This window comes from Neofelis nebulosa, chromosome 2, assembly GCF_028018385.1.
Source record: "Neofelis nebulosa isolate mNeoNeb1 chromosome 2, mNeoNeb1.pri, whole genome shotgun sequence".
NCBI classification, from domain to species: Eukaryota; Metazoa; Chordata; class Mammalia; order Carnivora; family Felidae; genus Neofelis; species Neofelis nebulosa.
This window is the reverse complement of record NC_080783.1, coordinates 193,387,968-193,457,905: the sequence shown is the minus strand read 5'-3', so window position 1 is coordinate 193,457,905 and position 69,938 is coordinate 193,387,968. Positions and strand designations below refer to the sequence as shown.

At 49.4% G+C, this 69,938-nt stretch overlaps 2 protein-coding genes and 1 long non-coding RNA gene across 9 annotated transcripts; 2 read left to right on the top strand and 1 right to left on the bottom strand.

The window, feature by feature from the left end:
- The first annotated feature begins 2,764 nt into the window (after positions 1-2,764).
- LOC131493559 (uncharacterized) lies at positions 2,765-5,357 on the top strand. 2 transcript variants are annotated; one of them, XR_009252744.1, is made up of 4 exons: positions 2,765-2,901; positions 3,345-3,474; positions 4,408-4,793; positions 5,243-5,357. It is a non-coding gene; the product is annotated as an uncharacterized LOC131493559 (long non-coding RNA). The 2 variants fall into 2 exon arrangements; XR_009252743.1 differs by having other exon boundaries at positions 3,296-3,474.
- Positions 5,358-24,597: 19,240 nt separating this feature from the next.
- On the top strand, positions 24,598-33,630 carry ZC3H12A (zinc finger CCCH-type containing 12A). 2 transcript variants are annotated; one of them, XM_058718026.1, is made up of 6 exons: positions 24,598-24,754; positions 25,604-26,075; positions 30,474-30,613; positions 31,097-31,331; positions 31,776-31,882; positions 32,061-33,630. In XM_058718026.1, the coding sequence occupies exons 2-6, from the start codon at positions 25,684-25,686 to the stop codon at positions 32,933-32,935; spliced, it is 1,749 nt and encodes a 582-aa protein (XP_058574009.1). In that variant the 5' UTR covers positions 24,598-24,754; positions 25,604-25,683; the 3' UTR covers positions 32,936-33,630. The 2 variants fall into 2 exon arrangements, with proteins under 2 accessions (XP_058574009.1, XP_058574010.1); XM_058718027.1 differs by lacking the exon at positions 24,598-24,754 and adding an exon at positions 25,209-25,464.
- Positions 33,631-34,642: 1,012 nt separating this feature from the next.
- On the bottom strand, positions 34,643-69,277 carry MEAF6 (MYST/Esa1 associated factor 6). 5 transcript variants are annotated; one of them, XR_009258231.1, is made up of 8 exons: positions 69,122-69,277; positions 67,596-67,711; positions 64,681-64,768; positions 64,486-64,531; positions 48,755-48,947; positions 43,928-43,985; positions 43,271-43,304; positions 41,109-42,681 (listed from the first exon to the last, which is right to left on the bottom strand). XR_009258231.1 is itself a non-coding variant. In XM_058718029.1 (8 exons), exons 1-8 carry the CDS (start codon positions 69,209-69,211, stop codon positions 42,673-42,675), a joined length of 606 nt encoding a protein of 201 aa, XP_058574012.1. In that variant the 5' UTR covers positions 69,212-69,277; the 3' UTR covers positions 41,109-42,672. The 5 variants fall into 5 exon arrangements, 4 of the variants coding, with proteins under 4 accessions (XP_058574015.1, XP_058574012.1, XP_058574013.1 ...); XM_058718029.1 differs by lacking the exon at positions 43,928-43,985 and adding an exon at positions 44,091-44,120; XM_058718030.1 differs by lacking the exon at positions 43,928-43,985.
- Positions 69,278-69,938: the final 661 nt, after the last annotated feature.

Here is a 69,938-nt window from a genome sequence, read left to right as displayed (position 1 = left end):
TCTCTCCATATCTCTCTCTCTCTCTCTCTCTCTCTCTGAAAATCCCTGTTCTCCTGGGCTCCTACCCCAAGCAATAAAACCAGGTCACATCCACAGCAAACTTTGTTTGAAAAGTGGTCATCACGAAACAGAATATTTACCATCTCAGTTTGCCTTCCTACACTTAGATTTCCTCTTCAGTCTCTTGCTAGAAAAACGGATGATATTTGCCTTACTATGTAAAGGACCCATCCTGTTGATTTTCTTAAAAAGTGTGAGGGGAGGGGCGCCTGGGTGGCACTGTCGGTTAAGCGTCCGACTTCAGCCAGGTCACGATCTCGCGGTCCGTGAGTTCGAGCCCCGCGTCAGGCTCTGGGCTGATGGCTCGGAGCCTGGAGCCTGTTTCCGATTCTGTGTCTCCCTCTCTCTCTGCCCCTCCCCCGTTCATGCTCTGTCTCTCTCTGTCCCAAAAATAAATAAAAAACGTTGAAAAAAAAAAATTAAAAAAAAAAAAAAAAAAAAGTGTGAGGGGAGCCATCTAATTCAAGGTCATGGGTGTGTCTACACCTCCAGAAACCAACTATCCCCAAATGAGCTTCCTCGTTGTCTTTTTTTTTTTTCTTTTTAAGTAGGCTTCACATCCAGCATGGAGCCCAATGGGGGCCTTGAACTCATGAATCCAAGATCAAGAGTCAGATGCTTCACTGACTGAGCCACCCAGGTGCCCCTCCTCATTGTCTTTTTTTTTTTTTAAAGTAAAAACTTCCTCCTATAGATAACCCATTGTAATATTTTAAAACTGTTTATTGTTAACTACAGAAAGAAGCTTTTTTCCTTATTTTTATTATTTTGTGTCTGACATTTTACTAAACTCTTTTATTAACCATAATTAATTGTCTTGAGTTAATTTTATTAGGTTTTCCGGTGATAAAATTGTGTCTTTGGCAAATGATGATAATTTTCCCACAGCTAAGTTTTGTAATCATGTTTTCTGTCTTATCACATTGGCTGTACTACGTCTTCTTTGCTATGATTAAACGTGTCGAGCTTTTGAATAGCTGTCGAGAAAAATTTATTGGTGAGCAAAGAGGTTAGGGACTAAGTTAGCAGTTAAAAACAAAAACAAAACAAAAAAGATCGGAGTAAACTGTGTGGGGTGATGGGGGGAGCCTGGACCAGTATCATGTCTGCAAGGGAGGAGCCATAAGGAACAGAAAGTTTAGATGAGGAACCAGCAACCGGGGCAGAAACCGAACACAGCTGCAGGTCCGCACACCTGAAGCCCAGAGGTCCACCCGAGCGACCAGGTACAGTAGGCGCCCCTTCCACCTTCCTCGGTATCCCAGTGATCATTTTACGAATGGGCATTTGATCCAGACCCACGCCAAATAGGACCTGATGTTCCCCACCCACATGACCCAACTTGGTCCCAGCAGAAGTGAAGCTCAGGAATTCTGTTGGATGGTTGGCCAAAGGGCACCCCGTCTCTCTCCCGGAATTTGAAGGAAGCAGCCTAGGAGCCATTGGCATCCAACACAGAGAACCCGGCCTGAACATCAGGTGTAACGCACTCTGAAGCAGACCTATCGAGGCTCCTGCTACCCCCAGACTTTCCAATCCCATAAACTCTACCTTGCTTTTACTGGTTAGGCCCCTTTGCAATGGGTGTTCTGTAATTTGCCATATAAAGAGTCCCAGCTGATAATGCCAGGAAATCGACAATGTTTTTAATAGATCCTATAATTCTTAGAGTGTATTCATCTGAGAAGAGGTGTGAGGGTTTTGGAAAAGTAATTAGAATGCTCAGTTTATAAACATTTCCTAAAATGTGAATTCAAGAGCGAAATTAGCAGATATTTTAATTGTCTACTCCATTTCCACATCCTCACACTTGGTCTACCTACTCTCTAAATGTATTCATTAACATTTTTATAAACACTTTTCCAGCTTACAATTCATCTTCACACATCTTGACTCATTTGGTTCCCACAACAAACAAGAGATGCCTCATTTCGTGTAGCTCCGTATGGTTTGCAAGGTTCTTTCTCTTGCGTTATTTTGTGTGGTACGGGCATGCCTGGCTCTTGCACATTCTGGACTCTGGGAAAACTGAAGCACTTGTAGCCAGTTCTCTTAGCCCACAGAGAACTGGTGTGCATTTATGTGTCTCCACTGGTGTCACTAGGTCAATACTGTCCCTACCTCGTTCACCAGGTGAACTCCTATTCATACCTAAAAACCCATTTCAGATAAGGCACATCGTGTGTCTCTCTCCCCGGAAGTGGACAGGTGGTGCGGTCCTCAAAAACCGTTGCCTTTGCCAGATTTGTCAAGGTCAGCCAACTGGTTGTTGGGATGGAACAGGGGAGCTCTGGCCAACTGCTTTGTGGTTTGGTAAAACTTCATCCATTACCGGAGGAAAGACTCCAGCCCCTCCAACAGCCCCCTGGCCAAAAGAACCCGCTTCAAGCTTGGTCAGACTTACTCTCTTTGTTGTGTTGGAGGAAGAAGGGTCAATATCAACCGTGGCCTGAGGCTGTTTTTATGGGTTTCAAGCTACCGGCCCTCAGGCCATCCCAGACAGGGTTTGGGCCTTCAAACAGGCCTCAAAGAGACTTACAAATAAACCTCAGACAGGTTCTCAAATTGGTCTCAAAGAGACCCTCACCTGGAGCCTCAGATAGACCTTGGAGGGACCCTTCAGAGCACACACCTGCATCACAAAGCCTCTTCCTCTGACCTCAAGTTCCCTCAAAGACACTCTCCCAAGAGAGCCTGAGCCTGGCACCCACTGTCGGTACCCCAGATGGAGGTCTCTCCAGGGCCTGCAGGGCTCTGGGGTGTATTTATGGGTCCAAAGGCCTGGCTGGGGAGGACAAAGCATCCCGGTGGCTTCCAGCTCCATTTCCTGACTCAGGGCAGGTGGGGCATGTGGCTTCCCCCATCTTACTGCTGCTCTGGGGATTCTGGTAACCAGAGTGGCCCTCTCCCTAGAGTCAGGGGTCAGAGGGCAGAAAAGGTGGGGAGAAAGCTGCCCCAGTGGGGTTCAGAAAGAGTCAGTGGGGGAAGGAGGGAGGTAAAGGGATCAGAAAGGGTAGTCCAGACCCTTTCTCTGAAGCTGCGAGGCCTGCATTCCTGGGGGCCGGCTGGGGCTGCAGGACCCCGGCCGGTAGTTACAGGATCTCGTTGTGACTGTCAGTGTGAAATCTACTCCTGTATCCCCAGCACAATCAGGTCGATGGGGGAGGGGGGGGCGGGTACCATACTGAATTCCTCACCTTCCATCCTGCTCCTCCTCCGGGGCTCCCCAACTCAGAGGAGGGCCCCGCCCACTCCCAAGCCTTCTCTCCCGGACCCCCCGGCAGCCACAGGTCACCAGGACCATCCAGCCTGAGGCCCTCGGCGCAGCCTGGACTAAAGCCACTACACCTAGCTGACGCCTCCTTCCCCTCCCACCAGCCTCCAGAATCGGTTTTCCAGAAACCACCTCCGACGGTATGTATCAACCTGCTTTGGAACTTCCAACAACCCTCACTTACCGGGAGAAAAGGAAGCTCCTCCTCCCACTCTTAAGTCGGCCCCGCCCACTCACCTGGGGTGCCTTCCCCCCTCCCCTCCCCCCCCCCACCCCCGGAGCTGTTCGCTCCGCCCTCGCGGGGTCCCCAAAGCCGCTCTCCCAGGGCGGTCCCACCGACACCGCCCCTCCCTCCTGGGATCTTGGGTGGCATTTTGCACCTTTTCTGCCAAAAAACAACTACAACAACAAAACCCTGCACTGGCTGATAAGCTCTCTGAGTGATTCACTGGTCCATTACTCTTGTTTGCTCAAATAAAGTCATTGTTCAGTCACCGAGGATTTGGGGGGGAGGGGCACCTACCACACTCCTGGCACCGTCTGGGACCTGGGGCACGGCCACGATCAAGACCAGGCCATCGCCTTCAGGGATGGGACTCATACTGTCCCTGAAGAGCACTATCGAGTGAATTCTGGCCCTTGCCGAGGCCTTAGCTATATGCACGGCTGTCTCCCCAAACTCGGGGTTCAGAGCGCCGGGAATCTGAAGCAGCCATCCCCTGTTTGCCCACCCCCACAACCGCCTGCCGGGTGACTGTGCCAAGGTCACCCGGGCCTGGGGTGCTGGGCGCAGGGGTGGGGGGGGGGGGGGCCTGAGGCCTGCACCTGCTGTGTACCCCCCCTCCTCCCCCACCCCCACCGCGGCCAGTCTGAGCACCTCCCCCAGCCGCCGCGAAGGGCTCCCTGCACACCCCGCTGCTGATGTTTAATTTTGCTGAACACCGAGTCCCAACCCCGTGTTAATTGGTTTTACTCCAGCCTTTTGTGCCTCCCATTAAATGAGGAAATGCCACCCATAAAATTTTAATTTTAAAAGCCAACTTGTTTGTTTTATATTGAAATTCCCCGGGCAGCTCCAGCAGAGGGAAACAGACACATTTTCGTTTCATTAAAGCAACTTGAGTGAAGATAAAAAAGAAGCTGAAAAATTAGATTTAAAAACAGAGAGCGAGAAGCATTTAAACAAAATGAATGAAAATGAGCTGCCGCGGAGGGCGCCAGGAACCTGCCCCACCTCCGTGCGGCCCGCGCCCCTGCAGGGAGACCACAGGGGAGCCAAAGGGGCAGTCAGTGGACGCTCTCGCCTGGTGCCCCCAGAAGGCTGAACCGTGGACTCCGGCCTCCCTGAAAATCGGCCCGCTGGGTGATAGAGGAATCAAGCTGGAGGGATTCGGCCCCCCACCCCCACCCCCACCCCGGGGGCCAGCAGCATCCTCTTCCGTCAGGACAAGCCTGGTGGGTAAGCCAAGTGGCCTTGACTCTACCACTTACTAGCTCTGTAAGAAAGGGCAAGTGACCTCAACGTTCTCATCTGTAAAGTGGGAATAGTAATGTTTGTTTATAAAGTTGTGGTGAGGACGAAGTAGGTTGATACGTTGAGAAACCCTTAAAACAGAACCCAGTATGCAGTAAGTGCTTCATAAATGCTAGCTTTTATTATCTTCATTCTGCTGCTACTCTTCCACTCCACGCTCCTAACACATTCCCCTCTGCTGAGTGCACCTGTCCTCCTCCCTCTCTACACATCCCCTTACCACTCAAAGTCCTCCTTTTAATGATGTCCCTAAGCTAAAGCCAGCTAAGAGAGACTAGGGGCAGGTCTGAACCGAGGCTTGGGGAACCCCATTCCATGGCACGATTCTTGTGGTCCAAACTAACCCATTAACATTTTATTATAATCCTTCCAAGGAAAGCCAGTCTCCCTGGGTTCAATCCCCAGCTCCACCAACTGCTACCAGCGGTGTGTCCTTGGGCAAGAGTCTTCTGGGTCTCAGTCTCTCCATCAATAAAATGGGAACGATAACTGGATCCGCCACGTGTTGTCATGGAGAGCCAATGAAACAAGCTTCACAGAGTGCCCAGCACAGCCAGCTGCCCAGTGAATCGCTGCTGTTCTGTATCGGGTCCAGGGGTCTGGGGTTGCGGAGGTGGAGAAGGGGCAGGGCAGGTGGTTCCATAACAGAGTGACCTTACCACCCATTTCTTGGCTGTTGCCACGGCATAATTATTAATGGCACTCCCTTTCATTCTCAAAGGTGTCCCTAGTGTGGATGACTCACTGGATGGTCATCCCATTTCAAATCCCCCACCCCAGTGAGGGGCCTCAGAGCTGGCCCCAGGGTGCTGGGGAACGGCCCTGACCCCTGACCTGTCTTCTGCCTGACTACTGAATCCTACCCCTAAGCCCTAACCTCACACTTGGCTCACATGGGGCTGGGAGAGGCCTGGGGAAAGACCCAGGGCTCAGGGAAGGTGCTGGGATTGGAGTCTGTTGGGACTCCTGGCCTCTTCTCTGCACACCAGAGGGAAGTTTACGCCACCTCTGACCCTAACTTCCTCTTCTTCCGTTGGTGGGTGGGGGCAGTGGATTATCTCACCAGTGGTTGCAAAGATCAAACCAAACCAGCAAACAGATGCCAGATGAGTGACATCTCCAGCCAGCAAAACAGAATTCCCAGGTTCTGTTCCTGGACGGGAGCAGAGATGGGGACACAGAGAGTTACAGAGGGGCGTGATGGAGAAGGGGTCTGCCCCCCACCTCAGCACACGCAAGCCCTGTAGCTCACAGCCGATGTCCTGCAGACCCTGACCCGCTTCCTGCAGGCCCCCACACCTGCCCAGGGCCCCCCAGTGACACCTCCTTGGCCGAGAGCCACCGCGGGTCCCCAGCTCCATCAACCTCAGGGCAGAAGATGAGCCAGCTACCTCAAGGGCTGCTTCTCAGAAAAGCTCCGAAAGGACACCTTAGTGCCCGCAGAGCGGTATCATTTCTTCTTGGCAGATTTCTTTTCCAGTGGTTCCCAAACTGTACACCAAGGAACCCCTAGCACTTAATGACGGTTCTGAGACAGTGGGGCCAAGTGGGCGGGGTTCCAGGTATACACGCAAGCTCTCTCTCTCTCCCCCTTCCTCCTGCTCTCCCCTTCTCTGTTCTTTTCTCCCTCTCTCTTCCCCCGTCTTTCTCTATCCCACCCTCCCTCCCTCCCTCTCTCTTCAACCAGAGCATCTTCTATTTTACATAATCCAAGATAATTGCTTGCACAAAAGTTTCCACGGTTAAAATGTTGTTTTCAAAAACACTGCTCTGTTCCTCCCCTTCCTCCCTCCCTCCCTCCCTCCCTCCCTTCCTTCTCTCCTCCCTTCCTTCCCTCCTACCTTCTCTCCCTCTCCCCCTCCCTTCCTACATTCCCTCCCTCCCTTCCCTCCTTCCTTCCCTTCCACCTTCCCTCCCTTCTTCCTTCCTTCCTTCCTTCCTTCCTTCCTTCCTTCCTTCCTTCCTTCCTTCCTCCTTCCTCCCTCCCCCACCCATCCTAAAGCCCTTAAGTAGAGCAGAACAAGGGAGACACCTACTTGCAGGGAGGCGGGGTGCAGAAAGGACAAGCAGGGTTTCAGAGTAAGGTGAGGAGGGATCCACGTGAGAAGCAGCTTGGCACAGGCATCAGAGCCCCTGCAGGGTGAGGGAGCATCTGTTACAAACGGGCAGCCTGTACCAAAGGGAGGTGTCGGCGTGCAAATGGGCTGAGGCGGCGCCCACGCGCAGGGAAGCCTGGAGTGGGTGTCAGAGCCCAGGAGGGTTAAGCAGGGCAGCCACGCTGGATGGATGGGCCCAGGGTGGGTAATCAGAGGCCGAGTTGGATGAGGAGGGGTCCATACATGGGCCAGCCTTGAGTGAACGGCTGTCTGAATGGAGGGAGGGGTAACCCTGCCTGGGAGGTCAGAGCCTGAGGGGCCCGGGACGCTAGAGAGGGATGGCCCAGGTCCCTCATCGGTCAAGCCTCAGGGCTTGGCCTCCTCCTCGGCCTGCCCAGACCCTTTCTAAAACCAAGGAAGACCTGGGACACCTTCCCAAGTCAACTGGAGTCACCAACCACGCCCTGAACACCACTGACGTGCCAGGCAGCATGCCTGGTGCTGGGGAGAAAGCCAGGCTGGGGGCTCGCAGCCCGGCGCCGAGGACAAACATGGAGCCACCATTCCAGAATGTGAGTGGTGGGAGCATGGAAGGGACAGTGTGACCTCTCATGGGGAATCAGGAGCCGTCCAGAGAAGAGGCGAGGTCAGAGAAGAGCTGAGGGACGGAGGAAGATGAGCCCGCAGAATGAGGGCGGCAATGACTCTGGACCTGGTTCCTTACCTTGCCCGTCCTGACCTGATTTTCTAAGGCAGAGGGGAGAGCAAGCTACCCTCGGCTGCCCCATCAGTCTTCTAAGGGCCCCCGGGGGAGATCCAGGTTAGACACCAGAAAAGACTTCTCTGGTTCAGAGATGAGAGGCCTGGCGTCCCAGGCGCCCGGCCTCCCTGCGGTCACCAGGAGGGGGCGCCACAGGCCAGCCCACGGGCCGTGCCACCGGAGGACCGGGGCCGCAGAGCTGGGATCCAGCGAGGGTCTGGCGGGCCCTGGGAGCGCGGGGACCGGGGCAGCGGGACAGATGCTGGAGGAGCTAGGCCACTGGGTCGGGTCGGGGGGGGGGGGGGGGGGGGGACAGAGCCCCGCGCCCGCCAGGACTCGGGAAAGGGAGCATCGCCGGCCAAGACGCGTTGTCCCTGATGTCAGCCCTTCAAGGGGCTTCGTCCCAGCAAGCCCCGGGCTCCAGGAAGGGGAGTCGCGGGGCCCAGAGGTTACACAACTCGCCCAAGGTCACGCGGGAAGGGACCGGCACGCCAGGGGGTTCGAACCCGGCACGGTCCGCAGGTGGCCGGGCTCCACGCAGCACCCGATACAAACCCCGCGGCCAGAGCCCACGGCCTTGGCCTAGCTTCCTTCTTCCCGTCTCTAAACGCTCTTTCATGGCAGGATCTCCTTGGCAGCTTTATCATAAGAGCCTCCTGAAACCACACACGTTTCTAGATGAATTCAGGCCCCCTGGTTCCCAGAGTGGGGTGGGGAGGCTTTCAGCAGGAAGGGTAGCTGCCCTCCTGCGAGCCCAGCAGCGACCTGCCAGCACGCCTGCGGGGACACGAGGGCCCTCGGCGGCGCGGGAAGTGTCTGCTTTTGCAAACTCGCGGGTCCTTGGGCTCTGAGTGGTTTTGAGTTCCGTCCATTACGGGAAATCTCCTTTTGAGGATGGGCATTCAAATCCAGATGTTGTCCCCGCAGAACAAAAGCCTCCCTCCAAATTCTCTTTATGGAGCAGGGCTCTCCTTTGAAGGAGTAACATCTCGTGATAAGTGGGGTATTTTTCCCCCTCCCAGCCAAGAACCCGATGTTCTGAATGTTTTAAAACCGATTTAATAGCCTGTCTCTATTCCACTTCAGCTGCCAGGACGCCAGAGACAAGGTGCGATGTCACCTGCTGATGGATTCAATAGAATCACAAAGAAGAGAATGTTGGGGTTGTTTTGTTTTTTTCAAATATTTCTTTAGGTAGATTTCTGATGAAATACACATTGTCGAGAAACTTTGCCAATGGTACACTGTGCCGATTCAAAAATGCTCGAATAACAACTTCTCAGGAAAGAAGGACGCATTAAATATACATATGGATTGTAAGACAGTCCCAACTTCAGTAAGATTTATTTTTAAAGATACCTTAAGGGGCGCCTGGGTGGCTCAGCCGGTTAAGCGTCCCACTTCGGCTCAGGTCATGATCTCACGGTCCGTGAGTTCGAGCTCTGTGTTGGGCTCTGTGCTGACAGCTCAGAGCCTGGAGCCTGCTTGGGATTCTGTGTCTCCCTCTCTTGCTCGGCCCCTCCCCTGCTCATGCTCTGTCTCTGTCTCAAAAATAAATAAACATTAAAGAAAAAATTTTTTTAAATTTTTTGAAAGACACCTTAAAATAGGGGAAAAATGGATTACACATTTCTTGGCCCTACAATGTGTATATAGAGCCAAGGAGGAAGGCCCAGTGTTTTTGCTTGAAACTATCTGAGAGCTCAAAGCAGGAAGCCTTCCCTCACTTGACTTGCACACCCGCTCCTGACCCCATCACAGAGTTGATTCTCATTCTGCCCTGGAGACAGGCAGGGCTAGGGCTATACTTCTGCTTCTGCTCCTAGATCTTGTCTCCAAGATCAGTGTCCCCATTTCTCTATCCTTTGCCCTCCGCAGACTGGACTCTATAGTCTCTCCTTCTCCCCTCAGAAGTATGGCGACCAGAATTGAACGCAACCCTCTAGCTGTCACCTCCCTTATCGACAAGCCTATACCTCTACAGATGCAGCCTGAGATCCCATTAGTTTGGGGCAGCCGTTTATCGAGGGATTATACTGAACCTTCCGCCAAAATCTCTTGCATGAAAAATCTTTTCGCTTTCCGTCCATGCCTGTTCCATTTTACTTTAGGGGGAGTTAGTCCATCATTTCATCTCCTTCAGGTGCTTTTGAACCCTGCTTTGGTCACTTAAAATACCAGCCACTGCATCTAGCTTTAGGTCCTTCTGCAAAATGCATAAGCAAGCCTTCTGTTCCTTCACTCCAGGTAAATATGTTGCGTGGTGATCTTGACCCAGCCGGCCACAGTCTCTGTGAGACCTCAGTTTCCCCATCGGGTAACGAACAAAAGTGATAAGTGATTGGCTCTATGAATAGAGCTCGTGCAGACACTGTGCACACATCATGACATTTAATTCCTTACGTCAGTTCTCTGAGGGAGGAATTATCATCCTCCTCATTCTGTACACGAGGAAAACAGGGACTTTCAGGATTCGAACCCAGTTCTGCCTGGCACCCAATCTGTGCTTTTAGCCACAATGGTTCACTGTCCCCCTCAGAGAGCAGTATCTTCAGTATGGCCTAGAATCGGGCCCTCTAAGAGCAGTCTTCTTAACAAGCTGCTAAACAGCGTTCCTTGGGCACCCCTCAAAGACCCCCAAGTCCCACGCACGGGTCAGAAGCCGTGGAGAGAGGAAGGTTTACAGGGGCTTCAGAAAGAACGCCAGGTGCCTCAACCATGACATGCGTGTGCATGTGTGTGCAAACAGATGATCAGAGACAAATAACGGCCCCAGAAAAATGGACCCCCTCCCTCCCCTCAGGCCTGATTTTTCTTCAGAGCAAGGCAGATTAAAAACTTTAAGGGGGCCTGGGTGGCTCGGTCGGTTGAGCAGCCGACTGCAGCTCAGGTCACGATCTCACAGCTTGTGAGTTCGAGCCCCGCGTCGGGCTCTGTGCTGACAGCTCGGAGCCTGGATCCTGCTTCAGATCTGTGTCTCCCTCTCTCTCTGCCCCTAACCCCCTCACATTCTGTCTCTGTCTCTCTCAAAAGTAAATAAACATTAAAAAAATTTTTTAAATTTTTAAATAATAAGTAAAGGCACTACCAGCACCTGCCTCTATTTCTACACTGCAATCAGTTAATACTTATTTATTAATTTTTTAAATATTTATTTTTGAGAGAGAGAGAGAGAGAGCTGGGGAGGGGCAGAGAGAGGGGGAGGCAGAGGGTCCAAAGCAGGCTCCTCACTGTTAGCACAGAGCCTGATGCTGGGTTCAAACTCATGAACCGTGAGATCATGATTTGAGCCGAAGTCAGCTGCTTAACCCACTGAGTCACCCAGGGGCCCCTGTTTGACTGCTTACCAAGTGAGCATTCACGGTTCTTCAGTCTTTTTATCTTGGCTGAATACTGCTGGCCTCTGGGGTAGCTTTACCTATAAAACTGTTCTGAATTACTTTTATTATAATAACAAGGTCTTAGTCTACACCCATAATGGACCATTGGTTAAAGACAAAACTTCTTTTTTTTGATAAAAATAATGCCGAAATACAATTGGGACTTTTTTTTTTATTTAAGATTTTATCTTTGAGAAATCTATACACCCAAGATGGGGCTCGAACCCACAATCCTGAGATCAAGAGTCACATGCTCCACCAACTGAGCCAGCCAGGTGCCCCAGATAGGACAACTTTTTAATGAAAATATTTCTGTAAATTCCGCCTATCTACACACCGCTTATATCTGCTTACCGTTTTCACACGTTATCGATAAATGCTGTTGGGACCACCAAGGACCCACCAGGATGACTAGATCGGGTCCTGACCTTACACCTATGCCGAAATTATGTTCCAAGGGATTAAAAAAAAAACTATACATAAAAAAATTAAACCGTGTGTTAGGGGAAAAAATGGGAGCATTTGTGTCATTATCTTAGGGAAGGCCTTCCTAAGTATCACAGAAATCCCCAAAACCATAAAAGAAAATGATCTGTTTGCATTAAATTGAAAATTTTTTTCCTGGTAAAGAAAAAAGAAAAGAAAAATAAAACAACCCTTATGCACAAAGTCAAATAACAACTTAAGAGGAAAAGAAGATATGTGAAATACATCACAAAGAGTTAATTTCCCTTGTCTTTAAAGAGCTCCTACAAATCAATAAGGATAAAAGACCAAAATAATCTAGTAGGAAAACACGCAAAGGATGTAAACAACTGGTCACCAAAATAATGCAAATCTGTCTTCAATGTAAGAAGAAAGAACCCTTATCCTCACTTACACTAAGCAAAATGCACGTGGGACTAAAATGAGATGCCACTTTTCATCTACTGGACTGGCAGAGACTAAAATGTCTGATGCCTCACTCTGCTGGTGAAGAAATGTGACACAGACCATTTTCATCATTGCTGGGGGGAAGGAAGGTAATGTACAATTCCTATGAAGTGCAATTGAGCAACAAATTTAAAGGTAAATGCTCACATCCCCTTTGTTACGGGTTGAAGCGTGTTTGCCTTCCCCACCCAAACTCCAATGTCGAAGTCCTAACCCTCAGTACCCCAGAATGTAACTTTATTTGGAAATAGGGTCATTCCAGATGTAATAGGTTAAAATGGGGTCATACTGGAGTGGGGTGGGGCCCTGATCCAGTATGACTGGTATCCTTATTAAAAGAGGAAATTCAGGGGCGCCTGGGTGGCTCAGTCGGTTATGACTCATGGTCATGATCCCGCGGTTCACGAGTTCGAGCCCCGCTTTGGGCTCTGTGCTGACAGCTCAGAGCCTGGAGCCTGCTTCAGATGCTGTGTCTCCCTCTCTGTCTCTGCCCCTCCCCTGCTCAATCTGTCTCTCCCTCAAAAATAAATTTAAAAAAACATTAAAAAGAAAAAAAGAGGGGATTTGGACACAGACACGCACAGAGAGACTGCCGTGCAAACATCGACGAGGAGATGAGGTGATGCTTCTATAAGCTAAGAAACACTAAAAATTGCCAGCAGACTGCCAGAAGCCAGATTTACCCTCACAGCCCCCGGCCCCACACCTTGATCTCAGACTTCCCAACCTCCTGAGGTGTGAAGTAAGGCATTTCTATTGTGTAGCCATCCAGCGTGTAGGACTTTGCAAAAACTAAGACACCCTTTGACACAACAAGATAATTAAAAAAAATTTTTTTAATGTTTATTTATTTTTGAAAGACAGAGACAGAGCGTCAGCACAGAGCCTGATGCAGGGCTCAAGCCCACGAACCGTGAGATCATGACCTGAGCTGAAGTCGGACGCTTGACCGACTGAGCCACCCAGGCGCCCTGCAACAAGATGAATTTATCCCGCTATATACTTGCACAGAAGCAAAGTGCTGAGCAGACGGGGGTCCACACTGCAGTATTTGTAATCGCTAACGATTAGGAACGCCTAGATGTCTGCCAAAAACTGCCTAACAAATTATGAGACACCCCTACAAACGTAATAGTTTTCAGCTGAATGTTTTTCAGTAATGAGGCAGCATGACATGTTGGAATTACCTCAAAGGTTTATTACGAAGTGAGCAAAAGCAAGGTGCTGTTGGTTGTAGAGAGGACCTCGTTTCTGTAAAAATACCGAGAAAGCTAGCAGGATATACGGTATATGCACAAATATTTGCTTGTAGATGCACTGATGCTGTCTATGAAGATATATAAGAAGCTGCTAACTTCTGTTGTTCTTAGAGAACCAAATCACTTTAAGGACCAAGAAAAGGAGGCTTTGGCTCTACTATAAACACACCTGTACCTTTTGAACCTTTTACATTATGTATTACCTGTTCGGGAAAAAAAAAAAATCTTATGTGTAATGTCAAAATGGCTTTAGTACTTCAAAAAAAAACACACTAAGAAGAGAAAATATAGCCATTTTAGCTTTTCATCTTTTGGAAATAACAGCTATTCGTCCCTGAAATGGGTTATTTGAGGAGATCATATCTCTTCTCTTATCTCTTCTTTTAGAATCAAAGCACAAAATTTGTTTTTAAAATAACTAAATAAATTACAGAAATGAGGCACAGAATGCAAGAATTCTAAACGCACATGTAGTGAAAGCAGAGTATATCTATTTTTTTAATTCAGCATGTAAATTTCTGTCTATGAGGATAATTTCAGCATATATTCAGTCCTCAAACCAAGTGTGACAAAATATGTTTAATTCATTTGTCTATAAGTCTTACTTTTCTTCATAAAATTAATTTAAATTCTTTTAACACTGGGCATTACTTACTAAATAGAAAAGGGTCAAAAGTCACTTTAACGCAATAAGAAATCATAATTGGGGGCGCCTGGGCCCTCTGATAGCTCAGAGCCTGGAGTGTTCTTTGGATTCTTTGTCTCCTTCTCTCTGTCTCTCCCCCGGCTCATGCTCTCTCTCCTTTAAAAATAAATACACATTAAAAAATTTTTTAAAAAAAGAAATCTTAATTGATATGAACTTTTAAAAAATATTTATTTTTGAGAGAGAGACAGAGCCTGAGCTGGGGAGGGGCAGAGAGAGAGGGAGACACAAAATCTGAAGCAGGCTCCAGGCTCCAAGCTGTCAGCACAGAGCCTGATACAGGGCTCGAACCCATGAACTTCAAGATCATGACCACAACCGGATGCTTAACCAACTAAGCCCCCCAGGTGCCCCTATATGACCTTTTTAATACAGTCTTTGGGATCAGACTAATGTAAAATAAAATGAATTTTCTCCAAATATCTTCTCTATCTTGTGAAAAAGATGAAATGAATTTTTTATTCAAAAAAGTGTTTTCAAGGTCATTTATTGCTATGAAACCAGTTTAAGGGTTCAAACATGTTGAGAATTGAAACCTAGGCTCACCGTGTATGGTTGCACACGCTGTGAAATGCACAACTCCAGGGAGCGCCATTCGGATTATAAACCAAATTGTGCAGTGCACCACCTGTGCAGCTGTGCATATCAATCCCATGACTACTGAAAACGTTGCGGAGGCATGAAACCCTTTTGGGTAGGGGAGGCTAGGTGTGAGAGCTGGGGCCACATGGATTGTGAGGCCAGACTCTCATACATACAGCTTCCTCTCTCTCTAGGTTGACCTCCTCCCTTTTGGAGGCGCTGGCCTAAGTTTTCTCTAAGCCTCATACCTTTGGTCTTCCCAAGGCTGTGGGGAAGGACCATCTGCCAGGGCCTGCAATCACTTCCTTGGCTTGTACAACTCAAAGTCCTCTGTAATCACTTGGCAACTAAGAAGAAAGGCCAGAAGAAGGCCCCCCCCACCCCCGCCATGCCCCTAATCTTTACTGCTACCCTAATGGAGGCAGAGGTGGAGGGAGCTGAACTTTAAGTGACATTCAGGTCATTTGGCCTCCAGACTTTTCTGTGTGATCTTAGCAAATCTTTAAGCGTCTCTGGGCCTCTGCCTCCCTATTTGCAAAATGAAGAGGCCCTATTGCCATTCTTTCTCTGCCTCGTGGAAAAACCGACGAGAGAGAAAAACAGGTAGTGATGATTTCACAGAAAATGCAGAGAAATTCAAGCACCCCAATTATCATCATTAAACATCAAGAATTAGTGGACTGAGCACCAGGAGGCCCTACTGAGCAGCTATAAAACCTCAAGCAAATCTTATGACTTCTCTGGGTCTTACCAGGTGCCAAACAGCAGACTTTGAACTAGATCAGCAGCTTGCTGGCCTTTTCACCACTAAGAGTCTGTTTTATTATTTCCAGACATCCCCCACAGACCTCATATTGTATAAGATTTTATCCCCTAAGCTATATTTAGGTAGTTATGACAAGCTTAATAATTATTAAATGATTGTTGCCACCATAATAAAGGATATTTTCAGTTGGAAGAATTATGTGCTTATACAGCCAAAAGGCCTAGAACTGCTAATGGCTTCAGGCAAGGCTTGATCCAGCAGCTGTTACCAAGGACCTACGTTCTTCCAGTCTCTTGGCTCTGCCTCCTATGATGTGTCACAGGGTGGCTTCCAGAAGCTCCCCGCACTACCTGCTTTACTCATTTGTGATTGGCAAAAATCAGACAGCTTGCTTCCCAGTTAGCTCAAAGACAAGACCCAGAATTGAGACTCAGTTTACCCTGATTGGCCTGATTTGGGTCATGTGCCTTTTCCTGACCAATTGCTATAGCCTGGAGGATGAGATTATTCTGACTTGCTTAAGCCAGTTAGGCCCCGCCCTTGGAATGGGGTCATTTCCGGCCATATCACATGGCTGGGAAATTCCCAGTACCGTTAGCAGGGGAATCAGGCAAGGGTGCTGTGGAGCCTACGAGCAGGCTTCCTGCTGCATGTTTAGCAGTCAGTGAGACCTCAGACGGCCCATCGCCACTTCCGAGTGGCATGTGAGCTACTCACTAGTGACCTCTGGGATCTTGTGAGTTGGGTCGAGATGGCAACCCCGTCTGTGGGCGGCCACCTAACCATGTGAGCTGACATCAGCCCAGCTAGCAGCAAGCTCCCTACTCTGTGGTTAGACCTGGCCTAGATGCAAGTTCACCCGTGTCCAGCTTCCAGTTCTCCGTCCCCATCTGAGCCTTCACAAATGGCTCAGTTGGGGACCCCAGGTGAACCTCCAGCTCTCCCGTCCCCAGGCCTACGACTGCCCTGTTCAGACACAAGGTAACACCGATGAGCTGCACTGGGTAAACAGGGTACGACAGAGATGCCCACGGCCAAACATCCCTGGAACCACTGGGGCTCACTCGTCCATTGACTCACCATGCATTTACCAACATCTGGGCCAAATCGTGTCCCAGGGAGCCACAGTCAGGTGGGGAGACAGTGACGCCCCAGACCATTACAATTAAGTGTGGGAACACAGTGTGGGGGGCAGTGGGGGCCCAGGGACAGGGACAGACCCCTTCCCTTCCCAGGACAGAGATGTGAGCATCCACCCCAGCACACTCAGCAGCAAGGTCGCCTTGGCCCAGCCCCTGCCCTCCAGATCCTAGGGAAGCCCAGGGGCCTCTCTGGCAGCTCCGAGATCAGCAAAGTTGTGTCTGCCACTACAGAAAAAATTTTTTAATGTTTCTTTCTTTGAGAGAGAGAGAGAGAAACAGAGTATGAGTGGAGGAGGGGCAGAGAGCCAGACACAAAATGTGAAGCAGGCTCCATGCTCTGAGCTGTCAGCACAGAGCTCGACATAGGGCTTGAACCCACAGACTCGAGCCGAATTCAAGGGCTTAACTGACTGATCCATCCAGACGCCTCTCCCCCAGTACAGAATAGGAGTGTTCAACCCGAAACTGGGGACCTGACCTCATAGGGCTTTACAGAATTCTTTCTGTCGCCTTCAGTGCAGCTCTGGGGCAGGGGCAGGCCGACTCAGCCTTCTGCCCACCTTCAGACCCCATGTCTTCTTGGATCTTCAAAACCAGGTGGGGTTCTCTGGTTAAGGGGGTGCACGGTGGGGAAAACTTCCGCCGCACCCACCCCCCTTAACAGACACTTGAGATTCAACCATTCCTTGGTGTTAGGCACTCCCCGGACCTAGTCCCTAAGTGAGTCACCGGTACTTCCGAGCACTCGTGTGGGTCTGTGGCGAATGAGGCCAGGGGTGCCTGGGATGGAGAAAGCCTGGCCAGTCCCCTTCTCAGCTTTGCCCAAATTAACTTGCTGTGCGGCTGGGGGCAAGTCCCTTTCCCTGTCAATCTCCTCATCCATAAAACAAGGGCTCCAGGCTAGTAAGTCTCTCTGGGGCTTTCCAGCTCTAACCATGCAGAATGTGAGCATTCACGGTTCAGAAAAGAGGGAACAGGGGTAACCGAGTGGGGGGCGGTCTAGGGAGGAGGGGAGGCAGGAGGGCCATCTGGCCAGGGCCCCATAGACCAAAGGCCCCAAGTGTGGACTTTGGATGCTATCTCCAAACGGAATTACACTCAGGCACAGTATACATACAAACCCATAGAAACGAACAAACACAGGGGCGCCAGGGTGGCTCAGTCAGTTGAGCGTGGGACTTCAGCTCAGGCCATGATCTCTTGACTCGGTTTGTGAATTCAAGCCCTTCATGGGGCTGCTTGCTGCTGTCAGCATGGAGCCTACTTCCTGCTTTGGATCCTCTGTCCCCCTCTCTCTCTGCCCCTCCCCAACTTGCGCGCGCGCGCTCTCTCTCTCTCTCTCAAAAATAAACAAACAAAAAGAAATGAAAAAAGACATCAGCCTCCTTGCCAAAATACACCACCTATAAGGCCCATGAAGTTATACATACAGGGATTTTTTAAAATAAACTTTTTATTTTTGTAATTAATGTGAGATTTACAGAAGAGCTGCAAAGAGTGTAGAGTTCCCATATACCCCTTACCCAGTGTCAGTTTTCCTAATATTATCGTCTCACACCTCAGTGGCATGTTTGTGAAAGCTAAAACAAAACAACATTGGGGTGCCTGGCTGGTTCAGTCAGTAGAGCATGGAACACTTGATCTCGGGGTTGTGAGTTCGAGCCTCACGTTGGGCGTAGAGATTAGTTAAAAATATTTTTTAAAAAATATTACAGGGGCACCTGGGTAGCTCAGTCGGTGGAGCATCCAGCTCTTGAGTTTGGCTCAGGTCATGATCTCACGGAGTTTGTGAGTTTGAGCCCCACTTTGGGCTCCCTGCTGATGGTGCTGAGCCTGCTTGGGATTCCTTCTCTCTGGCTCTCCCCTGCTCACGTGCTCTCTCTCTCTCTCTCTCAAAAAATAAATGAACTTAAAAAAAACAAAACAAAACCTTAAAACAAAACAATTCTGGTACATCTCTGTTGCTAAAGTCCAGGCCTTATTTGGACTTAGCCAGCTTTTCCATTAGCACTCTGCCTGATCCAGGAACCTACCCAGGCAACTATATTGTATCCAGTCAGCACATTTCCTAGCGTTCTCTGGTCTGTGACTGTTTCTGTCTTTCCATGCTTTTTATAACCCTGTTTTGAGGAGTCCTGGTCAAGTGTTTTATAAAATGTCCTTCAACTGGCGTCCGTCAGAGGTGTTCTCCAGAGTCATGGGTTTGGGGGAAGAAAACCACAGAAGTGACATGCCCTTCTCATCACATGATATCAGGAGTACACGACATCCAGTCCACTCACTGCTGGTGACGTTAACCTTGATCACTTGGCCAAGGTGGTGTCGGCCAGCATTCTCCATTGCAAAGTTACTATTTTCCCATTTTCCACTCTGTAGTTGAGAAGCTAGTCGAATGTCCAGTGCACGGTCAAGGGAAGGGGAGGGGTAACTAGGTTCCATCTCCTGGAGAGGAGAATCTACATAGATTAGTTGGAATTCTTTGGGAAGGAAAATTTATTTCTTCTTTCCCAGTTAGCTATCTATTCAATAATTTATTTCTACCAGTGTGGACTCATGGATGTGTATTCTATACTTTTGGGTAATAATCCAATACTCTCTCTGTTATTTCTTTTATTGCTCTAATATTTGCAATTTGGGCCACTGGAGTGATTGGGCTCCTGGGTCCCTCTGACACAACTCATTCTTTTGTGTTTTGAGTACTTTCCAATTCTGGTGCCTCCAGATGTTCCAGGCTCACCTTTTCCCTCTCCCAGCCCAACAATCAGCCATTGCTCCAAAGAAATAGTATATTTTTAAAACGAATCCTCCATGGGGCGCCTGGGTGGTTCAGTCAGTGAAGTGTCCGACCTCATCTCAGGTCATGATCTCACAGTTGTGAGTTCGAGCCCCGTCGAGCTCTATGCCGACAGTGTGGAGCCCGCTTGAGATTCTCTCTCTCTGCTCCTCCCTTGCTTGTGCTGTCCCTCTCAAAAATAAATAAACATTAAAAAAAATTGGGGGGCGCCTGGGTGGCTCAGTCGGTTGGGCGTCCAACTTCGGCTCAGGTGACGATCTCGCAGCCTGTGAGTTCAAGCCCCATGTCGGGCTCTGCACTGATAGTTCAGAGCCTGGAGCCTGCTTCAGATTCTGTGTCTCCCTCTCTCTCTGCCCCTCCCCTGCTCTCGCTCTGTCTCTCTCTCAAAAGCAAAATAAAAACATTAAAAAAAATTTGTTTAACTAATTCTGCAATTATTATCTTGTCAGTGGTCCAAATACATCGCACTGCATTTGAATACATGATGAAAAAAAGTTATCTTGTTCAATTACTGCTTAAAACACACCTTAATTTTTTTTGCAGCCCTACTGTGATGTCTTTTTACAATATACTAGGAGATGGGGTGCCTGGCTGGCTCAGTCAGAGGAGCATGTGACTCTTGATCTCGGAGTCGTGAGTTCAAGCCCCATGTAGAGACTACTTAAAATAAATATGTAAATAACTTGGGCCACCTGGGTGGCTCAGTTGGTTCAGCATCCAACTCTTGATATCAGTTCAGGTCATGATCTCACGGTTCATGGGATCAAGCCCTGCCTCAGAGTCCGGCTCTGCACCGACAGCATAGAGCTCGCTTGGGATTCTCTCTCTCCCTCTCTCTGCCCCTCCTCTGCTCTTTCTCATACATACATACATATGTACATAAATAACTTAAAAAAGTATACTAGGAGCATAGAAACAGGGGAGGGACCTGTCATCTTCTCCCCACTTCCAGGAGTCCTTGATGAATTTAACCTCTGTGTTCTGCTAAAGCTTGGGTCACCCTTCCTACACAGGTGACCTAGCTCCTGGGTCCTCCCCAGTCTGAGCTGCCCAGAGGAGCTATCAAAGGCCAAGGTAATTCCTGGATCCTTTCTCTCTCCAGGTCCCCCATCCCCCGCCAAGGGGATAAGCAGTCCTGGACCTCTGCAGACCTCACCCAGGCTGGCCAGGTGCAGGCAGGCTCCAGGAAGGAAGCTGGCAAGCCCAGCCACCAAGACAGACAAATGTGGGCAGGGCACCATTACATCCAGAGTGTTCCTGGGAATTAGGGCCAAGGTTTGCAAAATCCAGCCGTAAGTGGAGCAGGGGTTCCCCGGAGCAGCCCTGGGTTCTGCAGAAGAGTCAGCTTCTCGGGAAAGAGCAGCTTTCATGAGCCGGAAGAGGGCGAGACTTCAGCTCACGGCTCGCTTTGGGAGGGGACATAGCTAGCTGCGTGACTCATCACCCGGTCCTGCCGGCTACAACTGGCCCAGCGCTGGACCTCCCAGAGGAGGTCCCAGGCAGGCAATCAATACCGCACGTAGGGACACAGGCCCAGTGCTGGGGGAGCCCTGGGGAGGAAGGAAAGTAGCATTTGAAGAGTCTCAGGCAGGCCTCACAGAGGAGGTGACATCATCAAAAAGATGAATGGAATTGGCCAGGCAGCAGTCCGGAGGGAAGGAGGGGAGGGCACTCCCAGCCAAGGAAGAGGCAGATGTAAAGGGCTGGCACAGGGCCCGTGGCCTAGAGAGTAGTCCATAAATGTGAGGCATTATTGTTGTGGTTGACTTATCATCATGACGGTTGTTAACCTGGACTTGTTTCTTAATATTTTTACTATCTTACAGGTACTTACTACAATGAATAAACGCTGAATGTCACTGAGTTTTTCTTACCTATAAAAGGGCTGCTGTGAAGATAAGGGGTACAGGGGCACCTGGGTGGCTCAGTCGGTTGAGGATCCGACTATGGCTCAGAGCATGATTTCATGGTTCACGAGTTCGAGCTCCATATCGGGCTCTGTGCTGACAGCTCAGAGCCTGGAGCCTGCTTCGGATTCTGTCTGTCTGTCTCTCTCTCTCTCTCTCAAAAATAAATAAGCATTAAAAAATGTATATAAAAAAGAAAACATAATAAAACATTAAAAAATGTTTTTAATTTAAAAAATTAAGATTACGGCCACAGCATACACAACGCTCAGTGGAACAGCTGAGACCAGCTGTGGGCCCCAGTGGCCTCGTTTTCCCTCTCTCCTTGGCTGGTGGCCAGCCCCTGGGGTTGTGCATGGGGGGCATAGGAGGGAACACTTTGGGATCTTTAAAGTTGATGGGCAACAAAACAGGGACTTGGGTAGGCAAGGTCAGGCAAGCCCAGGGGAACAGCTTCAGGGACCGGGTACAAATGCACGCTCCCTCCACCTGGGCCCTGAGTCTTCTGTGGCCTCCTAAAACCAGCAGGCACTGGAGGCTCGCTGCCTCAAAGAGAGCTGTGTGACCCTGGTCAAGTGACGTGTCTTTTCTGAATCTCTGAGTTTTTTGTTTCCTCAGCTCTGCAAGTGCATTAAAGCCATGCACAACAATGTCCAAAGCCCACTCCCTGCAACAGCTATATAAACAAATAAATAACGAATCCTAGAAATAACATCCAAAAACAGAATGGATTAACGACTAGTGGTATATTCCTAAAATGGAATATTATTCAATCGTAAAATAAATAAGTCATAGGTATATAGGCAATAGAAATGTATTTTTTTTTAATGTTTATTTATTTGGGGGGGGGAGGGGGCAGAGAAAGACAGAGACACCGAATCTGAAGCAGGCTCCAGGCTCCAAGCTGTCCAGGCTCCAAGCCGTCAGCACAGAGTCCTGACAGCACAGAGCCTGACGCAGGGCTTGAACTCACAAGCAGTGAGATCATGACCTGAACCGAAGTCGGACGCTTAACCGGACACTTAACCGACTGAGCCACCCAGGAGTTCCAACAGAAATGTATTTTAAAAAACAATGCTAGGGGCGCTTGGGTGGCTCAGTCGGTTAAGCGTCCGCCTTCAGCTCAGGTCACAATCTCGTGGTCCGTGAGTTCGAGCCCCGCGTCCAGCTCTGGGCTGATGGCTCAGAGCCTGGAGCCTGCCTCCGATTCTGTGTCTCCCTCTCTCTCTGTCCCTCCCCCGTTCATGCTCTGTCTCTCTGTGTCTCAAAAATAAATAAACGTTAAAAAAAAAAATTTAAAAAACAATGCTCTGGGTGCCTGGGTGGCTCAGTTGGTTGTGTGTCCGACTCTTGATTTCAGCTCAGGTCATGATCCCAGAGTGGTGGGATGGATGGAGTCCTGCCTTGGGCTCCACACTGAGCCTGCTTGAGATTCTCATTCTCTCTCTCTCTCTCTCTCCCCTTCTGCCCCTCTCCCCCACTTGCACTCTCTTTCCAAACAGTTAAAAAAAAATGCTATGTTGTGAGTGTCTGGCTGGTTCAGTGGGTAGAGCATGACACTCTCGATCTCAAGGGTGTGGGTTCCAGCCCCATGTTGGGTATAGAGATTACTTAAAAAAATAAAATCTTACATAAAAACCAACTTCAATGCTGTGTGAAAGAGGGGAATCACATAATCACAGAATGATTCCATTTGTACACAAAAAAGGAAAACTCGATATATTATTTAGGGATTTATACAAAGGTGGCAGAACTAAGAGAAAACCAAGGAAACAATTAGCACAATTAAAGCAAAATTCGGGAGGGGCGCCTGGGTGGCTCAGTCGGTTAAGCATCCGACTTCGGCTCAGGTCATGATCTCACGGTTTGTGGGTTCGGGCCCCGCATCAGGCTCTGTGCTGACGGCTCAGAGCCTGGAGCCTGTTTCAGATTCTGAGTCTCCCTCTCTCTCTGCCCCTCCCCCACTCATGCTCTGTCTCCCTCTGTGTCAAAAATAAATAAACATTAAAAAAAAAAAAATCGGGAAAAGTGGTCCTTCAGGATGGGAGGGAGGCTGCACCGGACGCATGTGGAAGGTCTCAAAGGTACTGGTGTGGGTCTAGTTTTTATTTTATTTTATTTATTTGGGGGGGGGGTCTAGTTTTTAAATTAGCTAGCAAACACATGGATGCTTGATTGTAATTATTATTAGCCGGTAAACTGCACATGGTGCCTTTTACAATAAAATTTTCTGTATATAACACTAATACCTACCTTCTAGAATGCAGCCCTCTCTGATAGGGCAGAGAAAATGTGAGTAAAGTATTGGCACAGTAAGCTCTCGGTTTTGAGTGCTTTGGCTCCCTAAGCCTCAGTTTCCCCGTCTTCAAAGTAAACTGGTGGCACTGCTGAGGCTTTGTCCTCCAGCTTGTGGGTTCTGTGTTCCCTTTGTTCACACACACGCACACACACACACACACACACACACACACACACACACATTGCAGGGCAGGTGTCAGGTCCCATCCTCTCTCGAGTCTCCCCACTGCCCTATGTCACTGGTAATTTCGAAAGCGGCAAAGATGACGCCCGGGGCCCTGGAATGGGAGCTCCTAGCCCTAGTTCCAATCCTTTCCAAATGGGGCAATTAGGCCTTTTCTGAACTTCTCCAGGGTAAAATAGGCATAGCAATCTGTTTTCCTCCTCTAAGCCCATGGGTTAATAGTGGAAAGTGCTCCAGTAAGAGACCCTGACTGGTTGACCTGGGAACCTAAAAGCGTTCTCACGGTGGGGGTGGGTGGCATCCGTGAGCCGTGAGAGACTATTCTGTGACCGCTCACATGGTGATTGGTGTAAACGTACCTCTTTGCCTGGTTTTCCGCCTCGGTCACTGTGTACTTCCTGGTTGTACTTTTCTATCCTGCTAAGTGTCCTCACCACGACCCCACCGCTGTGTACCTGCTCCAGTCACGGTGTGCCTGTTGACTGTCCCTGTCTCAGTCTGAAAGGTGCCTGTCTTTGCAATTATGGACCTACCTCCAACGCTGTGTACACCAACCTCTGTGTACCTGATTCACTCAGCGCGACCGTGACTGTCCCGCGGTCGGTCGGGGCGGACTTGTCGGGCGCTCCTAGGTCTGAACGTGCGTGGCTGTACCTGTACCGGCCCTCGCATCGCTGTGCGCACTCCGGTGAGTCCGCGCGCACCTGACTCGGCCCACGCCTCCCGGATGCCGGCGGGCTGTGCGCTCCCGTCCCGCGGACGTCGGCGCCGCGGGGGCCCCGTGCCGCGTCCTGCGTGCGGCGTCCCGCGTCCCCGCCCCCCTTCGGGCCCGGCCGGCTGGCGCGTACCGGCTGCGGGGGCGGGGCCGGAGGCCGGGGCGGGGCGCCGCGGGGGCGGAGCAGGAAGGGGCGGTGGCCGCTCCGCCCCCTGCCGCCCGGGCCGGCAGCCGCCTCCCCTGCCCGGCTTCCGCGTCACGGTGCCGAACGCCACCTGCCTTCTCCGTATAAAGGCGCCACCGGCCTCGCCCCCAGGACTCGGCCCCATGGAGACGCCGCGGGTCGCGGCTGGCGCTCGGCGGGGTGAGGCGCGTGGCGGGGCGGGGGGCGCGGACCCCGGGGGTGGGTGGGTGGGCGGCGCGGGGAGGGCTCCGGCCGGTCCGGAGGGGAGGGACGTGGGGCGGGTCTCTCCGATTTCGCCGGTCCCGGGGAACCCCTCTAACTTAGCCCAAGTTGGGGGGAGCCTCGGGGAGGGGGGCTGAGGTCCGGAGGGAGGCCGAGGGGCCGCGGAGCTCGGGGCCGCGACAGCCTCCGCGTCACCCGCGCCCGGCGGCCAACCAGAGTTTCCCAGCAACTTTTCTCGCCAGTGGGTCGCCTCGGAAACTTCCCCCCCCCCCCCCACCCCGGCCGGGGAGTCCGGCCGCGGACCCTGCGCCTCCTCGGCCTGGGCTCCGAGCGCGGGGCGGGCGGAGGCGCTGACCTCAGCGGGGAAGCCCCCGGTACCCCCTCCCCCCCGCCAGCGCCTTCCAACCCCGGGTTTCCATCAGAGAGCCCCGCCCCGCAGCTGTGGGGGCGCGGCGACGTCCTCCGAGGCCTCCCAGGACTTCTGGCTCCCCTGGGTTGCCACGGGACTAGGGGCGGGGTAGGAAGTGGAGTCAGACAGCGTAAGTTCAAGTCCTTGCGCCACCAGCTAACAGCTGGATGACCTTAAGCAAGTTCTTGAAGTCTGTGGCTCAGCTTCATCCTGTATATACTGGGAATGATGACTTCTAGCTGGGACAGCTTTCGAGAGGGTAGGAGAGGTGACACGTGCGGCCGGCTTTGCCCTTTGCCACCAGTCAGTGTGGTCTCAACCTGTTGGGTGGGGTAGGGGCTGGAGAGGGGTAGGAGAGAGAGCCACTCCCATCTTTAATTCTTGTGGTTGTCCTACAGGAGCTGTGACAGGTGCTTTCCATCGGTGTGAGCTGTGAGTGGCAGGTGGAAAGAGGTCCACTCAGGAAGCCAGCCCCACCATGAGTCTGTGGGAACTTGACAGTCGTAGCTGCCAAGGTACTCCCAGGCCGGATCAGGAGCCCAGCACTGAGGAGGCATCGGCTGTGGAACTACAGATGAAGGTTGATTTCTTTCGGAAGCTAGGCTACTCATCTGCTGAGATCCACAGTGTCCTGCAGAAACTGGGGGTGCAGGCCGACACCAACACGGTGCTGGGCGAGCTGGTCAAACATGGGTCAGCAGCCGAGCGGGAGCGCCAGGCTTCCCCGGACCCCTCTGCTCAGCTCCCCCTGGTCCCCCGGGGTGGGGGCACCCCCAAGGCTCCCACCCTGGAGCCCTCGCCCCCAGAGGAGAACAAGGAGGGCAGTGACCTGAGGCCTGTGGTCATCGATGGGAGCAATGTGGCCATGAGGTACGTGTCATTTCTGGGGCTAAGACCAGGGCCTGTGGCTGGGAATGGTGGCCATGTGTCTCTACACCTGTGGTAAAGAGGCCTTCAGGAAGGAGTGTGACCTGTTTTCACAGACCCATCTAGAGGAAGGGAAGGCCTTTTATTGAGGCTCTACGATGTGCCAAGAGACTCCCTTAATCCTTATGGCGTCTTATGGTCTGTTAGGAATGTTTTAGGGATGAGAACAGAGGCTCAAAGACGTGCTCATGGGCTCAGTATTGGTAAGTGGTAAAGCAAGGATTCGAACTTAAGCCCTTCTGTCTCTGGAGTTCACCTTATGCACTACGTCTCTCCCTGAAGGCCAGCACTCAATCTCAGTTCCTCTCTTGTGACATCAGGCAGCTTGGTGTAAGGAGAGTAGAGTGTGGGGCCAGGTCCTCCGTGTAGGAGCCAGTCACTTGATGTCCGTGAGCTTTCTCTGCTCATTAGTAAGACCCAGCCAACCCCTGCTCAGGTGACATTTGTGAGGAGGGGCGGCACAGAGCCTGGAGAGAGACGGAAGCTCAGTAAGCTGTAGTTGTTCTTACTGCTGTTACTTAGGGTCTGGGGCCTCTGAGGCCTTGTTGTCCCAGACCTGGACCCCCAAGGAAGCAGGCCCAGGTACTGAGGCCTTTGTCGCTGTGACCAAGAGTGACCTCAAGGATCTGGCTTACATGGGGGGTGTGGCAGGTCAGCTGTGACTTGGGTTGCCTCTGCTGCAAATGAGGCACCTGGGCCCCAGGGCCAAAGCCAGGACTCCATCCCAGTAACAGTCCCCTCTCCACGAAGACTGTCGCAGGGAATGGGGGCAGGTGAAGCCAGGGGCCACGGCTGTCACTGACCCCACAGAGCACAAGCCTGCTTTCAATCCAGGCTGCTCCCTCTGGCCCTGCTTTCTCCCGGTCCTTCCAAAGCGGTTGCTGAGTCAGGGCTGGGTGGATCGTTCACCAGGAAAAGTTCCAATGGGCATGGAGAGGGAGACCCCAGACTCAGGGTGGGGCCTGGAGAGGGCTCTTTGGTGCCAGAGGGGTCTCCCAGGTGGGCTGCCTAAGGCTTCAGTACCCAGAGCCCCTCCCACTCCCGGCCCAGCTGGGCCAAGTCAGCTGTAGGGCTGGTCCTGGCCCAGCTCAGTACAGATGCAGGTGGCCTGTTCTAGCCACCTTTGGATCAGTCTTCCCGTCTGGGAAATGGGCTGAGCCTAGGTGGGAGGTTGGGTAGAGCTGGCTGCCACACGGCTAGCGGCAGCTGGTTACAGTCTGTGCTTTGAGCATTAGGGGTCCCTTCTCAGGCTCCAGCAGCCTGTGGCTGGGCGAGGAGCTGCATAGGTCTGTGACTTCTTCCCCTGGAGGCTTGGGTGGGCTGCACCAAGCTAAGGCTGCCTGCCAAGGACTGTCTTCCCACCCCCTCCCTCCCCAGGGGCAGCCATGTGCTGTGTGTGTTTGTATCCAGGCAGGAGGAGGAGGGGCCTGGGCGGGAGGAGGGGGGTGGCCCCGAGGGGAGCTGGGCCGGAGAGGCACCGCCTTGGGGGTTTCTGAGCTGGGGCTGTAGCAGGAGGGGAATTCCTGCCTCAAACTTCCTGTCTCAGCTGCTGCTGGGTTCCTGCCCTGCCGCCCTCGCCCCCAAGGGCAGACAGACCAGCCCCCACCGTATGCAAATCGTGGGGAAATTCACCTCTGTTTCCTTCTAAGGGAATTTTTCTCTTGTAGCTGGGCCCAGCCCGGGCAGATCTCTTTACCTGGGTAGCCTGGCCTAGCCCTGCCCTCTATCCTAGGGTGGGAGCAGCTGAGCCAGAGTCCCTACATCCTCACACATCTTAGCCAGTTCCCTCACCTTCTGGGCGAACGGGACTGCGGTGGGGGAGGGAGGATGTCTGGTTTTCCTGTGCCAGCACAGCTTCCTCCATTGCAACAAGAGGGACTAAAGTTAGCTCTAGGGAGGCACTCCTGGCCTGGCTTGACTTGAGGGACTACATCATGGGCTCTACTCCTGCCAAGAGCAAGGCTCTCCCTACCTGCCTCAGGAGTGCTTTCGGGGCTAGGACAGCTGCAGGCAGACTTGTCCCCAGCTCAGGCTTTTGATGCCCAGAGGCAGTACTCTGTCCTTGAAAGCTGTGGCATCGCATGAAGTCCTAGGGCTGGCAGATGCTGGCCTCGGATGGGCCATATGCACGTACATACGTGTGTACAGAAGCAGGTCAGTGGGTGCATGTGCTGACTGCTTACCTGAGCCAGGGAGCCGAGCCAGGGGATGATCACGTTCCCAATGCGGAGACAGCAGAAGGCCCAGGGAGGGGCATCATGAAGACAAACCAGGGACCTGAGCCATACTGGAAGGTCAGGGAGGCTTCTCCGAGGCAGTACCGTTTCACACGGGTCCCAAAGAGCAGGAGTTTGCCCGCTGCACTCTTGTCTCTTGTTCCCAGCCTGCCCCCTACCTCTTAGCGCTTTGTTCAGACTCAAATTTGAGGGCTTTTCCTTCTGCTAGATAAACTTCAGGTCTTGCTGTTAAGGGACTAGAACAGCAAGCCAGTAGCCCCAGATGTGGGTTCAAGTTCTGTCTCCTACCACCAGCTAGGGAACCTTGGGTGAGTCGCAGAGCCTGGCTTTCTTTCATTGTGGCTTTGTTAAGGATGAAGACAGAAGGTGCGGGGCTCATCTGGCCCCCAGTGGGAGCTTGGTGCCCGCTGACCGCCATCTGCCCCAAGGCCAGGGCTGGTACTTTGTACCTGTCTGAGCATCAGCACCCGTGGTGGTTATGAGCACAGGCCTGGGGCTCGTGTCTCTGTTTCACCATTGCCACAACTTCTGTGCTCTGTAGACCAGTTTTCTCATCTGAATGAAGGGGAAAGGGGCCTTTGATGATAGCACCCTCCTCAGAGGCTTGCTGACAATTCAGTGTTAAGCACTTTGGTTAGAGCCTGGCTCACAGCCCTCAGTAAATGTGAACTTTTTATTGTAAAGAAGCCTGGTGGACAGTGGGGAGGCCCCGCCACCTGGCAGGGATGAGCGCTGCCTTCAGCTGGACTTTGCCCCCCTACAATTTATGGAGACCTTCAGACCCGGGAGCCCCAGCCTATCCCCCAGACAGCCTCCGTGCCCTGCAGCTGCCCCACCTGCCTCTCTATCTTCTCGTGGGGCTATCACCCACCCCAAAACTACCCACAGGATGTGGTTGGCTGTGGCCTTGCCTCCTTTGTGTAACGTTTATTCTGTTTAATTTCACCAAGCGTAAGAGACTGAGAGCTGTTCACGGAGGGGTGGATGAGGGGCAGGGGCTGTTGAGGAGGGAGCTGCAGCTGGTCCCGTCCAGCGCCCCCAGCCTGGGCCTAGAGCCCTTCTACAACACCCAGGGTTCCCTGGGGGGTCCCCTGGCCTCCTCTTAGCCTCCCAGGAAGCCTCCACTTTGCTGGACTGTCTCTGGCCTCAAGCAAACAGGAAAGTTATGCTGCTGACATGGGCCTTTCTTACAGAGGCTGCAGGCTACCAGGCCCATTTTACAGATACGGAAACTGAGCCAGAGCAAGCTAGCAGCCCCTCAGGGCTGGCTTCTGGATCCAGCCACATTTGGACGGGGTGAAATCCAGTCATCAGACCACAGCAGGGAGTGTCCCATCTCCAGCTCCCCTGCTAACAGAGAGAGTCCCCTGGTGTCTTCCTGACTGTCTTTCTGCCTCAGGTCATGCCCTCCCCAGAAGGGTGAGGAAAGGACAGGGCGGTCCGGGTCTGGGCATTTGGGGGAATTGGTAGTCTTGGGAGGAAAAGCAATGCCCTTTCACTTTCAGACTGAAAGGCTCCTCAGTGGCCTCTCCCACTGCCGGCCTGTGTTGGACAATGGATCCTGGCTCCTTCCCCTTCACCCTCCTGAGTCCCAGCCCCTGGGGCTTGTGTAGGACTGAACTTTAATCCATGTTTAATCCAGAACAATCTGGTTTCTCTTCAGTTAGCTGGGGCTCGTCCCTTCCCACCCCCACCCGCAGCACCGCCCAGCGGCCGAGGGAGGGGTGGTGACTCAGTGTGCCTGTGTGCATCTACGTCCCCGTGGTCCCAGCACCCCCGGGTGGGGCGGGAACCAGAAGGCTGCCAGAGCCTTTCCCCCACCCCCAGGTGTGTTGCAAGCGGCCTGACCCTCCCCCACATGGGAAGCGGGTGCCGCCAGATTCCTGGGCGTCTCCTCACTGTCGGGAGATGGAACTTCAGGGAAAGTCCCCGGTCTGGCCATCCCGGACGCTGTGGGAACCAGCAGGGAATGCAGGCCTTGGGCCAGAGGGCAGTGAGCTGAGCCCAGGGCAGGGGCCCGCAGAGCCACGCCCTCCTGCCTGCGGCTGGGGATGGCAGGCCAGCCACCCTCCAGGGCTGACCCTGTGCCCCTTCTTCTTCCCAGCCATGGGAATAAGGAGGTGTTCTCCTGCCGGGGCATCCTCCTGGCGGTGAACTGGTTTCTGGAGCGGGGCCACACAGACATTACGGTATTTGTACCATCCTGGAGGAAGGAGCAGCCTCGACCTGACGTGCCCATCACAGGTGAGTGGCACCTCTGGGTGGGGGGGCGCACTGCCCCAGCCGGGCTTTTTCCCCAGGGAGACGGTTTGGGTGTGACTGACCACTTCTGGGCCTCAAGCAGGGACCAGCTTGGTTTGTTTTTGTTTTTGTTTTTACTGTTTGTTTATTTTTGAGAGAGGAAGCGAGCATGAGTGAGGGGGGCGGGGAGGGGCACTGAGATCCGGGACAGAGGATCCCAAGCGGGTTCCGGGCTCTGCACTGACAGCAGAGAGCCCAACGCAGGGCTCGAACTCACCAACTGTGAGATCGTGACCGAACCAAAGTCGGGTGCTTAACCGACTAAGCCACCCAGACGCCCCAAGGACCAGCATTTGTTTTCCTGGCTTCTGCTGTCCTCTGCCCCTGCCTGCCTTGGTGTACCTGGAGTTCGGAGCTCCTGTGCCTGGCCACCCAGAGGCTCTGGGTCCAGATGGGGCTCTGACCTGTGCTGCCACTGCCTCCCAGACCAGCACATCCTGCGGGAACTGGAGAAGAAGAAGATCCTGGTGTTCACCCCGTCGCGCCGGGTAGGCGGCAAGCGCGTGGTGTGCTATGACGACCGCTTCATCGTGAAGCTGGCTTTTGAGTCCGACGGCGTCGTGGTCTCCAATGACACGTACCGGGACCTCCAGGGCGAGCGGCAGGAGTGGAAGCGCTTCATCGAGGAGCGGTTGCTCATGTACTCCTTCGTCAACGACAAGTACGTTCCTGGCTCCCGGGCCCCGGGGCCCCGGGGGAGAAGCCAGACGTGTCCTCTGGCATGGGGCTTTGTTGCGGGGAGCTCTGCTGGGGCCGCAGCCTTGTATCCAGGCAGCTTTGGGAGTGAGTGCAGGGGACTCACCACCAGGTAAAAGGGGCCAGGCTAGGCCAGGGGATCTGAATGTGGAGTTGCCGAAGCTTCTGTGATAGGATCTGGTCAGTGGTTCCCAGCACTCGCTCTCTGGCCAGAGGCTGGTGGATGGATGCAGCCTTAGTTTCAGATTTTCAGGTTGCTGGCCTCCCCACGCCCTCAGGGAGTGCCCAGCAAGAGAACTGCCCTGGCGGGGTCCTCCTCCCCTCCCTTGGGGCATTCCCGCCCTGGGCCCAGAGGTGTCCTGCAGGACGAACAGCAGTTTCCGGAGCTGCTCTCCCACCTACCCTGCAGGTTCATGCCCCCGGATGACCCCTTGGGCCGTCACGGGCCAAGCCTGGACAACTTCCTGCGGAAGAAGCCACTCACAGCCGAGCACCGGAAGCAGCCGTGTCCCTATGGTAAGAGACCCAGCTGCCCCCTCACTCCTTCCCCTTCCTCTCTCATCCAAGGCAGCTTGGGCCCCCGAGTGCTTCCTCTCCGAGCCCACCCAGCCCTACGTTTCCTGTGCCCCACCTTTCCCCCTCCCAGCCCTGGTTCTGGAACCCCTTGCTTAGACACCCCCTCATTCTCTTCCAGGGAGGAAATGCACCTATGGGATCAAATGCCGGTTCTTCCACCCAGAGCGGCCCAGCCGCCCCCAGCGCTCTGTGGCTGATGAGCTCCGTGCCAGTGCCCTCCTCTCACTCCCTAGGGCCCCAAGCAAGGAGAAGAGTGGCCGGCGGCCTTCACCTTCATCCCAGCCCGGCTCTCTGCCGGCAGAGCATGAGCAGGGCAGCCTAGATGGGAAGAAGCTGGGAGCCCGGGCATCGCCAGGGCCGCACCGAGAGGGTCTGACACAGACCTTCGCCCCAGCGGGCAGGAGCCTCCCACCTAGCGGGCGCAGCGGCAGCAGCTTTGGGCCCGCAGACTGGTTCCCACAGACGCTGGATTCTCTCCCATACAACTCCCAAGAGTGCCTGGACTCGGGCATCGGCTCCCTGGAGAGCCAGATGTCAGAACTGTGGGGGGTCCGAGGAGGAGGCCCTGGAGAACCCGGCCTGCCTCGGGGCCCTTATGCTGGCTACGGCCCCTACGGGGCCGAGCTCCCGGCCGCTCCAGCCTTCCCTACCTTTGGACGGGCCGTGGGTGCCGGCCACTTCAGTGTCCCTGCTGACTATGCCCCGCCGCCAGCTGCCTTTCCACCCCGAGAGTATTGGTCTGAGCCGTACCAGCTGCCCCCACCCACCCCAGTCCTGCCGGAGCGGCAGGTGCCAGGCCCAGGGGCCGACCGGGGCCCGTGGGCCGGGGCCGGGAGCCTAGCCAAGGAGCGAGCCAGTGTGTACATCAAGCTGTGCGGGGTGTTTCCCCCGCACCTGGTGGAGGCCGTGATGGGGCGCTTCCCTCAGCTCCTGGACCCCCAGCGGCTGGCTGCCGAGATCCTTTCTTACCAGCCCGGGCACCCCAGCGAGTGACCCAGCCGTGCGGCTGCCGGCCCTAAGGCTGGACAGAGGGAGGAGTAAAGTAGGGAAGGGAACCCACAAACCAAAGATACTGTAGGATTGGTCCTGGCCCACCCGGCACCTGGAGCCGGCTGCCGAGTGGGGCAGGAACGATCACCCTGTTGATGCACATTGTATCTGTAGTTTAAGGAGACGCCGCCTTAAAGGCGTCAATCCGTGGCTGAAGCCCAAACCCTCCTTTCTCTCAGAGGGCGGGGAGGGAGGTGGTGGGGAGCAGAGGCCTGGGCTGGGGGCCCTGCGCACGACCCCCCACCTCCACCCCACCCCTGGGATGCCGGCCTCGGCTGGCTAGTTAGGCACTGTGTGCCTGCCCTCCAAGGGCCCCTCCTGTACGCCAATGAGGCCTCATCAGTGCTCTCGCAGGGCACCGGGCCTCATGTTAGTAAGCAAGATGCTTCTTAATAACCCACCTTCTGACCCACTCTGTTCGCAGCGCCCTTGCCCCCGCGGGGGGTGGGGTGGGGGGAGCGGACCAAGGGCCCTCTGTCCCCACCCCCTCTTCCCTTCCTTCTATACTGAGTCCTCTCACCCTTCCCCGAGGGTGGGGACACATATTTGTGTGTGTACAGGTGTCATGTTAACTACTTTAAGTGGAAGTCCTTGCGCTCCCTTAACACGTCAATAAAGTACAATGTGAGCCCCTTTAAGAGATGCTGGTCTTTGTTGTACCCGGGGGTTGAGCCGGCCTTTGGGCAACGGGAGGTCGGCAGGTGGGCACCAAAGTGCTCAGCCCCCGGGGGCGGAGGCTTCCTTTACTGAGAGAAGGCGGTGGGGCGACACAGGCAGGATCGGGCTGTTCCCCTTTTCCGTCCTGGGACCGGAGCTGAGGGCAGAAAACTATCTGGCTGAGAATAGGGCTTCCAGGAGAGTTTGGGAGAGAAGGGGGTGGGGAAGCCCTTGGGTGCTCGGCTCAGGCACCATCTTCCCAGACACTGCGGTGTTCTAGGGGCCGAGCTGCACAGCGGAGCAGGGGGCGCCTGGGGGGCAGCCTGGAGAGGCGGTGCCAGGCTAACCTCCAAGCGGGAGGTTAGGGGTCCTGGTCCTAAACTCAAGAACTGGCTCTGCCACCCCAATTATGTCACCTGGGGCAAGTGACCACCCCACTCTGGGTCTCCCATTTCCTCATCTGCAAAGTGGTGATAATGTACCCACCTTACAGGATTGTAGGGGGTACACAAGAGCATGCTTGTTGAGTGCGTGACCCAACGCCTGGCACATAGTAAGTGCTCATTAAAGAGCCTCTGGCGTCGTTCTCTGTGGGCTGTGTTCACCTCACCATTTCAACCTTCTTATCTGCCCCAAGAAGGAAGTCAGCCAGGAATATATGAATTTTTTCTTTTTTTTTTTCCCCCAGATGGATAAATGAGATATAAATGTTAAATATTTTATGTTTTTAAAAAATTTTTAATGTTTATTTTTGAGAGAGTGAGAGCGCCAGCGGAGGAGGGGCAGAGAAAGAGACACAGAATCTGAAACAGGCTCTGGGCTCTGAGCTGTCAGCAGAGAGCCCCGATGTGGGCTTGAACCCACAGGCCGTGACATCACGACCTGAGCTGAAGTTGGACGCTTAACCGACTGAACCACCCAGGCGCCCGGAATGTTAAATATTTAAGTGAAAAGTGGGGCTGTCAAATGATCCCCAAACACCATCAACAGGGCAAAATGGAAAAATACAGTTTTAATAATTCTATATTTGAACATCTCACCTAATTTGTACTTATTGTTTATGAAGCTTTTATAGTATCTGTATTTTTTTTAGAAACTGTGCTAGCACAGAACAGCTGTGCGGCAAGTTGAGGAAAATGCCACACTGGCGATCTCCCTGCACATTAGGCCCCCGCTTCGTTCTTCACCCTGAACATTCTTTAGAAGCCTGCACTGGGCAGGAACCCAGGCGCAAGGTGGAAAGGATCTCAGCAAACATTATCTCGAAGCCTCCACACCTGCTCTTCAAGGCGCCCCGTGCCCATTGCTTCCAGCCTCCTTCGAAGGTTTTATCTGCACAAAGAAATGTCATTGCCTTATTTACAAAATACTTTCTTCCCATCAAGGACTGTATTCCAGATAAAAGGCTTTATGGGCCTCTGTTGCTTTGTATGGAACAGGAAGCTGCTGCTTGTGTTTTGAGGGATGGGGGAAGGGTCCTACAGGCCAGCGGCAGCAGGCAACGGGGCTAGACCGGGGGTGGCTAATGTCTAGAGGCTGTGCCTGGCCCTGCTGGCTCGTTGACCGGCACCAACAAGGACAGCAGAGCCCATGAGGCAGGTGCCAGCCGAGTCTGGGCTCCGGCGAGGGTTGAGTCAGTCCAGGGTCCTTACGGCCTGCACTTGCACCCAGCTTGGCTGTGCCAGCCATCCGGGGCTTGGAGCTGCTCTGTCCAGGGCCTCTTTCTCAATCTGGCAGCCAGGCCCGATGCCCAGGATGTATCTTTCCCATGACTTGGGCTGTCACTGCAAAGCTCCGCACCACCTCCTGCCCTGCCCGCTGAGGCACCTTTCCTCACAAGGCCTCAGTGTTCCCACCTGTAAAAGGGACACAAGGATCCCTGCATCTCTCTAGACTGACAAGAGGATACCTCAGTTGGTGTGGTGCCAGCCTGAGAGGGAAAAGTCCTGGCCGTGTGGCCCTGGGCCGCTCACTTCCCTCAGCTCCCTGGCTTGCCTCACAAAAGAGTTGTAAGGTTCCCACAGGCTCATGGGAAGGAGAGGGTGCCAGGGCAGGAACTGATCCTGAGACAGAAGTTCAAGCCACCGAGGCGTGGAGAGGATCAGACTCAGGTGGCTGCCCGCATGCCCTTTTCTCCTCTGCCTTCCTGGTTCTAGAAGCTGAGAAGCTGGTGGGGAAACCAGTGAGTATGCAAATCCTTGCCCTGTTGGGAAATGATCCTGGGGAGCTCCCGGTGCATGGCCTCCTGCCAGCCCTTCCCGAACCCCCTCCCACACATCCCCCACCTCACCCTGGGGCTCTTACCAGCTGGGGCCAGGCCCTGAGTCTCCTTGCCAGCTGTCTCAATGCGGGTTAACCCTGCTGGGGGCACAGGGTGACTCCAGAAACCTTGGCCTCCCTGGCAGAGAATGACCTGGCCCCCAACGGATGAGAGTCCCTGCCCACTCTGTCCCCATCCCACTTTGTTAGCCTGAGGAACACCCAGTGGTCTCTGAAGAGCTGGGGAACTTCAACCAGGAGCAGGAGGGCTCTGAGGCTCCAGGGGAGTAGCTGGTTCTCCCAGGCCACCTACCCCGAGACTGCTAGCACCTGGAACATTGTTGGTCTCCCTCAGGGTGGCGTGGGGCAGTGGCTGAGAAGAGGCCACTGCTGACCATGCAGTTGCCACTTCCTTCCCTCATGTCCCCTCCCCTACAGAGAAGGGCAGGGCCCCCGGCCCAGAAGGAGGGGGTGGGCAGGCCTCCATCAGAGAAACTGGGACCCAGTGAAACACAAATCTAGGAGGTGGGTGTGGGGAGGGTGGTGGAGCCACCAGCCCAAACCCCAGGCCCGGCTGGTCCCCTGGGGGCTCCTGGTCCCCTGGGGGCTCCTGCCCCCAAACAAGGCGGTCTCAGGATCCTAGCACTCTTTCTCTGGGGCTTCTCAAATCTCTGGCTCATTTTCTTCCCCCTAGACCAGAGCAGAGTGGGTGGAGTTAAGAGCAGTGAGTAAGTGCCTGTTCAGGGGACCTCCTTGTTCAAGGGAAGGGTGTGGGAGATTTGGCTGAAAAAGACAGGAAGGAAAGCCGTGCAATTAAGGAAACTCAAGCCATTCCAGGCCAGGATATGTAAATCCTTCCAGCTAGTTCCTGGATGGGGAGGAGGCCTCAGGCTGTCCTCCTAGGATGTGGCTTCCTGGAGCCCTTCTCAAGGCAGCTGCTGGCCATCTCAAGTTGTCTGCCCATGTAAGAAATGGCTGCAAAGGTGGAAGAAAAGGATCAGGCAACCCATAGCAACCCACACTGACTCCGACATGTTGCTGGGTCTGGGAAGGGTCCAGCGGCTCAGATTCTGGCTGCTGTCCAGAGAAGAGCCCCACTGAAGGCCAGGGGTGCTTATGGTGCTCTGCCTGCCACCTGCTGGCACCTCCTGGTATGACTGTCTGTGCAGCAGGGGGCGGCTCAGCCCTCACAGCCACCAGCACTGGCCTGAACGAAATGCCAAGAGACAAGCATTTCCAATAGGATCTGAAAACAAGAATTTAAACAGAATAATATGGAGAGTGCTAAGGCAAAAATGGGAATTCTTTTTTTTTTAATACTTTTTTTTTTTTTGGTAACACTTATTTTTGGGAGAACGCAAGTGGGGGAGGGGCAGAGAGAGGGGGACAGAGGATCCTAAGCAGGCTCTGCGCTGACAGACAGCAGTGAGCCAGATGTGAGCCTCGAACTCACGAACCGTGAGATCATGACCTGAAGTTAGACGCTCAACTGACTGAGCCACCCAGGTGCCCCTCTTTTTTTTTTTTTTTTTTTTTTTTGTTGTTTTTGTTTTAATGTAAGCTCTACGCCCAATGCGGGGCTTGAACTCATGACCCTGAGATCGAAAGTCAGTTCTACCAACTAAGCCAGCCAGGTGCCCCCAAAATGGGAATTCTTAATGGCGTCTGCAGCTCCACCTGGCAAAGCGGCACCAGACGTCACGATCACGCCTCCTACAAAACGGGAAGCTCCAGAAAATTCCAACTGCTATGGGTAACAAATAACCCAAGAAAAATCCTCAGGAACTGGAGGAATAAGGAAAGGGAGAAAAACAAAGCATTCACATTTCAAAAGTGATTGGGGCGATAAAAATCACAGTGAGATCCGTGTTTTAACCCCTTGGTACATTCTCTACAGCTCAGCAATCCCACTGCTAAGAATCCTGTTTGCAAAGCCGAAGGCGCCATGATACTGCCCGAAATGGCAAAAGAAGGAAAAGAGCATTCATGCCATCAGAAGACCGGTTACATAAATTTTGGTGTAAGCATATAAAGGAATGTGAAGTAGCCGACAGAAGTGAGGCGGCTGCATTTACAGAACACTTTCCAATCTGGATTACTAGATCAAAAACGTACGCCACCATTTTTGTAAAAGCCACATGCGTGTGTGCGAATAAACTCCTTTGGGAGGACACGCAATGAACTGCCTCTGGGAAGGACAACTAGTCGCTGAGGGACAGGTGGGCTTTTTTCCTTGACCCTACTCCAGCCCTATTTGAATGTATGTCGTTTGCATGTGTTAGTTATTCAAATGAAATATTTTAAAGCCTGAGGAAGGTACAGAAGTAAGTCATGGGGGTGGGGGTGGGGATCTGAAGAGGGTTATTTTGGCCCGGGCGGGGCGGGGGGGGGGGGGTCCTCTAAAGTTTATTCTAGTACACGAACAGTCAACACTTACAGCACAACGTGTGCGTGTTGTTAAAACATGACAACTGCCCATTCTGAAGATCAAAACGGTTGAATGTCAGCGACTGCTTGCAGTTCAACTGAACATTTATGAATTATCTACACGTACTAATGAGTATTTACGGAGACTGTATCACAACACATTCAGAGAACCAAAACAGGCTGAGCCAGAAAATGGATACAAACCGAAGGCCCGATATGATCTTCCCACCTGCCATGAGCCATCCTCCAAACCCTCCTTCCTGGGGACCACCACCCTGAGCTGAAGTGGGGATCAGAATCCATACCACCGGCTGTCTTAGCAGTGAGAACCTTTACTCTGCAGAAGCAGTTTCTTTTTTAACTTTTTTCAACGTTTTATTTATTTTTGAGAGAGGGAGAAAGAGTGCAAGTGGGGGAGGAGGGAGAGAGAGGGAGACACAGGATCCAAAGCAGGCTCCAGGCTCCCAGCTGTCAGCACAGAGCCCGATGTGCGGCTCGAACCGACGAACCCCAAGATCACGACCTGAGCTGAAGTCAGCCGCCCAACCGACTGAGCCGACCCAGGCGCCCCTGCAGAAGCAGTTTTTGAAGCCAAGTGAAAACGGTTTCAAATCATGAAGCTTCCCATTTAGAAAATTCAGACACGAGCACATTGACATTAACACAGGAATGAGACTCCCAATTCCTTCTGACTCTCTCCGCGTCTTCCACGCACACCACCTTCCCCGGGCACTGAGGAGGACACCAATCTGGGAGAAGTCACTGTGTACAAAGAAGCACAAGGCCGCTCTCTCTCTCTCCACACTGCGCCAGGGCAGTGGCCCTGGAGTTGGGCTTCAGAGGTGAACTTCTACATGTAGTAATTAATGCCTCAGTCATTTGGAGTGAGGCTGAGGGGCAGAGCAGTCAGGAATAAAAGCAGAACAACTAGGTCACAGCGTGTTTCAAAACAGCATATTTACTCCTTTCAAAGTTTGGCCATTTTAATATTTATTTCAATGCCCTTATTCACCGCACAGGTTGAGATATCGACAATACTCTCTATAGACTACTTAACAGAGTATTCTAGAGCACCCCAAGGCTCAATTTGTGCAAGCACTGGAAAGGCACCCAAGACACATACAGCAGCTCTGAAAAACCTACGCTCAGCTTGTACGGGCCGGATCCGAACTTACGGCGCTTCCCTCGGCCCCTCCCCCAGAAGAGCTTCCGATCTTTCACTTGGTGGGTTGTCCTTGCTCTCCGTCTTCAACTTTGTAGGGTCAGATGCTATTGAGAACATTTTGAGTTTTTTTTTTTTTAATTTTTTTTAATGTTTATTTGTTTTTGAGAGAGAAAGAGACAGAATGCGAGTGGGTTGGGGCAGAGAGAGAGGGAGGCACAGAATCTGAAGCAGGATCCAAGCTCCAAGCTGTCAGCACAGAGCCTGACATGGGGCTCGAACTCACGAACTGTGAGATCATGACCTGAGCTGAAGTCCGACGCTCAACCGACTGAGCCACCCAGGCGCCCCGAGAACATTTTGAGTTTCAACAAACTATTTCCTCAGCCCCTGGAAGAGCATACTTGAGACTCCCTAGGGAGCTCTGTACAGACACCTCCCAGGAGAAGACACAAAATACAACTACCAAGTGCCTGGGTGTTTTAAAATGTCTCATAACTACCAAAAGGAGCGAAGGACAATCTCTTCCCGATGTGGACATGAGAAGCCTAAAGGCCTAAAGCAAAATACCATTCCAAACCCAAGTAACCTGGTGAAGACCTGTCCGGAAGGAAGCCCCTCTCAGGGCTCCTGGCAGCTGTTCCGGTTCCGAGGTCATCGGCCCAGTGGATGTTTGCGGACAAATTTAGTTAATAAGCAAAGTTACAAGCCCCTCTCAGGGCTCCGGGCAGCTGTTCCGGTTCCGAGGTCATCGGCCCAGTGGATGTTTGTGGACAAACTTAGTTAATAAGCAAAGTTACAAACATCACAAGCACGGTAAGCAGGATCTCTTGGGTTTCTTTCCTAAACCTCCCCAATCTAAAGACACAAGCAGTCTCTCAGGACGTAAATATCTTCGGTCTGTGGCCAACTTTCAGGACAACTGGCAGGTCCCCTAATCAATGATTAAAACTTTATAGAGAAAAGAAGTATAAAGCAAGCAGCCTACTTCTAACCATGATTATACATACACATGTGTATTCACATACAGGGGTATGCTTTTATTTATTTACTTTTTTTTTTTTTTTTTTAATTTTAACTGTTGATTTATTTTTGAGAGAAAGAGAGAGAGGGCGAGTGGAGGGGAAGAGAGAGGGAGGCACAGAATCCGAAGCAGGCTCCAGGCTCTGAGCTGTCAGCACAGAGCCTGATGCGGGGCTCGAACCCACAAACTGTGAGATCATGACCTGAGCCGAAGCCGGAGGCCTAACCGACTGGGCCACCCAGGCGCCCCAAGTATGCTTTTAAATAATACATCTTTTTAAGTGCACTCCGACTAGACCTCCAGCAAATGTCAGAGAGTCAGAAATATTTTCAGGTTTGCTGTGTGCTTTTCCTTGGGATCATGGAAACTGTAGGAACCCCCACTCCTCTCTTCCGGGAAAGGGAGAAACTGACAAAGAAGGACAGAGAAAGCTTCTGGTTCCCATTGTTTTCAGTTTTACAGTTGTTTCTTTCTTTTTTTAAGGAACAATCTAAATATAAGAAACTATTTTCTTAAAAATGCAGACACCGGAGTCCTCTTACCAAAGACATAGCCAAAGACATCTAATTAGCCACAGAGTCAAAAAAAAAAAAAAAAAAAAAGTTTATTTGAGAACAAGACTGAAAGCGTTTGCACATCCGACAAGGTAGACTCATTCTGATAACAGATGCCATCCGTATTCAGCTCTACCAATATTATCACAATGGAACATATTTTTTCTAACAAAGATATGGGCATAAATCAAGGACTATGACTAAACAGCATCAAAGGAAAGGTGGGGCCCCAAATCTTATCCCACAGACTGATTCGCAACATAGGATTTCAATCAAACACTCCTAATGCAGTGGTTCGCAACCTGGCTTATCAGAATCCCAGGAACTCTTTGGAAGGAAATCCCCAAAACTAGACTGCACCCCAGTCAGAGTCTCTGGTGGGGGGAGGGCCCAGGCATCGGTAGGTCTTTAAGCTCTCCAGGTGATTCCAGTGAACAGCCGAGGTAGAGCACCACTCAAGAGGCAGGTGACAGTTCAACAAATCGGCAAGATCCTCAGCCCGGCCGGCCCGGTGAGGAAGGGGGTCTGCCGGGCATCGCTGGCTCTCGCGGATCCTATCTTTCACTCTGCTCAAGAACTCCATACGTTACTGGCTTTGGGTGCAACTGAGAGCCTTTCCATATGCCTTAATGATTTTTAGAGCAATGTTTAATCAGGCAGATACCAGCAAAGAGAGAAAAATGGAGAATGAAAGAAATTTCCATCAGGCATGATATGAATAAATAAAATAAGTGAAAAAACAATCTCAGGTTTAAAAGTAAAGCATGAGAAGTCAACACCTGTGAAATTTTATTTATATAAAAGAATAAAAATATTTTAAAAGGATTGATTTAAACTTAGGTCTTTCAGCTTTTCCTGTTCCTTGAACATGAAACTGCTTCCAACGCAGAAAGATTTAAGATAGGTAATTATTAAATAAACACTCTTTACCTTTCCCCTGCAAAAAAAAAAAACACACAGAGCCGCGTTTCCCATCTTATTTATGGTAAACCAGATCATTCTCTGTTAAAAATAGTGGCAACTGCGCGAAGCGGACGATCAGATATGCCAGCAGGAAGGTGTGAGCTGTACAACGGCATTACAAAAAGTCCCAAAAGAAAAGAAGATGGTAAAAACAATAGAAAAATAATAAAACACAAACAAAATAGGAAAATGCCAGATATTTACAGCCTCCCTCTGAAATGTGACCTATGTTCTACTTTCAGCATAAAACAAAACCGGAGAACATGTCTCGATGGGTATCACAGACGAAGAAGCTGGTGCCAGCCAGTTTGGGGGGGGGGGGCGGTGGAGGGGGGGGAGACACTCATTCCAAGAAGGGAAAAATGCACAGTTAGCAACTTGCTGGAATTGTAACCACGTCTTGGTCTTCTTGCTGTTCTGTTACCAAAAATGACACAAAGTAAATGATCCAATGTGGTCTTACAGAAATGACTTGTCACCACGGTTCAGAACAAACTATTCAGAGTCACAGGCACTGGGTCTGGGAAAGCAGAGGTGGGTGGCCGCACACTCAGGTGAGGGATATTTATCTTTGTGAGGTCGGAGGAGGGAAGCAGGGCTCTATAGCCTGGAAGCTTCTGCACTAATGAGTCTTCTAATAGTCCTAAAGAGAGAAAAACAAAGTCCCAACTTACTCTCAGTAGAACATCAGTTTGAACCTAGGGGGGAGAAAAAAAACCTCGCCCATAAGGAACCCTGCTAGGGGGTTGCTCTGTAGCCAAATATTCTACTTCATATGTAACAGACAACACTTCACATCTGAAAATGGCCTGTCTTCCAAGTCCAGAGAGGGACGGAAACATCAATGCTGCCCTTATCAGGCCCCCTGAGCTCACCAATCAGAGAAAGAAAGAAAAAAAAAAAAAATCCTAGTAGTAATTCATTCTTTAATCAAAAGGACTTTTTCTTCAGGAAAAATGTGTGACCCCTTTCTCTACCCAAAATACAAAAGAAAGTAACACCTACAAGTTGAAGTGTACCCAAATGGACACCCCGGCCTTCAAAATGAGAGCTGCAACCCGAGAGAGACAAGAGAGACACGAGACAGAGAGACAGAGAGAGAGAGAGAGAGAGAGAGAGAGAGAGAGAGAGAGAGCGCTCATGCAGGAGCACTCAGGCTCTGAGGACAAACACATGGTTCTAATCATCTACAAAATCACCAGTCTCTCTGAAATGGTCTGGCTGATACTTACAGCTCGTGGTTTTTTGTTTAACTTCAGATCAATCCTGTGATAGAAAAGATAAAAGATATTTGCATTTTAATTTACAGAAAAAGGGGCCAGGAATCAGCTACTGCATAGGGCACAAGCTATAACAAAGACTATTTGGTTAAGTAAAATCCACATTCTTCATTAGACTATGTCACATTTAGTTGTTTACCCAGATATTATTGAGCAAGTATTTAAAAACATAAGCAGATACTCTTGCCGCAAGGCAGACTTAGATGACAAAAAGAAATATACAGCAGTTACGAAAGCCGTATCATTTTAAAACTATTCAAAACTAGGCGTTAAAGAGATTGGATTAAAAGGGCATGCTCTACAGTTAATGTGTTAGCTCTGTAACTCTATCACTGATAATCACTGAGACACATAATGATTAAGAACAGGAAAGAGACTAGGAGTTTGTATTTCTGGACAGGAAACACAAAAGAAATTAAACAATTTCAATTTTTAGGTCTTTCCGAAGCAAAATATCAAGATCTTAAACTATTAATCTCCTTACGAAGCAAAGCCAGAAAATCAATTTAAATGTGAATTAAAAGTAAAGGTTATCTACTTTTAAAGAAATTAAAATGCATAAGAGTGAAGTTTACTTAATTTTGCTTAAGTTATTAAATAAAATGTTACCTCCATCACGTTTTTCTGTTTTTAAAAAAAACTTCCCAGCCTAACCTAATATACATACCTACAATTAAACAGATAAACTATGGGTTAGAAAGGTCTCAAAAAGGCATATCGGTCTCTACACACTAAACAACACAGCACAAATACTAATTCAAATCAAACTTACTCAAAGTCATAATCAAACATGCCAGACGGGCTGAGGGGCAGCATTTGAAAGGAAGAAAGCAATAGAAATTAATATACTAATTGAATAAATTAGTCGATTAGCCACCCTAGCAAGATTTGTAGAAACAAAATCAGCTTTCAGAATCTTAAGCGATAAAGTTTCAAACATCAAAGCACCCAAGATTTTGTGGTTGGGAGAGTCCCTTCCCTCCTGGATTTTGTATCAGAGCAGACTATGAAAGGAAAAGTTATTTCATTAGGAAACGAGGTAACTGCAGGCCCTCTATTAGCTGCCAGACTCAGAGTTAGAACTTGTAAAATATTTAATTGTCATGAAGAATATAAATAGGGCATTAGAAGAAATAGAGAAAGAAGGGTTTAGTCATACAATGAAAGGTGCTTCGAAGACAGTACTAACAATTCAGCACAATATACTTTGACCAACATAAGAGATAAAAACATCACACATTTTTTTTTTTAAAAAGAAAGCATTTTGCAACTTTGAACTCAAGTTCTATGTTGGAGGCATGTCTGGGGAACACGGTCCTCTTTCTACAGCATTCATCCTAGAGGCCCAGGGTCAAACGAATCACCTCAGTGCTAGGCCTGCTCCAGAAACTGCAGAGGCAAGTCACTTTGCCCCTGAACTGGCGATAACAGCTAACTGTTCCTGTCAGGGCCAGGACTTCGAACACCCAAACTGACGGCCCCCCCTACTAAAACAAAGGAGAGCCGATCTCCCCAAGCCCCCAAGCCTCGGGGATCTGCAAGGGAACGGTGAAGGGGAGGAGGCTGTGTAGGCCATCGCTGCTAACAGACCACGGTCCGGGCAGACTTCCAAGGCAAACATGAACCCTGAGCATGACACCGGCTCCTTGGCTGTTGTAACACTTTTTACACCGTAGGTAGGTGCTGGAACAATGTGCAAAATGCTGTATTCTCCTCCTAGCCCATGTTTGCAAGAGTGAAGCTGGAAGAAAGCATAACTTCGGTATCCCTTATGCAACCGTGTCACTTACGGCATCTGGGAAAGGGCACACGGTGTACCAACCAGGAACTATCAACAACCTAACTCTCGGCCTAACTTAATTTTGTTCGCAAATTAAAGTAGACTGTACCCACCTAAAGAAAACTTCGCAAACTACCTGGAAGAATTCTAGGGTTTTGTATATTAGTAAAGACCTGTAAGAACAGCTGTAAGTTATTATTGCAACTTTCTTCCTTACAGCCGCTGGGACTTATTGTTCAGATACCATGTAAAATATAAGAATTCAGAACAGGGTGATCATTTGTGAATGCTAAACATTATTTGATAAATGTTCATATTCCTAAGGAGGACAAATCCAAAAGTTATTCCTTTTTGCTCAAGTTCCATATTTATTTCCACTTTGCTTTACTCAGCACTAAATAGGGCCTGGCAGGGGCACCTGGGTGGCTCAGTCGGTTAAGCGGCCGACTTCGGCCCAGGTCATGATCTCGTGGTCCGTGAGTTCGAGCCCCGCGTCGGGCTCTGTGCCGACAGCTCAGAGCCTGGAGCCTGTTTCAGATTCTGTGTTTCCCTCTCTCTGACCCTCCCCCGTTCATGCTTTGTCTCTCTCTGTCTCAAAAATAAATAAACGTTAAAAAAAATATATTAAATAGGGCCTGGCACACAGTGGGTACTCAGACATTTGCTGAAATAATTTACAACTGACTTCATCTAAATAGGTGGGGGGGAGGGTTGTGGCACATTGCGGGGGAGATACAAATACCGTTCGGGGTGCAAACGTTCAAATGTGTACAAATACAGCACTCCAGCCCCAGCCCCATGCCCACTAGGAGAGACATCAGTCAGGGGTCTGGGATCTCTGGGAGAGACATCAGTCAGGGATCAGTCAGGGGTCTGGACACTTCCTGACCAAAGATGGCAGGAATCTGAGAACTTTAACTGGCCACTGAGATGCCACTCCAGTGCACTGAACCTGTTTACACAGAAAGAAGGCAAATCAGCTCCACTCTGCTCCCTTGGGGCAGGTAAGCGCCTACAGCCAAAGGGAGGAGGCTGGCCAGATACCACACTAGGCGGGTGACAAAAGGCTCCAGCTTTCCAGACAGAAAATGTCATTTGTGAAAGCAATAACTAACATCGAAGATCTTTATAAATCCTAGTATTTATAAAAATGGCAGGAAGAAATGCTTTTTCTATGGAAATCTACTAGTACTAGAAGCCTGCAGGAGGAAAGTTAAGTTCATGCTTAATTCCATTTATCGGTCAGCTGATCATGGCATTAAAAAAAGGGAAGGATTGGGGCACCAGTCGGTAAAGCGTCCGACTTCGGCTCAGGTCATGATCTCACGGTTCGTGAGTTCAAGCCCCATGTCAGGCTCTGTGCTGACAGCTCGGAGCCTGGAGCCTGCTTCGGATTCTGTGTCTCCCCCTCTCTCTGCCCCTCCCCTGCTCATGCTCTGTCTCTCTCTGTCTCAAAAATAAATAAAACATTTAAAAAAAATTTTTTTTCCAAAGGGAAGGATTACCTATAATAAACAGTAGCTATCTACTGTACCACAAATGGAAGAAACATCCAGAAACTTTCAAGGAATGTTCCCCCTACTCAGGACACTGTGAAATAGGAAAAGAGTAATTACTTTAAAATGACACTGGAGTAAATTTAATAAAAGCAACACAGAGCATGACAATTATCTTGACAATTTAAAAAAATATTTTGAGTATGTTTCCCTCGGGGGGTGGGGGGCGGCCCGGGTGGCTCAGCTGGTTGAGCGCCTGACTCTTGATTTCTGCTCAGGTCATGATCCCAGGGACATGGGATCACACCCCGCATCAGGCTCTGCACTGAGCGTGGAGCCTGCTTAAGATTCTCACTCTCTCTCCCCCTGCCCCTTGTTCCACCCCTCCCCCACTCACGTGCTCTCTAAAAAAAAAGATTATGGTTCCCTGCTACTGTTTGTGATCAGTTAGCATTAGTCCTACCACAGTGATTATATAGCCTATAACCTACACACAAAAAAAGATAAGCAATTTTTGCTATTTGTTACTGCAGTTACGAGATTGGCATAGTGATTTTTGGTTTGCAGGAAAGTGCTGAGCAGCAGTCTTGAGTCACCATTTGGAGGAAATACTATTTCTGCAGTCTAAAAACCACCACCACCATTGACAAGAAAAATTTTTCGAAGAATTAAAGAATCTATTGATGCCTAGGAGGCTTAAATCAGTTTAAGTTCATTCTACATTATCCCCATGTGCCATAACCACGAAGCTAACAACGTGAATGCCTTGGGTGCGTGTGAAGGAACATCCTACACGTCTGTGGAACAAGCCAGCCCAGAAGCACACTGGAGGACAGGGAGCTCCGCCCCTTCCTTGCCCTTCCCCTTTCCTCTCAATGTGCAGCCTCCTGAGGCGCCTGGGTGGTTCAGCCAGTTAAGCGGTCCACTTCCCTTCAGGTCATGATCCCATGAGCTCCAGCCCCGCGTCGGGCTCTGTGCTGACAGCTCAGAGCCTGGAGCTGCTTCAGATTCTGTGTCTCCCTCTCTCTCTGCCCTTCCCCTACTCGTACTCTGTCTCTCTCAAAAATAAATAAAAACATTAAATATATATACACACACACACACATATATATGTATATATGTGTGTGTATATATATATATATATATATATATATACACACACACACACACACACACACACACACACACATCTATCTATCTATCTATCTATCCACACACACATATATGCAGGCTCCCAAGAGGAGCAGGACAAAAGCCAGCCTGTGGATACCTGGTTTTCATGCCTCCCAGAAGAAGGTTTGAGGTCAGGGCAAGATTCTTCTAGAAACTATGCCATTACCCTCTCTGAGTACAGCTGTTTAATTTCCAATTATCTGAGTTAATAGTCCCAGGCAGAGTGAATGCTAAAATCTTCTCTGGATGACACCTGACCTCTCTGTCCACTGATGTCATACCTATCTCAGTACACACTGTAAAAACAAAAGAAACCAAAAGACAACCCCCACCCCACATACACAGTGGACATACATTAGCTAGAAAGGCACTCTCCTATCTTACAGACTTTATATTACTCCTCTCTGATATCTGAAATCAGCATATTAGAGAGATATATAACAAATCACAAGCAACCAAAAAACTTGTATTTAAAGAGAAAAAAGGCATGTCAGATCAGCTCTCTCCATCCACGAGCGAATAACTGTAGGCAGGGACCAGGATTAAGAGCAGAAGACTTTCTCCACTTTTCCAGCTTCCCAACATGTACTAGTGGCATTTTCCAAAGACTATTACACACATTCCATTTCTACTTCCCCTTTTGCCCTTCTAAAAGGATTCCAAATTCACCGCATTAAACCAAGTTTTCATAGAATGCCATTCTTCTACACTAGAACAGTGGGAAGGATGTCTTCCTTCATGGTTACTCTAAATGCCCACCAATTCCTCCACTGGAGAAAACTTCTATTTCACTTGGATCAAAGCAATCTCTCCCCATCTGCAACACAAAGAGGGCACCAATCCCAAAGAATTCTCACTCTGGTACAGACCCTTAACAGCAATGGTCACGGAGGCTGGGGGGTGGGGTGGGGTGGGGGTGGAGGTGGGGGTGGGGGTGGGCAGGGGGGGCAGGGGCGGGCGGGGAGGGGTCTGACCCCTGCCACTGACCTGTGCCGGTTTTTATTCTTTCGTTTTTTATGGCTGCTGTGATGACTCCCTGAGGAAGTAGAAGAAGCAGCCTTCTGAGGCTTCACTCCCTGCACAGATCCATCCAGATCCTCAGGGTCCTCCTGGCTGGGCTCATTTTCCTGATTGTGGAAGTCTGGAGAAGTATCACTTTCCGTCCCGCTTCCCGGCTCCCCTGGAGGGAATAAACACAGGTCCCAGAAGCAAGGTCAGCATTCCTCAGGCAGTCTGTCCGGCAGCCAGGAGAGATGTCTCGGAGCACTAATACACAGAAAAAGAGACTATTTCCTATCCTCAAGGACCAGACATTTTACCTGACAGGAAAATACTTGCAGACAGAGAAGGTATGTACCCTCAAGGCATCAGAGTTACCAGTGTTCCTGAACTAGAAGTCTTCTGAGACACTGTAACCAAAAGCAGCCTTTCTAAGCACTGCTGGGAGACGGGACCATACAACCAGGAGTTATTTAAACACAGAATCCACGAATGGGATTAATAATTATACAAGAAGCCTGGGTTCCTTCCCCAAACTGTACAGAAATCCTGTCTATCAAGAAAGGGGGCTTGGGATGCCTGGGTGGCTCAGTCGGTTAGGCCTCCGACTCTTGGTTTCAGCTCAGGTCACGATCTCACCAGGTTCTGGTATCAGGCTCCGCGCTGACAGTGCGGAGCCTGCTGAGGATTCTTTCTCCCTCCCACCCTCTCCCTCCCCAGCTACGTCTCTCTCTCTCAAAATAAATAACTCTATAAATAAATAAATAAAGTGGTAATATTCTTCAGCTGACACATATTCCCAATTTTAAGACATCCTTTATATATCAAATAAAAAATTAAAAAACATTCTGCATAAACAAATACTCTTTAAAACATTTATTTATTTATTTATTTATTTATTTATTTATTTAGAGAGACCGCGCGCACACACATGCGACAGAGAGAGAGGGAGAGAGAAATCCCAAGCAGGCTCCATGCTGTCAGCACAGAGCCCAATATAGGGCTCGAACTGACAAACTGTGAGATCAGGACCTGAGTCAAAATCAAGAGTCGGACATTTACCCAACTGAGCCACCCGGGTGCCCCATAAATAAATACTTTTAAGAATAATTGTGTATACTCTGGCAGATGTATACCTAGGTTTTTCCTGAAAGGAATTTCTTGAGACCTTAATAGATGAGGATGGAAGAATACTTTCATTTCACTTTACTCAGATACTGAAGGACCCTAAGTACGTACACGTTTTCTTGTTTTAAATTTTTCTTAATTTTCTGTACACTATCCGTTTGTAAAAACTGTCAAGAGGGGTCTTGTGGACAGCAGAGCCAGACCCCAGTTTTCTTCTTTTTATACCTTTGTATTATAAACTGTTGGGAAGGATTTCAAATTGAGTAGGCCATGGATACAAGAAGAAAAGAAAGGGAGGGTCCCAAAAGAGCAGAAGGGAGAAATGGAACCAGATCTCAGAAATCATGAACCCCTACTTCTTTTTTTTTTTTTTTTAATTTTTTTTTCAACGTTTTTAATTTATTTTTGGGACAGAGAGAGACAGAGCATGAACGGGGGAGGGGCAGAGAGAGAGGGAGACACAGAATCGGAAACAGGCTCCAGGCTCCGAGCCATCAGCCCAGAGCCCGACGCGGGGCTCGAACCCACGGACCGCGAGATCGTGACCTGGCTGAAGTCGGACGCTTAACCGACTGCGCCACCCAGGCGCCCCTATGAACCCCTACTTCTGAACACTTCATGAGAGCAACAGAAGAGGGAGCCCTACAACCAGGAAGCCAGAGAAAGCGTGCTGCTGAACTGTGCTTCTAAGGTTCAGGAAAACCCATTTCACGTAAAAATTAGCAAACAAACTTCAAACTGCAGGAACCACGACTGTGGGGGCACTGGCCTAAGAAGGGACCTACAGATCAAAAGAATTCGAAGTCCAGTTACAAACATTTTCACATTTACAGTCCAATGATTTTCGTGGGCGACAAGACAATTCAATGAAGAAAGCGTCGTCTTTCTGATAAATAATGCTGGGACAAGTGGATGTCCACGAAGGAAAGAATGAAGTTGGAGCCCTGTCTCACACCAAACACGAAAATTAACTCAAAATGTATCACAGGCCTAAATGTAAGTAAGGGCTAAACACTAAAACTCTCAGAACTCATTTGATTAGGCAAATGGTTTCTCAGATAGGACCACAAAAGGAAGCATAACAAGGAAAAAAAATGTAAATTGAACTATACTGTGTTATTATATAAAACTCTTGAGCTGCAAGCAATATTCCAAGAAAGTAAAAAAAAAAACAATTCACAGAAAGGGAGAAATATTTGTGATTCATATATGTGATAAGACCTTTTTTTTTGTTTGTTTCTACTTCTGTTTACAAACCCTTATGCCGAGGGCTCACTTTCAGTAGATTGCAGCGAGGGAGGTGCTCTGCCGGGAAGGAAACCCCAACCCACAAATGGGCTGTCTACAAATGGCTTAGCTCTAGGCTCTCCATGAACATACATCGTGTGACGGGCGAGGGAGCAGCCCCTTTCTGGCTGCACCCTGTTTCCCAGGACAAGAGGCTCTCCACACTGGATTTAGAGGCATTCAGTCACAATCCCGCAGTTGGTAGCTTCGCCCCGTTGGCTCTTCAGCCAAGCACATATACCAAATCTGATGAGGCCTCATATCCAGAATATATGTAAGAACTCTTAGAACCCACTAATGAAAAGAGAAAAAGCCAAATTAAAAAATCGGCAAAGGATCTGCACACATTTCTCAGAAGAAGATACACAGTGGTCAATAACACGTGGAAAGATGCTCAACGTCATGAGCCATTAGGAAAATGTAAATGAAAACCACAGAGACACTAGGAAGATAAACAATAACGAGTGTTGGTGAGGATGTGGAGAAACTGGAACCCTCATACACTGCTGATGGGAAGAGAAAATGGTGCAGCCACACTGGAAAGTTTGGCAGTCCCACAAGTCCCGTGTGAACGAAAACAGGCTCACACAAAACTTGTCATGGATATTCACGGCAGTGTTACTCAATAGCAGCCGAGTGACCATTACCTGCTGAACGCATAAATAAAATGTGGTACAGCCATACAATGCGATATTATTCAGCATTAAAAAGAAACATAATACTAATACACATTCTGTTTTGGGTTTGCTTGTTTGTTTTCCTTGGTGTGGTTACAGTGTTAAGAGCCTATCGTTTACAGAGAACTACCATATCATCCAGCAATCCTACCTCTGGGCACTTAACCAAAAGAACTGAAATCAGGATTTTGAAGAGACACCTGCACTCCCAAGTCGACCGCAGCATTAATTCACATTACCCAAGGTGTGGAAACAACCTTCAGGTCCATCAACAGATGAACGGATAAAGAAAATGTGGTATATACCTATAGCAGAATATATTATTTGGCCTTAAGACAAAGAAGGAAACCCTGACATATGCTGCAAGGCTGATGAATTAGGAGGACGTCGTGCTAACTGAAGTAAACCAGTCCCAGGAGGGCAAACACCGCATGATTCGATTTCGGTGAGGGGTCTAAAATAGACTCACAGAAGCAGAGGGCAGGATGCTGGCAGCCTCCAGGGGGAAGGAGAAATGGCGAGCGGAAAGTTTCAGCCAGACAACACGAAGAATCTCTAAGAGATCTGCTGTACAACACAGTAGTTAACAATACTGTATCGGGCACTTAAAAATCTGTGTGGCTCAGCTGGTAGAGCATGTGACTCTTACTCTCAGGTCTAGCGTTCAAGTCCCAAGTTAGGCGTTGAGCCTACTTAAAAAAAAAAAAAAAAAAATCTGTGGAACCCATTTTTAGTGTTCTTACAACAATTAAAAAAAAAACTCTATGAAACATGTATACAAGAAAAATAGTATGATGTTTAGGATTTTCAGTATAACACAGGGGGTGGAAGTGAGAGTACGGGGGGTGTGAACACGGCGCTGACCGTGTTCTGATGATCTGGGGGCCATGTGCTAGATACGCAGGGGTTTGTCATTTTACGGTCTTTATCGGTCTAGATTCAAAAATTCACTTTGATAAAGAGTTGAAAAGTACTCACTTTTAAGACATCTGGATGGCCAACTGACACATGAAGAGATGCTCAACACTCATCATCAGGGAAATACAAATCAAAACCACAATGAGATACCACTTCACACCTGTCAGAATGGCTAACATTAACAACTCGGGCAACAACAGATGTAGGCAAGGATGCGGAGAAAGAGGATCTCTTTTGCATTGTTGGTGGGAATGCAAGCTGGTGCAGCCACTCTGGAAACAGTATGGAGGTTCCTCAAAAAATTAAAAATACAACTATCCTATGACACAGCAATTGCACTACTAGGCATTTATCCACGGGATACAGGTGTGCTGTTTCGAAGGGACACATGTACCCCCATGTTTACAGAAGCACTATCAACAATAGCCAAAGTATGCAAAGAGCCCAAATATCTACCAACGGATGAATGGATAAAGAAGATGTGGTGTGTATATATATATATATATACACACACACACATACACGATGGAGTATTACTCGGCCACGAAAAAGAATGAAATCTTGTCGTTTGCAACTACGTGGATGGAACTAGAGGGTATTATGCTAAGCGAAATTAGTCAGAGAAAGACAAATATCATGACTTCACTCATATGAGGACTTTAAGACGCAGAACAGATGAACATAAGGGAAGGGAAGCAAAAATAATACAAAAACAGGGAGGGGGCAAAACAGAAGAGACTCTTAAATATGGAGAACAAACAGAGGTTACTGGAGGGGTTGTGGGAGGGGGGATGGGCTAAATGAGTAAGAGGCATTAAGGAATCTACTCCTGAAATCATTGTTGCACTATATGCTAACTAACTTGGATGTAAATTAAAAAAAATAAAATAAAATAAAGTACTCACTTTTCCACATAGTTTACACAACAATATCTACAACAGGCCTTCCTAAGCTATGCCTTTAGGAATGTAAATGGTGACACTCTTTTTGGAAAGTCTAGGGTGTTTTCCAAAACCAAAATCCCATTCCCCGATTCTCCAGACACCAACTGGATTCCATTCTGACACTAACTACCAGAGTTAGGGCAGACCCACAGCTTAAGGGCTCAATCCCATAAGAGTGCCCCACTTCAAACACCAGTCCCAACTCCCAGGCCTCCCATACTTCTGACCAACCAACTATAAATCAGGGGTACCCTAAACCCCTTCCCTCAGCTTCCATAATTTGCTACAATAGCCACACCAACTCAGGAACATGATTTACTTACTGTTAACGTTGTCTATTATACGGGGTACAGCTCCGGAGCAGCAAAATAGAAGAGACGCACGGGGCAAGGTACCCATGCCTTTTCTGGGCCTACCACCCTGCCATTCACCAAGAAAAGCTCCACCGTTTAGGGGTTTAATGGAAATTTCATTACGCAGTCGTGATTAATTAAGTCACTGGCCACTGGTGATTCACTCAGTCTCTAGCCCCTCTCCTCTCCCCTCTCTCAGAGGTTTGGGGGTAGAGCTTAAAGTTCTAAGCCCCCATCCTGGAGCTCTCTAGGGGCCCCCAGCCATCAGTCATCTTCATTAGCATACAGAAATTTCTCTTGGGGGCACCTGGGTGGCTCAGTCGGTTAAGTGTCCAACTTCAACTCAGGTCACGATCTCACAGGTTTGTGAGTTCAAGCCCCACATCAGGCTCTCCACTAACAGTGCAGAGCCCACTTCAGAGCCTCTGTTTCTCTCCCTGCCCCTCCCCTGCTCTCTCTCTCTCTCTCTCTGTCTCTCAAAAATAAATAAATAAATAAACATTAAAAAACATTTCTTTTGCATGCTAGTCATTCTTTTTTTAAAAAATTTATTTATTTCAGAGAGAGAGAGAGAGAGAGAGAATGCACGCACACATGTGCAAGTGGGAGAGGAACAGAAGGGGAAGGAGACAGAGAATCCCCTGCTGACTCTGCTGTCAGCACAGAGCCCAATTCGGGGCTCAATCCCATGAACTGAGAGATCACGACCTGAGCCAAAATTCAAAGTCGGATGTTCAACCCATTGAGCCACCCAGGCACCCCACCTGCTAGTCATTCTTATCGCTCTGGAGATTCCAAGGGTTTTAGGAGCTGTGTGCCAGAACAGGGGACAAACACCAAATATATATTTCCCATCACACCACAGAAAGTAACTGTGCTATATCACGAAAATCACCCTTTGACACAGTAGTGCCATTTTGGGGGCACTATCCTGTAGAAATAAAGTCCATTACAAAAAAGCAAGTGGACAAGGAAGTTTACTGCAACCTTGTTTAGCGGGGAAAATGGAGACAATGTGAATTCTCACCAACAGAGGAGGTACCCGGTATTTTTCAGCTTTTAAAAAGAATGTGAGGGTTGCTTGGGTGGCTCAGTCAATTAGGTATCGGACTCTTGGTTTCAGCTCAGGTCATGATCTCATGGTTCGTGAGTTCGAGCCCCGCGTTGGGCTCTGTGCTGACAGTCTAGATTCCCTGTCTTCAGATTCTCTGTCTCCCTCTCTCTCTGCCCCTCCCCTGCTCATGTTCATGTTCTCTCTCTCCTTCAAAATAAATAAACATTAAAGTAATAATAATAATAATAAATAAAAAGAATGGTGAGATTATAACAATAGCTAACACAGTCCCTACTATAAGCCAGGCCCTGTTCTATACATTTAAAAAAAATTTTTTTAATCTTTATTTATTTTTGAGAGAGACGGCAAGCAGGGGGTGGGGAGGGGCAGAGAGAGGAGAGAGAGAATCCCAAGTAGGCTCCACAAGAGTCAGCACAGAGTCCGACATGGGGCTCGATCTCACAGACTGAGAGATCATGACCTGAGCCGACATCAAGAACTGGGACGCTTAACCAAGCCACCCAGGCACTCCCTCCACACTTCAAATATATCACATCTACAACCTTCACAGAAACCTCTACAACCAAGATGACCATTTGACAGAGACGGGAATTGAGGCTAGAGGTTAAGAAAGCTGCTCAAGGTCACACAGCTCATAAGGTGAAGATTCGGAATTCACACTCAAAGACAGTTTGGCTCCAAAGCCCACGCTCTTCATCACGACTCTACCGTCTCGCTCTATGCACACTCAACCTGCAGGGGTGCATGTGCTAAAGGAAAAAGCAGGTAATATGCACTGGGAGAGCCAATTTTTTCTTTTAAAAAAAAAAAAAAATCCTCTTTATGTACATAGTTAAAATTCCAAGTTAAAAAAAAAATCCCCAACCCTGTGAGTCTGCATCTGTGTGTGTGTGTGTGTGTGTGTCCCAGATGTGTTAGGAATAGTGTTAAGTTGTTAACGTTGATTACCTCAGAAAGTTGGGGGTGAAGTAGAGCATGAGGTAATTAACCTGTTTCATTCACTCATTCATTTCATTCATTCATTCACCTCTAAACAGTTTGACTTAGTACAATCTGAATATATTACTTTTCTAATTAAAAAAAAAAAATCTAATGAAATCTACAAAGATGAGCTTATTTTTTTTTTAATTTTTTTTAACGTTTTATTTATTTTTGAGACAGAGAGACAGAGCATGAACGGGGGAGGGGCAGAGAGAGAGGGAGACACAGAATCGGAAGCAGGCTCCAGGCTCCGAGCCATCAGCCCAGAGCCCGACGCGGGGCTCAAACTCACGAACCGCGAGATCGTGACCTGAGCCGAAGTCGGACGCCCAACTGACTGAGCCACCCAGGCGCCCCTACAAAGATGAGTTTAAAATGGAGAAGGATGATTAGGACAGCCTTCTTCTCCCAAAGCCAGTCCTATTTTTATTTAGGTAAAAAATGCCATCTCTCAAACTGCAAATGGCGAAGGCGCTGGCCAGGGCAGGAATGGGTTGCTGGGCCATGAGGTCATAAAAGCTTTGGCTCACGGCTGGATGACAGAAGGAGCACAGGACTAACTGAGTAGGGGCTGGGCACAGGGAGAGAAAGATTATCTCAAAAAGCGGGAGACAAGACAGAATGGCAAGTTAGAGCAAATTTGGCCAATGTTGCAATTCTATTAAAAGACATTAATAGGGGCGCCTGGGTGGCTCAGTCAGTTAAGCGTCGGACTCTTATTTATGGCTGAGGTCATGATCTCACGGTTTGTAGGTTCGAGCCTCACACTGGGCTTTGCACTGTGAGTGCAGAGTCTGCTTGGGAGTCTCTCTCTCCTCTCTCTTTCTGCCTCTCCCCTGAACTCTTTCACTCTCAAAATAAATAATAAAATAAACTTAAAAGACAAAAAAGAAGTGAAGCTCTGTCTAAAAAAAGGGAGATTAATGGGCAAAACAACTGTTTACTCATTTTGGACCAGTTGCTACGGGAGTACTGGGTAAATGGATCAGTTGGTCATATTCTATAAGTACCTGTGTGGAAACACATACAAAAGAGTGAAAATCAAATCAAAGCCCTATGAATGGAGAATCCACCTGTGTTACCTCTCTGAAGAGGTAACATCCCAGGGAGTAACAGATGTCCCGAAGGACTGATCTGGATATTAAGTATCATGGGAGCCAGAGAAGAAAGAGCGGATTGTTCAGGGAAAGCTTCACTGAGGGGGTGGAATTTAAACTGGGCCTTGGAAAGTGAGAAGCCAAAATAGGTACAAAAAATAGCACAAGCAAAAGTGCAGAGGTGAGGAAACATAAGGTACATTTTGGACAAATGAATCAAGTATCTCTTGAGCAGACGCCTTGAGGATTGAGAGGAGAAATGGAAAGACAGGTGAAGAGCCGTGACTGGGGGGCGCCTGGGTGTCTCAGTCGGTTAAGTACCCAACTCTCGGTTCTGGCTCACGTTATGAATGGTTTCATGGTTCATGAGTTCAAGCCCCACACTGGGCTCTGCACTGACAGCACAGAGCCTGCTTGGGGTTCTGTCTCTGCCTCTCTCTCTCTCTCTCAAAATAAGTAAATAAACTTAAACAAAGAAAAAAAAAGAGCCATGAGTGTCAGATTTAGGGATCTGATCGAGGGAGACAGTATGAGGTGATGGTTAAGATATGTGACTTGTTGCTGAATCTTTCAGACCCTGTTCCTCCATCTGTAAAATAGGACACTTCTCTGTACTGAGTATCTCTTATGGACAAGGCATTGGACCAGACACTGGAGCTCCAGCAATGTTCCCTACTTTCAAGGAGTCTATAATCTGTACTTATCCCCAAGAAGTAGCTTTAAAGAATAAATGAGATAATGCAAGGGTTTGCATAGTGTCTGCAACACAATAAGTGTTCCAATCTCAATATCCTTGAGATCCATAAATATGCAAGTCAAATTCTAACACAGTAGACAATTTGCCATAAAATAGTTGTTACCAGGACATAAGGAGAAGTCATCGAGCCATTTCTAAACAGAGAAGTGACATTGAACAGTGAATGTTTACTGAGTTCTCTGTATAAACCCATGTTTTAGGATTATCAGGCTACAAATGGTTTATAATAGGGACTGTAGCCAGGGAGACTAGATTAAACACTGCTAAAACACCAAGTGCAACCACAGAGTAAGAATCATGGTCTTTTTTGGGCTCCCGGAAGCAGGGGAGGAGTGAGGCCAAAAGGGCTGGGTTACAGCACTCCGAAGTACAGCAGCAGTCAGGCAACCCTGTGGTGCTGTCACCAGGAAAAGACACCTGTTTGTTTCTCCCCGACACAGAAGAAGGCAACTCGGGTTTTTTTGGTTTTTTTTTTCAATTTTTTTTTTTAACATTTATTTATTTTTGAGACAGAGAGAGACAGAGCATGAATGGGAAGGGTCAGAGAGAGAGGGAGACACAGAATCCAAAACAGGCTCCAGGCTCTGAGTGGTCAGCACAGAGCCCGACGCGGGGCTCGAACTCACGGACCGTGAGATCATGACCTGAGCCGAAGTCGGACGCTTAACCGACTGAGCCACCCAGGCGCCCCAGGCAACTCGTTTTTAGAGTAAAGAATGCCAGGTTTGGGGGTGCCTGGGTGGCTCAGTCGATTGAGCATCTAGATGACTCTTGATTTCAGCTCAGGTCATGAGCCCAGGGTTGTGGGATCGAGGCCCACCTCAGGCTCTGTGCTAAGCGTGGAGCTCTGCTTGAGATTCTCTCTCTCTCTCTCTCTCTCTCTCTCTCTCTCTTTCTCTCTCTCTCTGCCCCTACTCACTCTTTCTCAAAAAAAAAAAAAAAGAAAAGAAAAAAAAACGAATGCCAGATTTTGATTAAGTGTAATAAGCCTACAAATGAGACACTTTACTTATTAAAACAACAACAACAACACCTACTGAATAGTGCTAGGCACTAACTTCTTTTCAGCACAAAAACTTTAAAGGAGGCAAGAAAGATACCCAAAATAATGCTTCATGCGGCCCTTTACTTATCCACTGGAATGATGAGAACACTCAGGGGAGATGTGGTTTGATGAAAGCTTCAGAAGAGTCTGATAAAACAGTATCAACTATGCTGATCCTTTAAAGGAAACTGGATAAAATCTGCCTGCTTGTCTTTTACTTTATTCTTTTTACAAAAACACACAACGCCTCGCTAATTTGCCTAAAATTCCCCTTGGGAACCATGCTAATCCACTCTATCATCCTAGTTTGGGTAGGTAGGCCAAAGGAAGCAGAAAGCAATGCATATTTTTATTATTTTTTTTAAATTTTTTTTTTCAACGTTTTTTATTTATTTTTGGGACAGAGAGAGACAGAGCATGAACGGGGGAGGGGCAGAGAGAGAGGGAGACACAGAATCGGAAACAGGCTCCAGGCTCCGAGCCATCGGCCCAGAGCCTGACGCGGGGCTCGAACTCACGGACCGCGAGATCGTGACCTGGCTGAAGTCGGACGCTTAACCGACTGCGCCACCCAGGCGCCCCTATTATTTTTTTTTAATGTTTCTTCCTTTATTTTTTTTTGAGAGAGAGCGCAAGTGGGGTAGGGGCAGAGAAAGCAGAAGGCACAGAACCTGAAGCAGGCTCCAGGCCTCTGAGCTGTCAGCACAGAGCCTGACACGGGATTAGAACTCACAAACCACAAGATCATGACCTGAATCGAAGTCGGATGCTTAAACAACTGAGCCACCCAGGTGCCCCACAGGAATGCATTTTTTTTAAGACGTTTATTTATTTTGAGAGAGAGAGAGAGAGAGAGAGAACACAAGAGGGGGAGGGGCAGAAAGAGAAATTCCCAAGCAGGCTCCTCGCTGCCAGAGCAGAGCCCAGTGTGGGGATTGATCTCACAAACTGTGAGATCGTGACCTAAGCAGAAATCACGAGTCAGATGCTTAACCAACCGAGTCACCCAGGAAGCCCAAAAGCAATGCATTTTAAAAGAAAATTTTCAGAATGGTTTGGAAACAAAATGCCAAAAGTACAAAACTCCAAAATCCTTGCGATCTAAGAATGTGCAATTCAAAATCTAAGACAGAAAAAAATGTTCAGTTCATCACCATCAAAAAACAAGAACACAGGAGTCATTCCACAAGATCTGTTACACAGAAATCTGGAGACACTGGAGAGCTTCTATGCAAAGGAAGAAGTGCAAAAGGCAAAGGAGAGCATTCCCCTCGTGGAATGAAAGCTTGGTTTGAATCACCTGGCTCTTTCAGGGACCTTCAACTGGGTTTAAAGTGATCCAACCACCCATCAGAAGAAAACATAAAATCTTTGGAAGATAACAACTTCATCCTCACTCTCAAATTACTCAACAAGTAGTTTAAGTTACAGTGAGCGGTACACGGTCAAAGATAAGCACACAGGGAAATTAGACTTTGGAAGCAAACTACAACAGAAACAGGTCTGTAAAGACTTCACAGGTTGGGGAGGCTGGGTGACTCAGCTGGTTAAAAGTCCGACTTTGGCTCAGGTCATGCATGATCTCACGGTCCGTGAGTTTGAGCCCCGCATTGGGCTCTGGGCTGACAGCCGAGAGCCGGGAGCCTGCTTCAGATTCTGTGTCTCCCTCTCTCTCTGCCCCTCCCCTGCTTGCACTGTCTCTCTCTCTCTCAAAAATAAATAAAAATTAAAATAACTTTTTAAAAAGACTTCACAGATTGAAATTGTTATTATTGTTTTATTTTTGAGAGAGAATATGCACACGCACAAGTGGGGCAGGGGCGGAAGGGGGAGAGACAGAGAATCTTAGGCATGCTCCACACTTAGTGCAGAGCCCAACGTGGGGCTTGATCCCACGACCCTGGGATCATGACCTGAGCCAAAACCAAGAGTCAAACGTTCAACCGACTGAGCCACCCAGGCGCCCCCACAGAATTACACATTAAACACAGAATGTACAGAATTAAAAACAGAATCTTGTACAACAAGCAGGCTTACTCTGCTTAAAGAAACAAAAGGCAAGTTTAAAAATAATTGCAGGGAAAGCTACTGAAAAATTACATAGCAGATTTTAGAAATAATTAAGTGGGATTTTGGAAATTATAAATGTAATAAAAAATTTAAAAATCAAGGAAAGGTTGGGGCGCCTGAGTGGCTCAGTCGGTTAAGCATCCGACTTCGGCTCAGGTCATGATCTCATGGATCATGGGTTCGAGCCCCGCGTCGGGCTCTGGGCTGACAGCTCGGAGCCTGGAGCCCGCTTCAGATTCTGTGTCTCCCTCTGTCTGCGCCTCGCTGCTTGCACTCTGTCTCTCGCATTGTCTCAAAAATAAATAAACATTTAAAAAAAAAAAAAAATCAAGGAAAGGTTTAACAGCAAGTCAGACTCAACTGAAAGGAGAATTAGTAAACTGGCAGGCGGCCCAGAGACAAAGACAGAAGACACGGAGGAGTGAATAAAAGACCATGTAGGATAAAATGAGAAAGTTTAACATACAGTTAAGTAGAGTGGGAGAGGAGAGGGGAGACAGCATGCAGCAAATGCATCATCTGAAGAATACTGGGCATTTTCCAGAACTGATGAAAAATACCAAGCTACAGCTACAAGAAGTTCAACGAAACCCAAGCCAGATAATTAAAAAGAAATTCATACTTAGACACATTGTAGTTGACTGTAGAAAATCAAGATGGAAATAGACTCTTAAGAAATAGCAGGAGTAGGGGTGTTCAGTGGCTCAGTCGGTGAGGTGTCCAACTTCGGCTCAGGTCATGATCTCGTGGTTCGTGAGTTCGAGCCCCGCGTCAGGCTCTGTGCTGACAGCTCGGAGCCTGGAGCCTGCTTCGGATTCTGTGTCTCCGTCTCTCCCCGCCCCTCCCCCACTTGAGCTCTGTCTCTCAGTCTCTCTCTCTCTCTTAAAAAAAATAAACGTGAAAAAAAAAATTTTTTTAAAGAAATAGCAGGAGGAAACGGTAATGACAGGTGGTGAGACGGAACACAGCAGAATTACTTTAAAGGGGCTCTGACCATTTGAATTGATGAACTCCAGTATTTATGTAATTCCCTATTCCAAAAAGAAGCCAAAGCCGCTTACCAAGATTCGTATAATAAAATCCATACAGTAAATTTATTTATTTATTTATTTATTTTTAATTTTTTTTTTTTTAACGTTTATTTATTTTTGAGACAGAGAGACAGAGCATGAACGGGGGAGGGTCAGAGAGAGGGAGACACAGAATCTGAAACAGGCTCCAGGCTCTGAGCTGTGAGCACAGAGCCCAACGCGGGGCTCAAATTCACGGACCGCGAGATCATGACCTGAGCCGAAGTTGGCCGCTTAACTGACTGAGCCACCCAGGCACCCCACATACAATAAATTTAAAATGAGACGAGTAAAACACAGAAGGACAGAAGACGTCCATAAGCTGGATGCAGTAGTAAAGATTCATTCCCAGAATGCATGGTCTAAGTTTGGATTTGCTTTCTAGAGGAGAACCACACATTTGGCTTTAAACATTTTAGCAGCTGGGGTGCCTGGGTGGCTCAGTTGGTTAAGCGTCTGACTTTGGCTCAGGTCATGACCTCACAGTCTGTGGGTTCGAGCCCTGCATCGGGCTCTGTGCTGACAGCTCAGAGCCTGGAGCCTGCTTCCAATTCTGCGTCTCTCTCTGTCTCTCTCTCTCTCTCTGCCCCTCCCCCTGCTTACACTCTGTCTCCCTCTCTGAAAAATAAATAAACGCTAAAAAAAATTAAAAAATAAAACATTTTAGCGCCTACACAAATCAAGTCCATCATCAGATTTTCACTAAAAACCAACTAGTTGTTCGGGGAAAACAACTAGTCCTAAAAGACATAATAATTAGTAACGGTAATAAACATCTGCAACATCGTATTACAATAAATGCAGTGGCACATTTAACGGGACCAAAATGTAATTCATCAAATGCAGCTTTAGAGGGAAGACCAAGGAAGACCAACAGGATCTATCCCAGGGGCGTGGCCCAGGTCCAGGGGGAAGATCTCAGGGGAATGGAGGCCTGCACCTGTTTCCGAAAATCTTTAATACGTAAGTGCTGGTCTCAGCCAAGCTTCTGCAAGCAGTGGCATTGAGCGTCATTCCTTCACGAGTACCTAGGTGTGTACTTGTGTGGCTAGTGAAGTACAGGGCCAGATGCTGAGCTACGCACTAAGCCAGGAGGAGGATTGTAGGCTCTTGTGAAAACTGAGCAGTCAGTAATCATTCCATCTCCACTCACAGCGGTGGGGTCCAGGCTGTTCCTTAACCAGTCTTGTGACTTCAGAGAGCAGATAACACTAGCTCTATGTCCTAGAAGTGGCATTAACTGAAAAGAAATAGGATTTAACGTATTTGAGCCATAGCAAGAGAAAAATCAAAAGGACTTGCTATAATTGTTGAGGATGGCAGAAAGGAGTCAAAGATCCATACAGAGTTTTGAATGAGGGGGAACGGAAGTACCAAAACAGAAAAAAACTGGGCAGACAAGTTTTGAAGGTAATAGAACGGTTCCACCTTAGATAAAATGTTTGAGCCTGAAAATCTGAGTGGAAATGACTCGCAGACATTTTCTAGCATTTTCTACATATTTAGAAATCTGTACCCAGAGGTAATAATCAAAGTCACAGTGTAGTTCTAATTCCCAAACTACCAAAATCCCTTCTCCTCCAAATCACTGGCCCAGTGCAGACACAAGAACCAGATCCTACAAGATACATCATCTGAAAGAAGCACACAGCCACAGTACAAAAAGCGGGTTATGCTTTGGAGTGATTCAGTGCACAGGAAGAGTGTTCAACACAGCTACACCGAGTCTGACTTGGAAAGATGAATGTATAGATCTATATCCTATCACTTGACATCAGCAGAGAATTAGACTGTATGGCTTACGTTTGGAGCATGATACAATGTCTTTACAAAGTAAATACTATCTACTCTCTGTTTTATATTTAAGAACACTCAGGTACATTCTGTTCCCACGACCAGATTTTCCTAAGAATTATTAAATTGCGAACATGGAGATTTATCAGATATATCCAAAATTTTCCATGAGAAAAGGTTTTCTTTCTAAGTTAAAAAAAAAAAAAAAAAAGAAATTCCCCTAACACTTAGCAGTGGGGAAGACCTGTCTTTGTGTCTTTGAGCAGGGGAAGTCACCCTCTGCATGACAGAAGAGGCAGGAGGGACATGATAGTTTCTTCCTCAAAAAACAAACAGGCCAAGAAATAAACAAAAGGACACGATTAACGAGACTCTAGAGGGTGCTTATCTTCTAGAAAGGAGAGGCAAAAGTATGAGAGATGTAGTCTTGAGACCTACAGTTGGATACGAGTTAAATACAAGGGCTCCTGTAGCTTAAAAATAAAGTAGTAAAACAGTAAAAAAAATAAATAAATAAACTTACTCTTTTCAATGAGCTGATCCTGAACTCCTGCCAACGCGCTCACTGCCTAAAAGACAAGAAACCACCCGTTACTAGAAAAATTATCAGAGCCCTCAGGAGAGCACTCGGACAGCAGGGAAAGGGAAAACTCATAGGAATTTAACTGAGGTTTCCCTCAACAATGGGCCACAGAAAGAGTCCCCCCACCTCACTTACAGCTGCTGAAGTAACTGAGGATTTACTGAAGAGCCGCTCAGCTTCCTTAAACTTCCGGTTCCTTCGATCGTTTTTGCTATTGGAGTTTCTAAAACACACACAAGAAGCTTCGTAAGCAGCAAGCGGAGGACGGCCCTGGATGTAAGGTGTAAGAACTCTCTCTCTCTCACTGTCTCTCTTAGACAGAAGAGAGACAGCCTCTGGACGGAACGCCTCCACACCAGGTGGATGGACCAAAACGTCCGTTATCCTGAATGCCCGAGGGGACAGCAATGGCTTCCAACGCGGGACAGGCTCCAGTGGTTCACGACCATTTTCATTTTAATATGTATTTACTTTAATACTTACTCAAAACAACCGGCACAGACGAGTGATATGAAATGTTTCTGTCAGATAAGCTTAATTTTTAAAAACTGAAGAACAGACCAGGGTTCCTTAAAGAAAGGGCTGGTATCAGTTCTGGAATAAGGAAAAGGTGAGTCTGAGACACCACATTGGGACAGAAAAGAACCAAAATGCTCAAGGACTGATAGGGTCATGTCGAAAGGACAAAGGCATCAGCAGGAGGAGGTTCCCGCTGGCCGCGTTTGGGACAAACTAAGCATCAAAGAGGATAATGGCGGGTGTGTTTGCTTTGTGAAAAGTCACTAAGCTGTGTATGTATGATGTGTGCAATCCTCTGTATATATTTCAATAAGTTTATACTAAAAAAAAAAAAGACTCTACAATGCAAAAGTGACAGTACTAGATTCCAATACGCTGATTTTTTTTTTTTTGTTTTAATCTATGGGTCTGTAGTGATACTAAAGAGAGAGGTCTGGAAATACAGAATGAAAGGGAGAGAAGATAAGAAGGGAAGATTCATCTTTCCAAATGCCAGTAAGCCATGTACACAAAGAATAAAATTAGAATCAGCAGTCTGTTAAGTGATTCAAGTAAAAATCAACAAAAGATACTAACATTGCTGAATAAAAATGTGGAGGATCGCAATATATTCACACCGTGTACAAGTACAACCTCCAAACTACTTACGAATTACAGAGAGAAAAATGAATTAAAAAAAACATTTTTTTTTAATGTTTATTTATTGTTGAGAGACAGAGACAGAATGTGAGGGGTTAGGGGCAGAGAGAGAGGGAGACACAGAATCCGAAGCAGGCTCCAGGCTCCGAGCTGTCAGCACAGAGCCCGGCGCGGGGCTCAAACCCACAAGCTGTGAGATCATGACCTGAGCCGAAGTTGGACGCTCAACCGAGGGAGCCACGCAGGCGCCCCAAGAAAAAACGAATTTTTAACAACAGAGAAATCAGATGCTCAAACTTAACAGTACCAATAATGGGGCAATCTGACATCATGTGCCTCCCAATATAACAGAGGTAAATGACACACGAGGCACACAAATCATTTTTGCCAGAAACATCTAAAGGCTCCCTCATGAGGTCACGAAAAGAAAAATCTGGAACTGGGACAGTCTGCAAGACAGTGTCATCAACAACAACTTCACCACTAACAAGGGTGGGAGACTGTCCTATTATCAAGAGACTAAAGAGACATAACAGCCAAATACAATACACGAAAACTGCCTGGATGGAAACAAGGGCAGCCAAGCATGCTGGGAACAATTAGGAGAATGTGAATAAAGGCTGTAGGGGATGATACTATTAATGTAATGCTAATTTTCTATGTGTGGTTAACTGTAGTTAGGTAAGAAAAATATTCTTAGGAGGTAATTGCTGACATAATTAGGGGTACAGTGTCATGATATCCGCTTGAATGGCTAACAACAACAAAAAGTATGGGGGAAAGGGAAGATAGAACTATAAAGGGGTAGCAGGAGGGAGAGCTTCCCAGCGATGAAATACTTCTGTATCTCGACTGCAGTGGTGGTTAGAGGAATCTACACACAGTGACGGAATTACACATACACATTGTACCAATGTCCATTTCCTGGTTTTGCTATTGTGCTGTAGTTACATAAAACCCAACCATTGGGGAAAAGTGGGTGAAGAGTACACGGACCTCTCTAATATTTCTGCAACTTCCCATGTGCCTGTAATTATATCAAGACTTTTAAAACTTTTAAGTATATATAGGTTTGTGTATGTTTACACGCATCAGAAAAAAAAGAGAGAGAGAGGCAAAGGTGGCAACATGTTAACAAGTGATGAATGAAGGTGAAGGATATCAAGTGTGCACAGTTCTATTTCAATTTGAAATATTTCAAATCGGGGCGCCCGGGTGGCTCAGTCAGTTAAGCATCCGACTTCGGCTCAGGTCACGATCTCATGGTTTGTGAGTTCAAGCCCCGTGTCGGGCTCTGTGCTAACAGCTCAGGGCCTGGAGCCGGCTTCCAATTCTGTGTCTCCCTCTCTCTCTGCCCTTCTCCCACTCACAATCTGTCTCTTTGTCTCAAAAATAAACATTAGGGGCGCCTGGGTGGCTCAGTCGGTTGAGCGTCCGACTTCAGCTCAGGTCACGATCTCGCGGTCCGTGAGTTCGAGCCCCGCGTCGGGCTCTGGGCTGATGGCTCAGAGCCTGGAGCCTGCTTCCGATTCTGTGTCTCCCTCTCTCTCTGCCCCTCCCCCGTTCATGCTCTGTCTCTCTCTGTCTCAAAAATAAATTAAAAAAACGTTAAAAAAATAAATAAAATAAACATTAAAAAAAAAATGAAATATTTCAAATCTGAAAATTTTCAAAAAGCTTAGCAGGTTTTCCCTATTTCCCAGACGTAGGATTTGTCTACAATTACTCAGTGAGGAAGTGACCGAGCCAAAGTCTAAGCTCAACCCCAGACTGCCTTCCACACCAGCACTTTGCTACTGCCTCCCTGCAAAGGTGCTACCAAGAACACATATAGCCCAAAACGCAAATATTACTAGAGCACCATACAAACACCACAGGCTTCTGACACTCACTTTTGGTTGGTCAGGTACCGATCCCAGCCACGAATAATATTGCCATACATCTGAGTGTCTTCCAGGTAGCTTCCTTCAAAAGCATAGATCTGTCTTTCCAAGTTTGCCAGTGTTTCCTGGGAGAGGAAAAACAAGGAAACGGATAATGCCTTTTAAATGCAGCGTCCGACTTCAGCCAGGTCACGATCTCGCGGTCCGTGAGTTCGAGCCCCGCGTCAGGCTCTGGGCTGATGGCTCGGAGCCTGGAGCCTGTTTCCGATTCTGTGTCTCCCTCTCTCTCTCTGCCCCTCCCCCGTTCATGCTCTGTCTCTCTCTGTCCCAAAAATAAATAAAAAACGTTGAAAAAAAAAAAATTTAAATGCAAACATTAACCCCGACAGAATCAAATTCTCTGACACTAGCCTTAGACACTCAAGCTCCATTACGCTAAGCCCTGGTGGAAAGACATGACATGGGGAGAGGAAAGCTGTTTTAGATTAAGACAATCTAGACCTGTCTTGTTGGAACCCTTGGAGAACAGAGGGGAAGGGATACAGCCTGTCTCCAGAAAAATGCACAAAATTTTGCAGATTCTTCAGAGGGTTCATGGAAACCCAGTTGTCAAGAACCCCCGCTCAGGCAGAACGCGGGCAGTCTCCACCCCCACGCGCAAAGGTATTGCTACTGAAGAGAGGAAAGGGTGAGCAGCCTTCCAGCGCCAACTCGCTCCCCTCCCCGCGGGCTCAGAAAGAAGGCCGGCCCTGGGCTGTCAGTTGCCATGGAAACCTGGAAGGGCAGCTTCAGGTGAGATGGCCCTCCCCCGTGCCCAAGCCAAAACACGGGGGAGGGGGTGGCCACCAGGGTGGATAGGACCCGGGGTGCATATCACAGTTCTCAATTCCCTGGGCTGAATCCCTTCCCCTCGCCTGTCAGCTTCTGGATGTTCCCCCAAAATATCACAGCCATGCCCATCAAAAACCCCATCCAACGGATCTCCTAATCCTCAGAAGGACATGCGCCCCTCCATCCTCCAAAGGCCAGACTGGATGACCGTGTCCCCCTCCCACACTCGCCTCTACGCCACCCCCTCCAAGCCACTGGCAAGACTGAACCGGTCTCCTACGGCCCCCCCGACACGCCCGACCCCAGCCCTCAAAGAACATGGACCTGCCGCCCTCACCCACCCCGCAAAGGCCAAGGACACAACCGCTCCCAACCCCAAAGCTCACAGACACCTTTCTCGAGCTCCCACACTGAAGCCCCCCATCCTCAGGTGCCTTCCCGCCTCCACGCCCCCGCCTGTCCCGGCCCCCTCCCCCTCTCTGCTCCTTGCCCCGCCCCCCGGCCCCAGCTCCCGACTCTCGAGCCGCGCAGCAGAGAAGCCGAGGCACCGGCGGGCCGCAGAACGCGCAGCCGGCCTCAGGCCGCCGGGCTCCCGGGCGCCGCGTTGCGCCCGGGGAGTAACGGCCTGGAGCGATCGGGCGGGGCCCTGGAGGCGGCGGCAGGCGCGGGGCCCCCACCGAGCGCCCCCGCTGTCGCTCTCTCACCGCCAGCTCCTGCTTCCGCTTCACGAGCTCCGCCAGCTCCCGCCGGGTGTCCGGGATCTGCGGCGGCGCCGCCTTGTTGTGCATCGCCATGTTGGGCTTAGGCGGGCGGCGGCGCCAGGCGGGGGGCGGTCCCTGCGCGCCGCCGCCCGCCAGGGGGCGCCCGCGCCGCACTGCGCCTGCGCGCGCGGTTTCCGGAGCCGCGCGGCGCGCCGCGTCGGGGGCCTCGGGTTCGCGCGCGCCCCGCCTGGACGAGACAGCGGTGGGCCTTGCTCTGGGTCCTATCCGCTCTTGACCCCCTCGGGGGCCGGCGGGGCGTCACAGACACCACAAATTCACTTTGTCCAAAACCAGACTCCTGGCAAGTCACCTCAGTGAATGACTTTCACTGTCCGCCGAACTGCCCAAGTGGGAAACGTGAATACCATCGTCGCTGTCCTCTCCCGTGCAAAACCCAGAGTCCTGAGGACTCGCCTCCGGAAGAGCCAGCAGCTCACTTGCTTTGTCTGCCACCTCGCCTTCGTCCAGGCCCTGTGTTTGGCCTCATTATCCCCGCAGCCTCCTGTTTCCACCCTTAGCTCTCTTTGATCCTCATCCACAGTGGTGCGGAGGGGATCAGTGTTTGGAAAGCAGGTGTGGTGTCACTCCCCTGGTTAGAATCTTTCAATGGCTTCCCGTTGCCCTTTAGAGAGACCAGTTTGTGTAGTGATTAAGATCACAAGCCAAAGCCAGAACTACCTCGTTCAGAATCCTGCCTCTACCATTGATAAGCTGTGCCATTTGGGGCAAGTAACTACATTTCGCTAGTCAAAATCCCTCA

Bases quoted from the DNA above. Each gene is read 5' to 3' on its own strand.
- ZC3H12A (XM_058718026.1), top strand. From the start codon at position 25,684: ATGAGTCTGTGGGAACTTGACAGTCGTAGCTGCCAAGGTACTCCCAGG. The intron at 30,614-31,096 runs GTGAGTGGCACC...ACTGCCTCCCAG, and splicing joins ACCTGACGTGCCCATCACAG to ACCAGCACATCCTGCGGGAA. The intron at 31,332-31,775 runs GTACGTTCCTGG...CCTACCCTGCAG, and splicing joins TACTCCTTCGTCAACGACAA to GTTCATGCCCCCGGATGACC.
- MEAF6 (XM_058718029.1), bottom strand. From the start codon at position 69,211: ATGGCGATGCACAACAAGGCGGCGCCGCCGCAGATCCCGGACACCCGG. The intron at 64,532-64,680 runs GTAAGTGAGGTG...CTTGTCTTTTAG, and splicing joins CCTCAGTTACTTCAGCAGCT to GCAGTGAGCGCGTTGGCAGG. The intron at 43,305-44,090 runs GTAAGTTTGATT...TTTCTATCACAG, and splicing joins ATGTTTGATTATGACTTTGA to GATTGATCTGAAGTTAAACA.